General features: G+C 37.5%; 1 long non-coding RNA gene across 1 annotated transcript; it reads right to left on the bottom strand.

Annotated features, from left to right (window-relative positions):
- Positions 1–26,192: 26,192 nt before the first annotated feature.
- Positions 26,193–51,003, bottom strand: LOC115416541 (uncharacterized). Its single transcript, XR_003934995.1, has 5 exons — positions 50,989–51,003; positions 45,957–45,960; positions 45,086–45,089; positions 32,804–32,813; positions 26,193–26,305 (listed from the first exon to the last, which is right to left on the bottom strand). It is a non-coding gene; the product is annotated as an uncharacterized LOC115416541 (long non-coding RNA).
- Between the last annotated feature and the right edge of the window lie 9,945 nt (positions 51,004–60,948).

Below are 60,948 nucleotides of genomic sequence, written 5' to 3' on the forward strand. Positions count from 1 at the left end.
CTCTCCAATGAGATCAGGAATCTGTCATCTGTGGTAGATCATGATATGATGTTATTAAAGACACAACAATGTTAGAACAATAGTCTACTTTAACATTAGCCTCAGCTAAATTACCGTACTTTCCGGACTATAAGCCGCTACTTTTTTCTCGTTTTGAACCCCGCGGCTTATACAACGATGCAGCTGGAGTATAGATTTATACAGGCTAATGGCCTCCAGGGGTCGCTCTAGCAGGAAGAGCAAAAGTGAGACAGACAGGTGGAAGAGGTGATGAAGAGGAGAAGTTTTAATCTGAACTTTTAACAATCATTTTGCGTGTCATGCACAAACCCTCATCATGGAAAACACACGAAGAAATGCATATGATGCAGCTTTGAAGTTCAAACCAATCGATGCATCTGTCTAAGAAGGAAACAGAGCTGCAGCACGGCAGTGCCATTGAGCAACAACGGAGGAGAGACTGAGAAGGTGTGTGACGGAGCTGAGGCTGTTCAACTCCAACACTGAAGAAGACGACTGCCCTATCAGCCCGCCTGCTGGCTGAAAAAATTATATTAATATTCATCTACTATAAAAATATAATAAATCAAGACAATGGATGTTTTTTTCTACATTTGCTCAAAGTTTAGACCCTAATGTTAATAAAAGTACATCAAAAGTGTATTTTAGTGCAAACTTTAATGTTCAAACATGATTTTTAATCTTTGTGGGGTGAAATACACGCTATTAAAAATCTCCGACACGAACAATTAATTTATGCATATCATCATCAATCCAGCTGGAAAGAAACAGGCGAGGATAAAAAATTCTAATTTCTCTTTTAGTTTGTTACAGTTTGCTCAGGCATAGTAATAGATACAATATTTTAGACAATGGGAATAGATTCTGTGAGGTCTGTAAATGTCCATAGACACCAAGAACATCCATATGAACCTTATTATTATAAGTATTATAAGTAATTCTTCATTTACTTTGGTTATGTCTGTTTAGGCGTTTTTCCCCTGAAAATATGGTCAGGGTTAAACAGGTTAATGAGCAGAAGGAAGATGAAGATACAGATCAATGACTTTTCTGGGTTTTTTTAAAAAGCTGTGTTCCTGCCATTTTACTGCCGTGTTACAGGCACTGTTTGGAAAAAAGCACGTAAGGTATGCAAATAAATATTTAAATAATTTTTCTGTTTAACATCTATCTGTGTAAATATCTCATGTCACAACGTGGACACCTGCAGCTTATAGTCAGGTGCCACTTAAAGTCAGCTGCGGCTTATAGTCAGGCGCGTCTTATATTCTGGTGCGCCTTATAGTCCGGAAAGTACGGTACCTACCTGTATCGTCTGAGGTTGATTGGAAAGGCTGATCTTGATCGGCAACATGATCCTTATCTTTGTGACAAGCAACCAATGTTTCAGTTTCAGGTAAGTCAAGCACAACCTGTTCTAACATTTGTTTTTAAATGTCTTTGCAAATGCATTTATTTCTGCAGGAACCATTCAGCTTTGCTTTGAACACAGAGTCACCACAGAAAGCTACTGACCATCTCATTTCTTTGGGGCTCCTGGGATGTGAATCTTCTGTTACTTTCTTTTTCAGGTTAGTTAACTGTTGATATGAGTCAGTGCATGAAGTTGTCTGTGGGACAGAGGGTCAGAAGTCAGAGTGGAATGATGATTAGAGCTGTACCGAAGAGTAGAAGAAAGTCAATATAAGTTATAGGGTACATACAGCATTTCTTCAAATAAAAACTTGGCGTAAATTGCAATCCAAGGCTTTAATAATAGCTGGTGTTAAGGTCAACACCAACAAATAAGAGTTGGTTCTCATTTACAGGCCAGTAAATTACATCCTTTCCCTTCTTTAAGCTGTTACGTAGGGTCTAATTTGCAACTTTTTTTTTTTTTTTTCAGTTTTATTAACAGGACTCTGTTGAGTATATTAAAAAAAATTAGAGCAACAGTGCCCCCTGGACTGCAATATAACTAAAGTACACTTTGATAAATAAATGGATCTGTTCTGAGGAAGAAACATTTCAAGTTGACAGTCATTATGGTCCTCAGGAACTGTGGCAGTATGGGAGATATGGACTTGGAAGATATTCGACAAACTGTGGCTTTACACCAGGCAGTAACGCAAAATTTGCTCCTTATTTAAACGATGCAGCCATAACAGTTTTCAAATTTGAAGACAGGGGTAAAATACAGTCCAATATGTGGGCTGATTAAGTAGCTAAACCAATATATAAAAAAAGCCACTGAACATGACAGAAAAAGAACAAACAGAATGAAGAGAAAGGAAACATAAGTGGATTTCTTTGCACTGAGCATAGACTGTATTGTAGCGAGTGGACAGAGGAACTGTGATGTCACCCATTGTTTTTTTTTTTAAGCCAGTGGTATATGATTTGACATGTTAGCCATTTGAAGGCAGAAATGACAATATTTGGATAAAAGGGGCCGAACTACAGGAGGAGTCAGAGGTGAGCTAATGCTAAATATTAGCTTATTATTGTTGTATAACAGTACACTTCCTCAAGCCTTGTACAGATGGGATTCACTGACGTCACACATTCGGGGTAATCGGTCAGTCCACCATGTTGAGGAGCAAACAAATGCATAGTTGACTGCACTTGCCTTTGTATGAACGTGTGCTTTGTTCAAACTGTGACCCTCGACCGCTCCACTGCACAGAAGGACAATGATTTAAACCTGTGCCGTTCACGGGACCAGGTCTTTTCAGACTCTGGATGTTTTGAACCCTGGGATACAGATGTTTTGGATCAGACTTAGCACACTGATGTGCATATAAATACAAGAAATATGTAGATGTGTACAACAGAGAGATTGTTTGTCACTGTCAGTCTGAGGAGGATTTCATGTGTCACTCTTTAGACCATTGTATATTTCAAAATAGAATTAAAGTGTTTTGTCTGAACCAATAATGGCTTTTTTTTTTTTTTTTACCTTAGATCAGGAGTGTCCAATCCTGGTCCTCGAGGACCGGTATCCTGCATGTTTTAGATGTATCCCTCTTCCAACACATCTGATTCAAATGATAAGCCTATCATCAAGCTCTGCATAAGCCTGATAATGACCGTCAGGTATGTTGGAAGAGGGAAACATCTAAAACATGCAGGATACCAGCCCTTGAGGACTAGGATTGGACACCCCGACTTAAATTATTATTAAGGTAATATCTTCTTCTAAACTAATTAATGTAAACATCAACTTATTAATAATTATAGAAGTGCATGTTAGGTTTCTATCCAATTCTTTATTCATAGCCAGGATAAACAGGAAAAACTTTGAGCCAACCAGACACACAAAGATTAGCTGTGATCGCTTTGTACAACGTACCGTATTTATCCTCTCTGTGGATAATGCCCCTTGTAGGGTTAGGGTATGTATGTGGTCAGATATAGGTCAGCAGATAAGCAGCAGGTGCTGTTTGACCCACAATATGGTGACCAGGGCGGGGTCCCGGGGGTGGTGACGTCAACTGAATACCATCTATAACAAGGTAACTTCACAGTTGTCTTTGTGGATCCTGTTACCACCATGTGTGTCATTCTAATATTCATTCATTCATTCATTTTCTGAACCCGCTTTATCCTCACTAGGGTCACGGGGGTCGCTTGGAGCCTATCCCAGCTACATATGGGCGAAGGCGGGGTACACCCTGGACATTTCGCCAGTTCATCACAGGGCTGACATATAGAGATACAGAGACAAACAATCACTCTCACATTCACACCTATAGGCAGTTTAGATTAACCAATTAACCTATCAGTGCATGTCTTTGGATGGTGGGAGGAAGCCGGAGTACCCGGAGAGAACCCATGCAGACACAGGAAGAACATGCAAACTCTCACAGAAAGGTCCCACCCCCCGTCAACTGGTGTTGGAATCGAACCCAGGACCTTCTTGCTGTGAGGCACAAGTGCTAACCACTGCACCACCGTGTCGCCCTCATTCTAATATTGTGCCTTTTTAATAGAGGCCGCATAGACTGATGTATTTATGTTATCGTACACAGTCCGCTCCGTGGACATCACCTGGACATACTTGGGGTCAGCAGTTTTCCACAGATAACATTACATTACCCTCCCATCTAATTCTGCTTTTACTTCCAGCATTTATTTATATATTTAGTCATTCATTTATTCATTTATTTATTTATTTATTTTCATTTTTTTTTATTTATTGATGTAGCTTTTCACCAACAACAGAAGTCAGTTTAAATTGTCTTTTGTTGTACAGCTTTCCTTAAAAAGTGCTCAGCAATGACTGAACGTAAGCGTACATAGAAATAGTAACCTTGACAAGAAATAATAATGCAGTGCATTTAAAAACCATGCATTACCAGGCTGTGAATTTATACAAGCATACATTTTGAGTGAAGTAAATCTTTCAAATGTGCTTTTCTGCATCACTAATGTGTTGTATTAAAGTAGGTATTAAGCATGTTGCACCCAAAATAACTTGAATCAATATCTCTCTAAAACACAAACGTACATGAACTTACTTTATTCAATATTTTAACCTTTATCAAGGTAGAATTTGCTGCATTTATATAAGTACAGCAAAGATAAGGAGAGGAGCATCCTCAACAAGAAACATGAATGAAAATGGTTTTTGCAGGTGGTGATATTTTAGTGAGGGCTGTACTGTTGAAGGCTCACATGTTTTTAAGAGCATTCAGGGGAATAATGTTCCACCTACATCTGACGGAAATTAAATGGAGCAACAATTCACCAGAGACAAGAGGCCATCTGAAGGTGTCCTTTAATGGTCAGCATCACCTTAGTAACCTGTCAGCTTGAAGTGTGTGGAATCAGAATGAATTCTGAGCCTTCAGGCTTACAAACCTCTGAACACACAAACACGTCGGCCGTTGTGAATAAACTGCCGAGAAATAATAATAAGATGGATTCTAAATTTGATGATCACAGCAGAGTCAGTCTCTTCATTCAGCTCACACATTTAGAAATGTGTGTTATACAAAATGTAAAGTAGCTCTAGAAAATACGAGACATGCTACATAAAACATGAGACTAAAAGAGAAAAAAGATGATCAGCATATATGTACTGTTTGAGATGAAATTAGAATTAAGTGTACAGGTCAGTCTGCTAATTTCTGTTACTGCCTAGACCACAGAAGATACATTTTTAAGACTCTGGAATGCACTATGTAGTCTAATGTCTAATGGTGAAGTTGCAGATTACAGCCATTTGAAGACCCCCTGCCTCACCCTCCCCTATGGTGGCTGTTATGAATGCAAAAGCCCCCCATAACAATCAGTGACTGTTTTGTCCATTCTGGTCCATTATAACTCTAGTCCACTCTCAGTCATAGTAGGTGACAGACATGCATATTATTGCTGGATGCCACCTCTTATAAAACAGAAAATGCAGACATCTGTTCAGAGCTACAGTAAAAACATGGTCAATGCAGCACAGTGGACTCCCACTCCTAGTACATATAAAGGACCCATTATGAGAAAAATGTGATTTCTGCTTATAGTGTTATTCAGCACTAATGAAAGCATAATTATGAGTGTTATGCTCTATCTCTGCATTTAGATGCTCCTAAATTTTCTTAAATATTACACACTGTACCTTGGAATTTTAAGTAAATATATAACATCACTTTTGCTCTCAGTTGTAGACCTCTAATTAGCTATTTTTTCTTTCTTTACTTATTTTTCATCCTTATGATTAAGATCAACTAATGAATCTCATCACTTCTTCCACAGGTGGAAGTATTGCACACTCTTACAGCAGTTGATGGTGGACCATTTACCAAACTGTGTTTTAGTCATTGAACAGGGACATTCCCGTTCCATTTGGTTCTGCTTCGTTATTTAGTCTCAGACTTAGTTGGTGTAATAATTCTTTTCCTATTGTTGGAAGAGTTTCCAGACACCGCATGTGTCCTGTTTGCATCGGCTGGCATTCTGCACCGTAAGAGGGACAGTTGCAATACTTCATTATGATTGATCAGCATATAGGGAAAGCAGCTGTCCTTGTGTGTTTCTGCAACTACCTTGGGGGCTGTAGGCATGTGTAGGAAATAAAAGACATTTATTGCATCATCTTAAAGCACCATTTCACAGGGGCATACCTAGTCAAACTGCCAAGCTGCATAATTGCTGTGGTTCTTAGAGCATTTTTTATTTTTTTTTACTTTGAAGCATTTGTGAAGGATGTGCACCTCATCCTTAAGTTTAATTGCATCAAATGTCTGGGACACTTTAATGTTAATTGCAAAGAAATGTATCTATTAATTTATCTACCCGTCTGTCTATCTGTCTGCTTAAAAATATTCCATGTGACTTCAGACACACATTGTATCTGTAATATCAGCACCTGAAGGCGTGGAGACTGAACATGGAGCAAATTGCATAGCACACTGAGTATTTAGAATGAAAAGTAAAATGTAATATTCATGTTCCGTGATTTCATGCTAAATGACAGACTAGAGTAGCATGCTGTTCCGTAGCACAGGGTTTTTTTGCGAATAAAATTAGCCCAGTAGCAGTCCATTATCTTGCACAGCATGGAGGACATATTTTTTATTTATTTATTTTGGTTTCAACATCAGTCAAGGTGACCTTGCCTCACTGGTGTGGCCCCCAGCCTACATAATATCAGTGCAGTAATCTAACTGATGTGGAGAGTCAGGAACAAAAATGAGCATCAAGGATAATAATTGAGTGTTTTACACCCATGGACTGTCACGTGATGAAAGACAATTGATGCAGAGATGACCTACAGTCAGTGTGACATCAGTGAATACAGGTTTTAGATTGCCCACACAGATCCGACCAATCACAAAACAGTGAGCTTTACAAATCTGTTTTTTTTTTTTTTTTTTTTTTTTTTGCAGTTACATTACTGGTCAGGGTGTCATGGTGGTGGTGGTAGATATGGTGGATTATAACTGAAAGTCAGTGAGCAATAACCTGAAACCATTTAGTCATTGATTAAGGAAGGCATAACAACCTGGAAGAGGATGATATGGAGACAATATTTTGTTATAATTTTGTAATTAATTGCAAAGGAATGATCACAGAGTGTGGGTAATGTCTGCCAACTTATTAATAAGACAGCAACTGAAGGATTGTTTCATAGAGAAAGATTTTTAGAAAGTGCTACTGAAACAACAGACTTGAGTAAAACTTCAATTTGAAATTTTCTGTTTGTGAAACTCTTCTGTAGCTGCAGAGATGTGACCATTGTTCTTTAGACAATCTGTGCCAGTGTGATACCACTACTCACAAGCCAAATTGTATTTGTTTTTCTAAATCTATTTTACAGAACAGCAGCAAACAGTGGATAAACCTCTGTTGTTTATTGGGACATACAGTGAATATAATAACCATATGCCAACAGTATGCTTTTATTACTAATCCAACTCAGAGGCCAGAAAAATGCAACCCTCTACAACAACGGAGTCTAAAAAAAAAAAAAAAAAAAACTTTTTTTTTTTATTATTGCAGAATTGCTACTGGTGAATTGTTGTTCTCTAAATGGAAAAAAAGTTAGACTCTGGCCAAAGGGTGCACTTTACTCTGAAGGGTGCATTTCTCTCTGAGTGCATCCCCCACTGTGTGTACAATAAATTTCATTAAGAGATAGAAATCCATGCAGGTCAGGGGTTCTATTAATGCCTCCCCTTCCCTGAAGACTAACAACCACATATGGCTTACTTGGAAAATGCAGTTTAGTACCTACCCACGCTGAAAGAAAGAGGAATTAGGGACCTATTAATGCATAATAGCAAAACATACTATAACTTTTCCTCCCTTCAACCTCTCCTCTTCCCTCTTTCTGCTTTCATTCTATGGAACTAGAGAATTCAACGCCACGCCAATTACAAATATATACATATACTGTATATTAGCAACACAGTGAAAATTTAATTTCAATTCCCACAGACAAAAGGCATTAACGTGTAATAGTCTGTGCACAGCAATAATTTCACTGTTTAACAAATCCTTAACAAAAAATAAATAAATAAATCTTTTGCGGTCTCTGTTGCAGTTCATTTATTTCATTCATTAAATGAGATCGTGCAAATGACACAGAAGGCTCACCCACTCAACTTGGGCAGACCATGCTCCTTAAATCACTTTGGTCTAAATACTGAAAAAAAAAAAACAATATTGTCTAATGAAACTATCTTTAATACTGTTTTGACCTCACAGCTGTCATGATGTGAAACTGACCTAGGAAGAGGAAGACACTGGCTTCCACAAGAATATGACATTTAAAGCTGATCAGTTTGTGTTAAAGCTCTGCATGATCTTGCACCTGCTTGCATAATAGATCTACTGACACCCTATGGTGCGATTGTGCCAACCCAGCCACATTGAACAGACCTCTTCAACTGGGAACTCTTTTTTTATTACCATTTGTCATCACATATTGCACTGCTGGCTGACATTTTGTTTTGGGAGAAGAATTCGACATAGCTGACAGTTATCATGAGATCAGTCGTTAGGTCTGTGCTCTTCCCCAACTGTCAAAGACTATAATCTGCTCCAGTCGGTGGATACAGTCTGGATTTGTTTCCAGTCCTCAAATGTTCTGCTAGACTATAGGCATGTGCCCAGCCAAGATCTATCTCACAGTTTTATCTTAAAGGGGCATTATAGCAGCTCAATGCTTTGCTATAAAGTTCCTAAGGCTTTATTTTATTCCAATGTTTTCTTCTTAATATACTCTTGAAACTGTACTTTCCATAACAATGACACTTTAAGCAGTTTTTTGAGTAAGTTCTCATAAAAATGTACCTACTGGGCACATTTTCACATTAGGAGAGCTATTTTATCCTGTTAAGCCCCCCAAAAAGGTCTGGGCCAACTCTGTGTTGGAAGTTTCACCCCTTCTGCAAACTGTATTCCTAGATAGTAAATAACCCATAGCTACAAAAACGACTCAGCCAATGGAATGCTATACACTGCAATATAGTAACTTCATAACATACATTTTAATGCAGTTTGCATCACATACATCGTTGATGAAATTTTCTTGTAAAAAAAAAAAAAAATGGTTACCTCTTCTTCTGCAGAAGTGTGAAGTGTTATTGCTTGTCATTTCACAGCATATAGGTTCACACTGTGTACAGACAACATAAGAAAATTGTTATTTCTAGTCAGAATTATTAATGTTGAAGGGTTTTAATACTGTCTCTCTTCATGACACTGAGCAGAGAAAGGATTTGCATACTGTTTCAGTGTGACATTACTATTTAAAGGGGTTAGATGTATTAATATTCCAAACTCTAAACAGCAAAAGGGAGTCACAAGAAGACACTTACTATCAAAACCTTCAATAAATCAACTCTATGTATCCACAGACTGAATAAAGAATAAAGCACATTGTTCACATACATCTGTATTATGGTATCATAGAGTTTTCTTCAAATAAAAACTCATAGTCGCTTATTTTGACAGTCAGTCCAAATGATATTTATAACCTTCACATTCTTCGTCACATCGTAGCTCTGTTAGCTTAGCTCGAACTAATGACAAATCATCTCTGTTTTCTTTACACTTTGTTGTATCAGCAGCTGCAGCAAAGATGTTATGAATCAACCAAACAAGGTCAGAACTGTCAGAGTTTAATCTGAACTGTGGATGAACAGGTGGCAACAAACATAATATCATCACATAGTAACTCTATACTTTCATAAGCCTAATAACCAAACTTATTGAGACAAATTCTGTGATTTCAGCACTGAACTCCATTCTTTTCATTTAGTGTCCAGTGCTTCATGTTTTTATCACTTTGTGACTTTCTTTGACTCTAAAAATTGTCTCTTAATGGTTCTCATTATGTCACTTTCTGATTCTTGGGTCAAAAGCCCCATGGTATTAGTTTTCACCAATAGAGTAACTCACTACTCCCTCTAGTGGTCAGATAAATCCGCCAGACCATTGGTGTGGATATATTCAGTTCATATCTCTAATACACCTCTATATACCTCCAATCACAGCCCACGGTCAGATTTTATATGGCTCACAGATTTGGTTTTATAATGTATTATTTATGGCCCGCTCGGAATGTCGAACAGAATAAATAAATCATAGAAGGTTCAAAATACAATTTCTCCTTTCACCTCATGGTGGCAGTACCACTCTAACTCGATCTGGCTCTGTGACCTTGCCGTGAACCTTTCTCGCTAATTTCTAACCATGGCGCCTGTAAATAAAAAAAGGAAAGTTGACAGTGAGGGCCGCCGCTTCCAGGAGAGATGGGAATTACAATATTTTTTCGCTGAAAATCGAGGCAATTGTGTTTGCCTAATTTGTCAAGAGACTGTTGCCTTTTTTAAGGAATTCAATGTAAAGAGACACAACCAGACAAAACATGCTAATGTATACGATAAGCTAATAGGGAGTGAGCGCTCCAAAAAAGTAGAGCAACTCCAAGCTGCTTTAAACTCACAACAGCGAGCCTGTGAGTTAAATGAATCCGTCACCAACGCAAGCTACAAAGTTGCCATGTTAGTTGCCAATAACTGCTGGTGTTATGTACTTGAAGATGTGACACAAAATGTTACTTTCTGAATGATCTTATGAAAGACAAGAGTAAAAGTCCTATGTTTTAAGCTTAAACGTTAACAGACTTTGCATTACTGAGTAATATATGAGTAATGATTACTCATATAAGTCATGTTTAAAATGAACATGGGGTTAAGATTTTTACTTTAAGATACTCCATACAGTTTGTTCTATGTCACAGGTGTCAAACATGCGGCCCGGGGGCCAAATCTGGCCCACCAAAGGGTCCAGTCTGGCCCCTAGAAAGAATTACTGAAATGCAAAAATTCCACTGAAGACAATCATTTTAGTTCAGATTCCACATACAGACCAATTTAATCTCAAGTGGGTCAGATCAGTAAAATACTATCATAATAACCTATAAATGATCACAACTCCAAATTTTTGTCCTTTTAAATGTAAACATTTTCATGTCATTTTACTGTATTTACACTAAAACAAACTAACATTTCACAAAAACACAAATAACCTGAACAAATATGAACATTTTAAAATGTCTGAAGTGTAATTTTAACAATATTCTGCCTGTTATTAAATTTTTTGTGTATTTGTTGATCCACTGTGATCTGTAAGTTGTAATTTACACGTTTAAATAATAAACTGAGACGTAATATTGTCAAAATTGCACTTAGTTTTTTTAAGAAATTCCAGTTTGTTCATGTTATTCACATTGTTTTAAAGGATAGTTGGTAGATTTAAATATTTTCAACGCATAATTTTACTTTTTTCGCTCTAAAACATAGAAGTTTGGAGATGACATTATTTATATATTATTATGTTATCATTTTACTGGTTCGGCCCACTTCAGATCAAATTTGGCTTAATGTGGCCCCTGAACTAAAATGAGTTTGACATCCCTGTTCTATGTTACCTGACTCTAGATGTGAAAGAAAGGTAGAATGTTTTCTTTTTTTTATTTGTTCACACCTGAGTGGCTTAGATTTGGTTACATTGCCATTTTAAAAAAAATGATATTGTGACAATGAAAATAAAATTGTTATAGAACAGTGCATTTATATGTAATTTTTACTATTTAAAAAATGTCAGAAAGGACCTATGGACCCCGGTAATCTCCACAATATCAGATCTGGCCCTCTTTATAAAAAAAGTCTGGACACACCTGAATTAACCCATGAATATTACTTACCCTTTATTCTTTTTCTGGTGGGATTCTTACTCATTATGTAGCTATAAGTTCATATCTCTACGATCCAACACACTGGTGTCTTTGGTGTAACTTCTGAACTGCCTAATGAAATGATCAAAGTAGAAACACTACATATAGCCCTTTCAACATCAGACATACAAGGTACTGCCAAAAAAGTAGGCATTCATGCAATCACAATGTAACAAAAAAAAATCACAAGTAAAAAAAAAAAAAAAAAAAAGAGCAGCAGCAAAGGCAGGGTCTAAAGTAGAAGACATGAGTCACATGCTCCTTTTCTCTGTTGTTTCAGGAAAAAAAAATAAAAATATATTAAAGGAGGAAAAAAGAAAAAAAATCAATTATGCCGTTGAATGTGAACTAAGCTGTCAAGCAGCACAGTTAGTTCTTACTTCAAAACATTACAGCAGGTTTCATGACATGGAGAGGGGCTTAATTTAATACATTGTGAAATTCAGAGTAACATTTGTCCCTTATTGCCACATATTCTGCTATTCAGACAAAAACAAATAATCAACAAATTACAATCCTGTCACTGTTTCATTCAGTTAACAAGTTTGACACACCTGCCTATGAGCAAGAGGCATTTTACTGTCATCGCTCCTTTTTAATTCTATGTCATTATCAGGTTTTGATTTCTTGCATTTGGAAATGTTTGTTTTTGTCTTGCGGAGCTGCAGTTTGGTGGTTTTTCTTTGCAAAGCGTGCATCTTAACATTTAAACAGTAATTTTGTAACGCCAGCGAGTTGAGTTATTTACTGTATTGATGTGGGCTGATTCACGCTTTTCATTATTGTTGTGGACTGCAGAGCGAGGTTTTCAAGTGGGTCTATATCAAGGTTCATGGCACTACTTAATAGAGCTTTGCATTTAATAGACTCCTGGACTGCTTGGTTGAGATGTTGCCAGTGCTTTATAGATTTTTTTCCTGTACACAAGGGAGGACAGTCACAGTTCAGCTTGTTGTTGCAAGTATTATAATTTATCCTCAATCAAGATTTACTGTCAGGAGCGTTAAAATATTTTTATTTCACCTGCCAGTTTCTCATAGGTTCCTCTGAATCACTTCAACTTTGAAATACAATCCCCAATGATTCAACACAACAAAATGTACAGATGTTATTTAGCAGAATGTGAATTCCTTTTGCTGTACTGCACAGACACATGAACAACATTTGCTGTAATTTTTATGTGGACTGACATCATGAAAATAGATATGTAGTAGAAAACAAAGTATGGAGACAGACATACACTGTTTCATCCTCTCAATTATGTCTCATTTGGCTCCGGACTTCATCACTGGGACCTAAAATGTTGCCCCTAATGCACCTCTAAAGCAATTACCCCATGCTCTTTGGACTAATGAATATTACTTACTCTTTATCCTTTTTTTCAGTGGGATTCTTCCTTGTTATCTCACTATGAGTCAAAATGATTCAGAATTTGATAAAATCTTGCTCTATAATATAATTTATTATGTAACAGTATTAAATTGTTTTCAAAGAATTAAAATAATGGAATAGCAAGAATCGGAGGTCAAAGACTGTTTTGAATACAACACAGGCTGTTGTAGATAAAAAGGCAGGATTTGTTTTTATAATTAAGAAAGTGTTTACTTCATTTGATATATTTATAATTATTAGAAAGGCAAACTCCAGCATGGCTGCCACATTTGAGCAACACGGCATCCAAAACAAAAGCTGGCTGTATGATTGATTGCCATAATTCTGTAGCGGCACATATGTGCAATATTTTCAATCATCTAAATGTCATTTTTTGCCACTGAAATGTGCAAAGATTTCGCTGCACCTTCTCTGCAACAACAAAATGTGCTTTAAATGCTCTCGTGGGTGATGTTATGAATGAGTAAACAGGAAGAATCACACTTAATGATAAACATTTTTTTTTATCTCCTGCCATTTTACAAACATTATTATTACCTACTGTGAATGCAATATGGGCATGTGTACATAACTTAGTGTGCACATACCGTAACACCAGCGCTACATTCTGTTGATTCAGGAGTTATATTACACAAGTGCCGATTCCTCGACGCTAGTGTGTGAAACTTACATAAATCGCCCTCTCTCTTTAAAGTTCCAACCGCCTCAGTCACTGATGTGTGAATAGAGAGTTTCAGCTCCTCACAAGCTTTGCTACTGGGACATCTAGCATCCAAAAATCAGTCTCTTTTACTACATTATGTTCACCATTGCTTGACTCCGAAACTTGATTCAGCTGCATTTCTACGAGTTGAGTAACGGGGAAGCAGACTGTCAGTAGTGTGGCCAAGTTTTTTGAGTGGAGTGATTTTTTTTCTTCATTATACAGTGACTTGATTGGATAATCACTCTAGGCAATCTGATTTTCAGAGTAAACAAACGGGTTTATGGCTAAATTTACACAGTCCAGCTTGGCATGTGTGAGCTCATATAGTGCCATCTTTGAACACACCCCAAGTCACAAATAATAATTGCAAACTTTCTCATACATACTTTGATTTCTGTTGTATGTCAGGACACCTTTATTTTAAAACAGCATTAACTAAAGTAAATTGGGAATTTTGTCTTAACCTTTTTATTCTGATATACTTAAAGTAAATACTTTTGACAGCACACTGGTGGCTAATGCATTTTCTACATGTTAAGTAATAGTGAAATCTGCACTGCAATCTGGTAAATGTTGTTATGACAAACATATTAAATTTTCCCTGGTTATTTTTTTAACAGCAACTAATGTGTCTTGACTGTAGTCCTTGAGCCTCCTTCTGCTATAGCAGAGATGTAGAGGAAAAGACACCAGAAGAGGGGGGGGGCTGCCATGGAAAGAGACAGAGTGGAAGAGAAGTCAGACAGAGACTGATGGAAGGGAGGTGAATTTACGATAAGTGCCTCTCTGAACAGAGGATGTAAATTGTGATCTGCAATGATACAGCCTTAGTGCCCCTTTGTTTAAGCCGCAGAATCAAACAAGCAAAGACAAAAGAATGAAAATCACTGAGAGGCGAATGTAGCCAGTTTATTTCAATAACGCATAAATCCAGAAAACAAGACTTGAAAATGCTTGTCATGTCTCATAAGCGCGCAATTTTAAGGGTAAAATTCCCCCAGACGCCAAGAAATACCTCTCTGCTTGTGCTACGTCAACCATCATTTGAACAACAATGGAGCAATTTGTATTTAAAAGAATGCAGTCCAACCATGAACGCTGTAACACCATTTCATAGCTCCAATTTGTGATAGTCAGTGTATTCTGTAGAGTTTTTTTTCTTGTGTAGTGATGCATTTTTTTACTACACACTCTAGCAACTTCTGCCTTCTGCCTGCCAAATAATTTCCCACAGTGCTCCTTGTATAGGCATTTCAGCATCCTATTAAACAAGGCATTGTTTCTTTTCTACAGAGTTTGTATATTTTTGCTGCTAAGCAAAGCAGCATTAATCAAAAATAATTAGACTTTATCTCTCCAGACAAGACTGCTCTCTCAGAGAGATGCTTGACCTTCATATGGAATATATATACAGTATACTGTGTGATTCTCATTAAACTCCTAGTTTCCTTCATAAAACCATTTTTCCTCACACATTAGGTTTTGGAGTTCTTCTTAGTTCCTGGCAGACCTATGGCTTCTAACTGTGAATCACTGTACGTGTTGTCCAAACTTTCATTTGTCACAAATCTTCTGTTCAGTTTCAGATTTAAAATCTCTGGAAATATAGTAAATGGATTGCACTGCAGTTATATAGCACATTTTCTACACCTTCATGGTGCCTAAAGCGCTTTACAAAGCCTCACATTCACCCATTCTCACACACACACACACACACACACACACACACACACACACACACACACACACCAGTAGGTGTCTGCTGCCATGCAAGGTGCTGCCAAGCCCTACTGGGAGCAATTTAGGGTTCAGTGTCTTGCTCAAGGACACTTCGACATGTGGACAGTCGGAGCCAGGCTTTGAACCGCCAACCCTTCGGTCATTGGACGACCTGCTCTACTAACTAACCCAGAGCTGCCCCAGAAACATGTCTCTGTCAACAGTAAGAATACATTTTGCAATGTATTTTTAAAGGCAGAAATGTAGAATTCAATCAGAGGTTGCAGACCCTCCCTCTCTTTAGATCATTTCCACAACGCTTCCTCTATAACTCCTATATGTGTACATCTATATACAGTACGTGTGTGTATGTGTGTTCACTCTCCAGCCTCTTTCTAAGGTATGGCTGTTCAATTGCTTATTAACACAAATATCCACAGGCCAATTTCATGGCAGCAACTTAATGCATTTTCACATGCAGTCGTAAAGATGGTCTACTGAAGTTCAAACCAAGCATCAGACTGGAGAAGAAAGGTGATTTCAGTGACTTTGAATGTGCGTGATCTAGTGGGATTTTAATGCACAACCATCTCTAAGGTTTACAGAGAATGGTTTAAAAAAAAAAGAGAAACTATCCAGTGAGCAGCAGTTCTCTGGGTGAAAATGCCTTGTTGATGCCAGAGGTCAGAGATGGATGGGCAGACTGGTTCGAGCTGATAGAAAGCCAACAGGAACTCAAATAACAACTCGTTACAACCAAGGTATGCAGAGGAGCATCTCTGAATGCACAACATGTCAAACCTTGAAGCAGATGGGCTACAGCAGTGGAGGACCACACCAGGTACGACTCCTGTCAGCTAAGAACTCAAAACTGTGGCTTCAAGTCACATGGCTGTACCAAAGTGAGAAAAATAGAAGACTGGCAAAACGGTGCCTGCGCTGATGAGTCTCAGTTTTTGCTGTGATATTTTGATGGTATGATCAGGATTTGTCATAAAAAAACATAAAAGAATGGATCCATCTGGCCTCGTATCAGTCCATATGTTTACATAGACAGCTAGAGTCTGGACTTGACCAGCGCTACATGTAAAGTGTCATGAGATAACCTTTGTTATGATTAGCACTACATAAATAAAATTTGATTTGATTTAATATAATTTGATCCAATCTGATTTGATTTGATCTGATCTGATTTGATTTGAGACAAATTGAGCATCGGTTTAAACACCACCTACCTGCCTATTGCTGCTGTCCATCCCTTTGTTACCACAGTGTACCCATCTTGATGGCGACTGGTGTATAATATTCCCCCACTGTGAGACTTATAAAGGATTATCTTACTTGAGGATTATCTTATTGTACTTCCAGCAAAATATAGATAACAAAGCTCACATCATGTCAAACTGGTTTGTTTAACATGACAGTGAGTTCACCAGGTTTCAATCCACTGGAGCACCTTTGGGATGCGGTGGAACAGGAGATTCACATCATGTTTGAATTCAGAGTCTTTAGTCGTCAGTATGTACTGGACTTGCAACACACAACGAAACTGACACTCAACTAACCCACCACTAGCTGAACACGAAGGAACACCCCACACACTGCAGACTAGGAGCAGTGGGCTGTCATGTCAGGTGCCCAGGGAGAAAATTAGAGGTTAATTGCCTTGCTCAAGGGCATATCAGCCAACAATTTCTCTGCCTGGTCTGGGGAATCAAACCGGTGACCCTTTGGTCACAAACCTCCTCTCCAGCCTTCTGGGCTGCTCATCCATTTCAGTTGCATATCTGTAGCAGTTGAATGATACTAACCTGTAAATAATAAAACCTCATAACCTCTGAGAAGTCCTTCCAGCACCTTGTTGAATCTATGCCGCAAAGAATTAAGGCAGGTTTAACGGCAAATGTGTACCTAAAGTGTCCAGTGAATTTATAAATGAATATGCTCTCAGTTCTGTATCATCCTCTGGATGAGCAAAACATTCATATTGATAGATGTTGTCATGCAGCATATGTGTGACTTTTTATTAAAGCAATAACTGCTTTAATTTCTGACATCTCCTGAGCTGCAATAATGAATACTTTAACAAATATTTGTGAGGACTGATATAATTTCCTCCTACCTCAATATGAGAAAATTGTATCAAATCAACAAATAACATCATCATCTAAAACATTATTATTTGCTCTGAAGCTCAGGTATTGGTATTTATCTCACTCTCGTTTTATACATTATATAGTTCAATATTAGGACGCATACAGCAGAAATTTCAGGAATGAGACAATTTCATTTCCATTGAAACTAACAGGGGATTTGGATGTCTACACTTAGTACTTTTCTGTATGAACTATGTCCTCAAGCTAAAAGGATAAAAGATAGAGTAACTGGCATCGCTGTGACACAGCCCATCGTTACAAAACTGGAGCAAATACACATGTGGTGCTTCAGAGAATTTTTTGCCCCTGGCACCGTGCCATTAAGCACTGACCTAAGACCACTAATCTTTCTGGAAATTTGATACGGACCCTGGCACACTAAGTTCCCTAGGCTGGTGAAAATGGAAAGAAGAAATTCAACAAATGCTCAGTTATACTGCAACAAAGCCGACCAGTGTAGTGTATTTTTTAGGGAGGAAAAAAACAAAAAAGAAAAAAAATTCAATCAAGTTAAATAGTTCAATTTGGCGATTTGACAAACCCATCTTTTCAGGACGGTTAGACGTAGTGTGCACTGCTGGGTGCACTATTGCAGCCATATGGGAAATGGACTGTTAGCAGGCCTGACACCAGCGAAGAAGACGGACAGGTGATATTGCCTGCTGTTCACTTAAGTGGATGAATGGTTGTGTTATGGTTGTTTTAATTTAGAGATCCAGCTGTGGGCTTAATACAAAGAGCCATATTTAATGAAGGAGATGTTTATAAAAAAATTAAAAAAAGTTATCAGCCACATACCCCACATGTCTTGCAAAGGACTTGACTTGCAAAGCAGTTTGTGGTTTTGTGCATTGTGTACATCCCTAATATATAAACATTCAAACTGAAATAAAAGATAAGTGAAGGAGGCTTTTTCCTACAAATGAAATGAAATTAACTTTTAAACTGTTTCCTTTTGTCATGTTGCTATTGTGTTATTTTGTCAAGGCAAGCTTTCTTGCGGACTTCCTGACTCATAGCCTTATTTGCCAAAATACATTTAAAACTAAAGCTAAGGGAAAATGGAATTTACTGGTTTATGTTTACTCAGGGACTCATTCAAGTGCTCCTACAGGTAATACGGAGGCTCAACAGCTACTGTAGCTGTATAAGTAAGCCGTATTTTATGTGTAATATTCCTTTAATGGTTATATGGTGCTTATTTATGCGCAACATACATTTCTGTTTGCTTGTCAACACAGTATGAGGTCACCATGGTTGGATATTATAGGCTTCCATTTGATGAGGCCATATAGTTGCAAACTGCAGGTCTCTGTTCTTATAGTGTTTTCAGATCGGTGGCAGTGCAGACATTAACCTTGAACATAGATGCATCTGTGAGACGATGAGCACCATTCCCTTGTCTGCTGTTAAAATATACCAGTTTTTCTCAAATGTTATGTTCTTAAATTATTTAGCTTGGAAACCATTTTTCGACTCAGAATTAAAGGTATAGTTTTGTTAACTCTCTGTGGGTTGAATGTCATGAAAAGATGTAATAGTCACTCACTTTGGTGACTGTGGAGTTTAATTTGGATATGTATGTTACTGCTAAGAAATGGAAAGTTTATTTTGATCTATGTATTATTGTTATGAAACGGATAGTTTATTTTTGTTTATGACGTATCATTGTCATGGAAAGGACACAGTTTATTTTTTTAATTAATTTATTTATTTTGTTCTTTTATATGGGTATTATTGTTATACAAGGGACAGGGTTTACTTTTTATTTTTTTATTTTTTAAATATATGGGTATTAGTGTTATGAAATGGACAGTTTATTTATTTATTTATTTATTTATTTTTAAATCTGGGTATTATTATCATGAAATGGACAGAGTATATTTTTTGTGTCTTTATATGGGTATTGTTACGAATTGGACATAGTTTATTTTTGTGCATTATTGTTACAGATAGTTTATTTTTGTTTTTTAATATGTGAATTATTGTTATGAAATGGACAGAGTTTATTATTGTTTTTGATATGTGCACTATTACCACTATGAAAAGGACAGAGTTTATTTTTGTTTTTAAATATGTGTATTACTGTCATGAAAAGGACAGAGTTTATTATTGTTTTTGATATGTGCACCGTTACTGCTACAAAAAGGACAGAGTTTACTTTAATGTGAAATGCTGCTGCAAAATGGACAGTCTGTTCTTGATATGTATAGCAATTTTATGTTTTATGCATAGTCAGAATTTTGTCTGATACGTGTTGGATTTTTGAGTTATTTATAAGATCTGACATGAATTTAGGATAGGTGAAGGATGGAGTAAGGGGGTGGGAAATTATAAATTAAACTTCACCCCACTCCTTTTCGAATTGGACTTTCTTTTATATAATCCTTTTGTTGTTTGGTTTTAATGCAATTTCGGGATAAATAAATAAATAAATAAACAATAAACAAACAAACTGTAAGGACTATAATCTCTAAATTTCCTGTTCTAGTACAAATCAAACAGGGCATTTGTATATTTTGGGTCCCTATATTCCCACTCATATTTAATTCATTAAATGTCACAGAGAATTTCCACCAGTGTTAAATGCATCTGTTCATCTGTCTATTTCCAAGTCCTGGTCTAAAAACCATGAAAACTTTTAACCTTGCAGAAATGGTAATGTAAGATGTAAGCTCTGGATAGCAGGGCAGCCGGGTAGGCAGATCCTAAACTTATGGCTGACGTTCTTGTCCCTGAGTTGAAAGTAAACTGCCTAAACTCCTTTCAGTATCCTTCCCAGTGATGCGCCGTCTTTGAGCATGAAAAAGTGATTTCTAAACAGAAAATTGTCTTCTCAGATTCAAAGGGGTTGAACTATCTAGGAAGTGTAGGAAGAACATCTGCTTTGACCTTGTGTGGCATCAAAAAGCCCATAAATATTAAAAAAGTCTGTGTCGGATCCTTTGCCCTCAACAGTGCGAGGAAAGGTCATAGCCCAATCGGGTCTAAATCTGTTTTCTAACACAAAAAATGACACCATGTGTACAGTGTGTAAGGTCTCTTCTTGAGTAATCTTATCACCATCGTTCTGTGCCAAATAACTCTGCACTGCAAACACCCTGACCAGGCAAGTGTGATTTAAAACGACCAAAATTAGGAGAAAAATAGTCTAGTTTGCATGTGCACGCTTTCCCATTAATTATATAGACTGTGGTGGCATAGTCTATTTTATTGCACTAGTTTCTCATAGGGAACCAAAAATACTGGAGTGTGTCTTACTATTAACCATGTAAGAATGTTCATTAATTTCAGGAAGAATTTTGGATGTGAGGATGATGTTACCAAGGTCCAGTTTCATGCTGAATGTGAAGTAGAGCTGACACTTCTCACACCACACATCCATTTTCTCACATAATATGAAAAAAGACTTTATAACTGACAACTTAACAGCGTAAAAAGACAACACTGACAGAACGCAGTACATCTATGTGACGAGACCAAAGCAAGACTGAATGTTAATTACCATGGTTACAGGGATGCTCTGTGTTGGTCTTTATGTGCCTTAATGGTGAAATCTAGTAAAGTAAACAGCCTCTTGTCTCATCCAATCTTATCTTTTCAGTTCAGCAACAAAAGGTTAAAATGAAATGGCTGTTGATTATTATTGATCACTGGATAATTGGTTATATTATTTCGTGAACAGCTGAAGAACCACCAAGAAAAACGATGACCTGCGCAAATGAGAATTTACCCAGACTTCTGATGATATTGTATTTCTTAAAGAAACAGGTTCACATGACAGTTTTTCTCGATTGTTTACACACAAATACTGGTACTTGACACACAATGAACACAACATTTAACCCTCCGGTATCCAGGTGCGCCTTTTAGGCACACTTTGCACTTCATGTTAAAAAACGTCATATTATTTTTCACAATTTAAATAAGGTTAGAATTCAAAAGTTGTTCATTTTTGCATGATCTTTAAAATTCTGGCCACCAACTAAAATTTGCACATTGTAAACAAAAGAAAATTACAAGACTAGCATCTGTCTGCCAAGTGTGCCTAAAACGCACTATTTCTTCCATTATAACCACTGTTTTTGATCCGTAAGCCATTAAGGCATAAATCCTGCTTTTACTGATATCTGGGCTTCATTTGAGAGGTGAGGGTCTAAATTTATTTATTAACCATGTTTTTACTCTGTGACGTCACTTCTACCATATTTGGAAGCGGAAGAAATTGCATGTTTTGTTTCTCATTAGATGGCAGTGTATTTTTCCCTGTTGCCCTCTTCCCTCATGCTCTGAGTGGGTGTTTTTGTGTATGGGGGGGTGAGTTCATGTGCATGTGTGTGCATGTAAATGCACGTGTGCGCGCACATGCGTGGTGTGTACTTTATAAGACTTTTTGGCCTTATGCGCAAAAAAGGCATGAGGCCTTCAAAGTGTAGTGTTGTTCAGTCACTCCATTTCATGTGTAGATTTTTTATAAAAGATCCAAATCCCTGTTCTAGTTTATTCTTATGAACCACACAGTGCACACATGTGCAGACTGCCCCACACACACTAGTATTCACAGCACTGAGGTGGAACACCAGTGGACATTCAGCAGCACTGCAAAAACACATGAACAGAAGCAAAATGTGACTGTGTTTACACACCTGCGGCTGCAGGTGGGTCTGAAGAGGACCAGTTTAGAACAAATGGGCATTTCAGACTTTGTATCCCCTACCTGACATGATGGAACCAGATTTCAGCACGGAGTGGGTTCACGCGGGGGGAGGGGTGTCCTGGGCCGGGCAGGTGCCGTGCGCCTCTCCGCTGTTTTCTCATGGACACCGGGGGGACCGCCGGTGCTCTGAGCCTGATCCAACTTATACCGGCCACGATCAGGAGGTTTTCAGTTTCTGTCTCACTGACGACATTGTTCAGATGACCGTGGACTAGACCAACCTCCAGGGAAAATGCTCCGACCGGACCCCGACCGATAGTGACCCCGCATATGAGTGCGTATTTGGGCCACTTCCTGCCGGTGGGGGTGTACCGCTTCCACCACCAGGAAACCCGCAGGATGTGGGACAAACGGACCGGCCGGTCTGTGTTTGGACCACCATGCCCCTAAAGCCATTCGAACCCATCAACGCCACGATCCGGTTCGGTGACCGGATAAACACCAGCCGCTGCTTCACAGCGCAGCCAGGCCGCAGCCGTGGACAGGTGTGTGCAGGTGGACAGGTGTGTGCAGGTGGACAGGTGTGTGCAGGTGGACAGGTGTGTGCAGGTGGACAGGTGTGTCCTCCCTTATTCAACCGAAGCTATGACACCTGCGTGGTTGAGCAGCTGGTTCCTCACCGGGCCGCTGCTCTTTCCTCTGGTTCGCCCAGTGGGTGTGTCCTCAGTGGGTGTGTCCTCAGTGGGTGTGTCCTCAGTGGGTGTGTCCTCAGTGGGTGTGTCCGGGGGGGCCGCTTCGGTGTGTGCCAAAGCCAGGGGAGGAACAGGCCCGTCCCGGGGACCGAGCACCGGGACCGGCGGTGAACAGTGCGGAGAGAAGAGCCTGATAGTCCCACTGGTGTCCATGAGACACGCCTCCCCCAGACACCAGGGGTAGCACCAACATCTGGGGGGCCCACCCCCACCCCCACCCCGGAGCACAGTGGGTCTAACCCGGGGGCAGGTCTGGTCCACATAGGGGGCATGTGGAGGTTCAGTCTGTGGAGCCTCATGTGACTGCAGCTCCTGGTTTCAATCAACTGCATATTGTGGGTTTTATTGTTGTAGGTATTGTTCCTTGTTGTTGTTATTATTGTTAAATAATTGATCATCGTTTTATTCTTGTAATTCAGATTTTAATATTTTGTACAAGCTTTAGGTGATCCTCTTTGATTTATAGGTGTGTGTTTTACATACACTTGGTGACAGATGCTAGTATTTTAGAACATTTGACCTAGCACCAAAAATAATAATGAAAATTAACCAATGTTGCTGTTAATCATTAACATATGCCAGGCTGCAAAAATCAAATAATATGTGATCAAATTTTTATGTAGTATTTTGAAAAAATATCATATTTTGTGTTTTTTTGCACCAAAAAATGTAGTGACATCATGATCAAAAGAGATCATTTAAAGGGTTAAAAAAAATGTAAAATGAATGATTATTTGATATGTATGATTAGGGCTGACCTTGATTTACAAAAATAAAATCAAATTAGAGCTGAAAAATAAACCAATATAGAATATTTAATAGTTTGATTTATAGGTGTGCCATTTTGGCACACTTGGGGACAGATGCTAGTATTATTGTACATTTGACCTAGCGCTAAAAATAATAATGCAAATTAACCGATGTTGGAGTTAATCATTGACATATGCCAGGATGAAAAAATCAAATAATATGTAATCCACTTTTTATGTAGTATATTGGAAAAAATTAATTTTTTGTGTTTTTTGCATCCAAAAAAATGGTTTGTTTACATTACAAACACGGCATTTAAAGAGTTAAAAAATGTGACAGTTATTGAGTATTTGGTATTTTTATTTACGGCTCAAGTGCTTAGTAAGGGCCTTGCTGGATGGGATACCAGAGGGTTAAGTCATGCACCAACCCCCTGAACCAATTCTGCTAAGCACAATTCCTGCTTTACACTCAAATTGCAGTTCTAAAACACACCATTTTCAGAACACTACACACAATTCTCTGCATTTGGCACAATTTTTATGGAGAAAATGTTTTGTTTTCACAAGAAACACACTGTTACTCAAAATTCTAAAGTTAAATGCCATTCTATGTGCACTGACTAATCACATGGGCAAATACCTGTCACACAGTTTTACAATTAGCAATCAGAGCTTTAGCATAAAAGGGCAACAGGTGAGCTCTTCTGTTTTGGATGTAAACCACTGTATGTACAACTTTGTGTTGGTTTCATATGTACAGTATGTACATTGTTTTTGTGTTTTGTTTTTGTGGGAAAAATAAAATATTACAGAAATTGTTTATTTTATTATACAGTTTTTTTCAGTTGCTTACACACAATTTCAAAGCTCTGTCTGTTTTTCTCAAAGCTCTACACACAAATTCAATTATTGCTCAAATGAAATTCAAAAAGTGCCCTATCTCTTGCAAAATGAAACTCAGTATCATAACATAGTGATCTTTCCTATTGTGGCGTTAACACCACTATGTCCTCCCATAGCACTACCATGGTACTGTCCAAGGATGTCCTTCTCTTTGTAGGGGCAGACCACTACTTTCAGCGACAAAGTAGCTAACTTACGACACATCAACTAATCTGAAATATAAAAATTAATTAATTAATTAATTAATTAATTAATTACTCTGTCTGTTTCCAGCCTGTGTGGACTTTGTCATTTTTGTAAGACAGAGCCAGTTAGCCTAACCCCATTTCGTTTCTACTTTCGATTTACTGCTCTTCACAAATCGTGACGGCACTCAGAAGTAGGTAGGGGTGAGGTACCGGCCGCACGGAATCCACAGCTACCTGGTTTGCAAAACCTCCGGAAGTTTATCTGTTGCACATAGAAACGATCAAACTAAAACTGTCTGAGACCAAGTTAGCCTACACCCTTTTTATAACCTCCGGTGCTTTTCTCATGTGGCGCTGGATAACGGTAAAACTTGAACCGTCTGTGGGACTTTGCCATTTTTTCCAGCCCTGTGGGACTTTGTTATTTTTTCAAAGACAGAACCCCGGTGAGCTTAACCCTTTTTTAACCTCCGGTGCTTTTCTCATGTGGAGCTGGAAACCTAACCTCCTGGCCTGGTCTGACTCTTTTTTTTTTACTTTCTCCCCCTCTTCTCTCCAGTCACCTTAAAGCTGCGCACTGAGTTTTGGAACGTCTTCAAACCGCCCAGTGGAGATGGAATGCTGCCCCACATTACAGCCACACACTGGGGGCAGAACTCTGGCCCGGGTCAGTTCCAGGGTTAGGGCTCTGGGCTCCGGTGGGACCCAAATGCCAGCACCTCCCGGCGAACCCGGGTACCCCACACTTAAGCACTGATCACAGGGTAACCGAGAAAGGCAAAATCCCTGCAGCTGGAAGAACTGCACCCTTGGTACAACCATGGGAAAAAATAAATAAATAAATAAAATAAAATAAGATTAAATAAAAAACAACAACACCTGTGGTGGTACCAGGGGGGAGAAGGCAGGCAGGCAGGCAGGCACCAACAGTCAGGAACCACTGCCCGGGTGAGACCCTGCCAACCAGCCCCGGTGCCAGCCACCGGAGGAAGGAGAAGGACACTCCTGCCTCTACTAAGTGCAGAGTGGAGAAACCATGTCCTTGGTACAACCATGGGAAAAAAAAAAAAAAAAAAAAACAGGACAAAAAAAATATAATAATAATAAGATGAAATAAAAAACAACAACACCCGTGGTGGCTGATAGATTTTTGTGTGTTAGGTAGAGAATGGTGTGTATTGATATGCAAAAAATTAAAAGCTACATTGAAAACTGTGTCAAGGCTGAGAATTAGCTTATGGTTTTGCTGATTTGATGTGGAGTTGTGAAGTTTGAGTGAAAGGTTTTAGAAATTGTGTGCTTACATAAAGGTTTTGTGTGTAAGCAATTGAAAAAAACTATTTTATTTAACCTTAATTTAACCAGGAAAAAAGATCCCATTGAGATTAAATTCAACATATAGTTACAACATACGGAGTATAAAAACAATATTCTAAAATATTTTACCACACACTTATGTATGTACTGTCTGTAGTAAGTGTAACACTGAACAAAAAAAGGCCTAAGTCATTATGATGAATGGAGAGGGAGTGTTTTCCATTCATCATAGTGTTTTACATTGAGCACATCAGTGTTCAACCAGTTCTTATAAATGTCTATTCATATAATAGTTTGTGTGTGTCATTTAAAAACAAAATAGTATTTTAAGAGGAAAGAGTATTTTTTTGAAAGTAAAGTTTCATTTTGCAGGAAAATTGAGGGGTTTTGCCCATTGTGTGTGTGTTTTTTGATTTGTGTGTAGAGTTCTGAGAGTATGAGACATGCTTTCAGAGAATGTGTGTAAACAATATAATAAAAAAAACTGTAATCCCAAACTAGCATCTTTTCCTAACCCTAACTGAAATTTGTCTATTGTTTTAACCCAAACTCTTATGGGAAATAGTAACAAGATTTTGTGAAATCAAAACCACCTCCTTCCTATTGTTGAAAAGCAAAACACCTGTAGTATGACATTCATATACCCAGTACCCAGAAAGTACCCAGAAATGTTGATGTGCAGTATATTTTTGGTGAGGGAGTATTTCTGTTCTGCTTGCACAAATGCAATTCTGGGAGTACAGGGATGTGACTTTTCCTTGTGCATATTTGTGCTTGTGCAATATTGCGGTTGGGTGGAGGAGAGAGGGGGGTGGAATCTTTGTTGTATTTTTCTTTTTCTATTTTGTGATGTGTCTTGCATCTGTTCTTGAATTTTAAATAAAATCTAAAAAAAAAAAAAAAAAAAAAAGTAAAACATTAAAAAAACAAAACAAAAAAAAGAAAAGAAATTACATTACTGCTATTTCATACCATAAATAACTCTCCATTCTCCCGAGTTACTGTGAGGTTTTCATAGTGGGGGCTTGAGCTCCCACTTATGGTTTTTACAACTTTTAACACTGGACTAACACCATTCAAAAGTATTTTTTATAACACAGCAGGAACGAAAATATAATATTTATCTAAAACTTTTCAGGTTTCATTGTGTGCATAATGTATTATTACATGCACTACTGCAAATAGGAGGAATGAGGTAAAGAATATGGGAATCCCTTTCAAAGCTCTAACTGTATGGCCATCGAAATTTATATAGCAAACCTGGCCCATAAATCATAAATGTGCCATATGTTGTCATTACATACATAAATCCTCCACTTTTATATCACATCAAAGTGTATTTTTCTGTCAAGAAATGTGTGCATTCAAATCTAACACTAGTGTGAGGCACTTGAGCAAATAAGAGAAGAGGGGAAACAAATATTTCAAAACGCAGGAGCGTCTAAGTCCATTGTCAAAACCAGTAAGAACTAATCGGAATTGATCCTCATGTAGCAGCAACACTCGGGAAATCCATCCATTGATAAACACTTTCTTGAGAAAGTCACGCTGTGGCTCCAGCAGTGGCTTTTCGTTTCCATTTGTGAAAATGAGCCGGCAATTTATTTCTAATTCAAAAATGCTAGCAATGGGCTAAACACAATAGTGTCTGCATGGCTCTCTCTCAATATGATTTATGGGACAGAATCTCTGTATATTTCTTTGGCGATAATAAGAAAATACAGCAATAAATCTGGAAATGTCAGGCAATTTTGTTATCACCTTGTTGGAATATCTGAATACATTATCAGAGGAGAGGAGAGGAAGAGGAGAGGAGAGGAGAGGAGAGGAGAGGAGAGGAGAGGAGAGGAGAGGAGAGGAGAGGAGAGGAGAGGAGAGGAGAGGAGAGGAGAGGAGAGGAGGAAACAAGAGGAGAGGAGGAAACAAGAGGAGAGGAAGAGGAAAGGAGGAGAGGAGAGGAGATGAGGGGAGGGGAGAGGAAGAGGAGAGGAGTCGGTGGTAACTGGGCAATAGCTGAATTGCTTGGGGCACTGCAGCTGCATTTAGTTCCACATTGAAATAGTAGATAGATAGATGGACAGACAGATGGAGATAGATAGATAGATAGATAGATAGATAGATAGATAGATAGATAGATAGATAGATAGATAGATAGATAGATAGATAGATAGATAGATAGATAGATAGATAGATAGATAGATAGATAGATAGATAGATAGATAGATAGATAGATAGATCCCTACAACCCCTTGTGAGTCTGCCTTCCTGCTGCAGAGATCAGTAATCACTCTGGATAAATAAAGCCCACATGCACAGTCTTGTTTGTGGACATGCTTGTCATCATTGCAAAGGTCATTGAAACCCCCACCCTGCCATCCCCCACACTGCCCCTCTATCACTGCCTCACTCACACACACACACACACACACACGCACACACAAACGAGAATAAAGCGCACAAGGAAAAGGCTGGTATGGAGATCACTAGCTCATTTGTCTCTTTATCAGACTGTGTCTCCCTCTCTCCAGAGGAGGTGTCTGTTTGAAGAATGTGCCACGGTTGGGAGGATGAATTTGCATGATGAACTTGGAATTTATTTATTTATTTTCCATCAGGCAGAACCCCACCATCATCACCATTCCTAAAACTGATTTCTATTATGCACGGGGCAACTGCAGATTCTTTGTCAGTTAAAGGCAATGTCTCGGATAATGATTGTTTCCTTTAAGCTGTTACACATGGAAAAGCAAAGATTTGTTAGACTTCAAAAGAACATTCATACATAAATCCTTGGTGTAACATTGTGAAGCATCATAGCTTTCGAAGCAGCGCGCATTCGAATGGCTATCCACCGACAGTATCCATAAAATGCAAAAGAACATCTGAAGAATATAATATGATAGGTGCACTAAGTGAGCGAGATACAATCTGATTACAGCAATCACACTTAGTTTCAGTTTGTCATATGATAAATGTCAAACATTGACTTCTAAATTAAAAATCCTCCGCTTGTTTTACCGAAAATAGATCTAGTCGACGGAGAATCACAAATGGAGAATCACAGATGAGGCGCCATTCCCATTTCCAGCTGTACTTAAGTCCCCTTCACACATAGGATGATAGCTGAAGCGATGGAAGATAATCTTAAGACATGAAATTACTTGTCAACCACAGCTATAAGTCATGAGTCAGTTAGAGGGATAACCAATGCCACATTTAGATGCATCGTGAGACTGACTACTCGAGCAGTAAACGTTAAAGCCACTCCAGCTGTGATGAGTTTACAGTACATCAATGTGTGGTCTACAAAGAGAAGAAGAAACGATAAGAAGCAGTGGCGGTTTGATGAGAACATTGATCTGCACCTCGTTACTAAGACATGCTTGAACAAGTGGCAACTGCTTTTCTATTTTATTGTTGTCATTTTATGGTGGAGGAGGCGACGGGAAAGAAAAATGGGGACATTTAACCTTTTTGCCTGCCTGAAGCACCCTTGAAATTGATCAAATCCTCCATTATTATACGTGATAATCTGGAGGTCAACGTCAATAACTATGCGAACGTACAGCGTATTTTTCACAGACAAACATGGCTTGTGGTTGTCTGCATGCTGCCGAGGAGTGACATGATTTGAGCCACTGGGGCACACTTGCATAAGGATTATCAGCTAAAGACACCGGTTTCCTTGACAACAATGAGCAAGTTTAGCAAATGTGGTGACAGCCTCTGCTCGAACCAGAATTTCTTTCCCTGGAACCAGTTAAACTTCCTCAGTGGTGTTGCTGTGTTATAGGACTTGTGGAATTTGCAGCTGTGGTTCCAGAGCAGTGTTTAACCCATAAAGACCCAAACATAACCAGGCGACCAAAATCAAAATCATATTAACCCTCTCATGCATACTGGTCACTCCGGTGGACAGCTCTTCTACAGCTGTTCTCTTGTATATTCATGGATTTTGTTGTTTTTTCGATTTTTTTTTTTTTTTTTTTTTTTACACATATCTTCATTAAGTTTTAAGACACTACATATCTTTTCTGACATGAATTGGTAACATTATGTAGATCTCTCCTGAGCATAAACCCCCAGAATCACAAGTCCTCCCCATAGTTTTCACACAATTTATCACTAAATTCATGTTTCTGTGCGTCAAAAATTAAATGTGTGGTGTCAGGCTGAGTGGACATTTTTGCAACTTAACAAAAAATAGGTTCATAAGAATTTTATTTTTTTCATTATTATCTTTTTTATGTATTTTTTTTTAAATTATTATTATTATTATTATTATTATTATTATTTTATTTATTTTTTAGAAGAAATTTTTCAATCGCATTGTTTTTTTCATGCCTAAAGAGGAATAAAATCTCTCAGGAAAAATTTTTGATTAAGGTTCTCATAATTCGTGCATGGAAGGGTTAAAGGTGGGATGTGAGATGTTTTCCTGGAGCATTTTTTACTATATTGCTTAAAATCCCTTTCACACCTTGATTACAACCAAATAATTAAATGCCCTAAAAAAAAATAAAAAAAAAAACATTCAGTCACCTGTGGAACAGACAGGACTGAAAAAACACCATCCAATCATTTTGAGCGCCCAGTTGAAATGATTGAACGGTGATATGTCTATCAAACTCAACTGACATTTGTCCCTCCCCCCTCTGTGCGTACCCCTCTTTGTGCATAAATCGTGCGTTCTCAGAGGCTTGGAGCACTTGTACGGGAAACGAAGCCAGAGCTTTGCTGTATTAGCTATATTAGGATGGAAAGTTAACAAGCAAACTGTTTTGTCACTAATGTCACGTTTCCACTACATGGAACCGACTCGGCTCGTCTTGACTCTGGTACCAGGTCCTATTCCTGGAATTTGTTTTCCATTACAGGATACTATCAACTTTACAGTACCTGGACGTCATAGTGATGCAGTGCGTTACTTTCGTGTCATCTGCTCAGCCTGATAATCAGCCTGACATCTGTTAGCCTGATAAACTCACTCATTGTGTGTTGTCTCGTCAAGCTCATGCTGAATTTTTACATTGGCCACCAAAGACTGAATATCCTCGTCCAACCATGGTGTAGTTTTATTAGGCTGTCATCATGTGGATTAACCTACCGCTATATTTACTGTAAACTTCCACATCTGTTTTTTGTAAAACAGCGAGTCACAGAGAAAATTTTCTGACCAATCAACACATCATGTTTTAGTATCTGTTCCCCAGTCTTGGAACCTCAGCAGAGGTGATACCAAAAAACTAGTACCGGGTACCAGATTCCAGGTCCTTTTTCACAATGGAAACGCAAACAGGTCGAGTTGAGTTGAGTCAAGCCGGTACCACATAGTGGAAACATGGCATAACATAAATCACTAGGAAATGTAATGTTAGCCAGATAGGTATGAATTTTGGCTGTTCAGTAAGAGTGGGGGTGTTGGAGGTGACTGAATGAAGTGTGCATGGATGGGGGCCGGAGCCAAAGCTGGGGTCAGGGCCGGAGCCGGGCAAATTGTTGTTGTGTGGCGCTCATGAACCCTTGGGAACAAGCATGGTGTGTGCCAGTACTCTGGAGGCGTGGCTTCAGGGGGTTTGGACTTTTGAATTGAGTATTTTCAAAATGTAGCTCGCTCAAACCATTTTTCTAACATCTCCTACCCCACCTTTAATGATATAAAATGTTAAATAATTGTCGATCCAGTAATCCTATCAATGCATGTAAATAATTGGTGTAAAATACAGTTTATCATCTTTTCATGGTCATTAGATATGACACATTTGGATGTTCAGAGGATCTGTAGTGAACGTGGAAACACTGTCATCTTCTACAACATTGATTCATCAGTAAAACCCATGGAGTTGGATCATTGACAGTGGATGGAGACACTTGATTTACATTCAGTTAATGATATATTTTGCACTTTCTCTTCACTTTTCTCTGCTTTTGATATAATAAACCCCAACTAATCTGTGCTTTAGTGAATATCTACATGAGGGTCTGATCAAGCGAAAGTGAACATCAACATGAAAAAGTAAATTTGCATACATCATTTATCAAGCGGCCTGATTTTTTACCTAAAGATCTCTATTTTATGGAACTGTTATCCTTTTTAAAATACCACTTACACAAATGAATCACATTTTCTTTTGTGTTGTCCTCTATACGACGAACTGAGAGCCTCCTTGTTTATTGACATGTTTATCCAAAATCCTGATCTGTTCTGGAGCACTGATGACAAGATGAAATGGTTGTTTAGTTCAAATGTATATAAATTAGCATTATTTGTTTGTAAAGCCTGGAAAAAGCAGCAGATGTGTTTATTTAAATAGGTCAGTACATTGTCTTATCTTTTGTGCCTATTGTCTAGTATTTGGTCTGTGGTTTATATTTTTGTTGTCTTATAAACCCGTGTAAGGGCTGGGCATATTCTTATGCAGGACACAATAATAAAAATTCATTCATTCATTCATTCATACACAGTACAGGAGAAGTTCTGAACCTTCTGCTTGGCTGCATTAAATTAACAAAAAGACAAAAAACTGTCTATTACTTTGAGTAATTTAAATTCTGAATGATGAAGTTTGTGAATTCATACACTGGTCACATTTAAAAAGACTATCTGTGAACTGTTACTGAGAAATTACTCTTTATTTGTAATTTACCTATATCAGTATGGACCACCTCAAGTTGTAAATAACACTGTGTTAGTATTAAATACATTCAATAAAGCATTGTAATTATATCTGGCGTGTTGTTTTAAAAAAATAAGTCAACATTTTGGGTGATGCATACAACGGTAAACAGTTGTCCACGTGTTACTATGGCAGCCTGTCTACGTGTTACTACATTCTCATGTCAATAAAACAGAGACATTTCAATATTTTACTCCAAAATTTATCTTAACCATAGCTGAACAAAATATCTAAAAGGTTTTGTCCTATCTGATATCAGTTTCTGTTGAAAACTGCATGTTTTGAATGTTTGCGTAAAGGTTAAAAATGTGATGTCTGTTTCAAGTCCACGTTACCGAGCAGAAATTTGACACTTTTCACCTAAAAATCGTATCTCCCCAAATTTTGTCATACATAATGTTAAAGTGCTTATAAATACCTACTGAAATATGTATAATAACTGCATATAAGTTACTCGGCTTACATGACAGAGACTGTTGGGACACAAAATGTGTCCTCGTGTTGACGCTTGATCAGACCCATGATCAGGAAATTAAATATAGGAAAATACCCAATTTTCACATAAAAATGCAAAATACAAAGGATAATATTAGAGTAAATAGTGATAAATCACTTAAGAAAGGTTAAAAACAGAGAAAAATTGATTTGGAACTGCCACAAAAGTAGCACTGGGTCTTTATGTGTTAACTCACCTTAGTAAGTAATGCAGCTCACTGACTTGTTTACAAACTTTTAATCCATAAGGTACATGTGAAGTCACATATGCAGAAGCGGAAATGTAGTTACATCCGCATGATCACTCGATGTCATTAACTGTCCTCTGTTCATTTGAGCTGTGAGTTTGTTTCCTGTAAGCAGCCAAAAGCAATTACACACTGATTCATTGGGGTTTTCGATGTTTGAGTCGAAACTCAGATCCATACAAAAGTGAACGAAAACCAATGCTGAAATTGCATCATTAATGTTTAATCATCTTACATGTGCAATCCATTTGCATGTTTGTATTTGCATGTGCTGTATGATTTCCACCATCTCACTGAGTTAGTATCTCATGAGACCTAATTTATAGATCTTGAAAATATATACAACAAAAATGCATATGGCTATTTCCATGCATAAACCAGGATTTGGACACTATACCACATTTAGCATCAACATGCACCTATACACATAACATGAGAAGATTTTATATTTATGAAGTACTGAGTGCATGTTTGTGTATCAAGATGATAAGAAACAGATAACATAAAAAGGAAACACAGTGATTAAAGACATTAGAAAAAGCATTAAACTTAACTGAACATGAAATTAATTGAGTCCATCTCTTTTGCCTTAATTGCAGGACAGTCACATACATGTTTTATGAGGTATGACTTATAGTATCTGTACATAATGTCTCTAGTCATTTGCAGCTCAAGAAATAGGAGTGGTAGTGCATTACAGCTGTTTAGATACCCACTGGACCCCAAAGTCATTTAGCTAATTTCATTTTACTTGCAGATAAAAGCCCTTAACACTTAAAATATGTATTATATCAAAGCTGTGCTGCTAGTGTATCTTAGATTCTATTTGAACCGCATCCCATTTTTTCCTTAATAAATGCTTTAACCCATCAAGACCCAAATATCTACCATCAAACAAAATCTACTGATGTAAAATGAATGAATGAATGAATGATCCACTAACCTTATAAATACATGTAAATAATTGGTGTAAAATGCAGTTTATCATCTTTTCATGGTCATCAGATATGACCCATTTGGATGCCCACGCCGTAGTTACCATGGAAACACCATCATCTTCTGCAACATTGATTCACCAGTAAAACCCATGGAATTGGATCAATTGACCCTAGCCCTAACCCAAATCTCACTTTTTCTTCATTTTTCTCTGTTTTTAATATAATAACCTCCAACTTTAATCTGAGGTTTTATTAACCCTTTCATGCATGAATTATGAGAACCTTAGTCAAGATTTTTTTTTTTTTCCTAGAGTGTTTTTATACCTCCTTTGGCATAAAAAAAATTGCGATCGAGTTTTTTTTTTTTTTTTTTTCATGGAGTTACAAAAATGTCCATGCATTTATTTTTTAAGTACAGAAATATGTATTTAAAACCCAATATCAGAAATTAAAATGAAAACAATGAAATAAAAACATTTTTAAGGCTGCTAATTTGATGTTTTCTCACATTTTACCATACTCTAATACTAGTTATTACCTCATATAATATACAAAAAAAACCAACTCTTTTTGTCTAACAAATAACTGATTTACACTTAAACATGTTACTGCAGATCAGGTTTATCAAGAACAGCAAAGTTATAGTAATGGTATGAATTGCAGTGTATTATGGGATGTTGCATAAGTGTCCACTGTGTTTGCTCATATGGAACTAAAACAACAAAACCTATGAATATACAAGAGAACAGCTGGAGAAGAACTGTCCACTGGAGTGACCACAGTGCATGAAAGGGTTAATGTCAATATGATCAGTAAATTAAATATAGGAAACTACATTATTTTCACAGAAAAAATGCAAACGCAGATGATAATATTATAATAAATGGTGAATATAATTTTTTCTTTTGTTCAGACAAGGAATAGTTTTTAGTTTTTAGATGTTACCTGCTTGACAGTTTCGACTGTGACTCCATCAACCAGGACGAGGGGGCGTACACCCTCTCTCACACCTGGGATTCCCTCCTCCAGAGACCACCCAAGGTGGAGGAGGCACGGTCGGCTTGACGGGCTCTGATTGGCCCGTCGAGCCGACCAGCTGATAAATGACACGTCAGCAACACGTCGGATGACATTTCTGAGGAAGACTGGAGTCACAGCCGAAACTGTCAAGCAGGTAACATCTAAAAACTAAAAACTATTCCTTGTCTGAACAAAAGAAAAAAAAAAAATTATATTTACATAAACAGAAGACAAAATGAACGTCTTTAGCCTTATAATAAATGGTGATAAATCACTTAAGAAAGGTTAAATAGAGAGAAAAATTCATTTGGGAACTGCCACCGAAGTAGCACTGGGTCTTTACTGGTTAAATATAGAGAAATTTGATGTTTTAAGATGCATATTGGCAAGAATCTGGCCAAGCAATAAATATCATACGACAAGGGTTAAGACGGCAATTAAGGCTGTCACGATTCAATCTCAAAGGCTGGTATTGGGGATGATGAAGGCATGTTTTGGCTTTATAAGCACAAACCTAAGCCTGATCCTTTGTTTCCTATCAGCTCTCAGAAATGTAAACGGAGAGCGCAATTTGTGGCAGGATGTGGCTCGAATGTCAGCAGTGTGGAAGTATTGTAAATTGGAACATGAAAGCGGTCCACATGTAATGACTGGCAGCAACCGAGCTGTGATCAAGTAACACTCAGCAAAATACAATGAGCTCACTGAAGTAACTCAGGCAAATGCTGCACTGAAGCTGCACACACAATGCTGGATATAACCGCTTTAAAAGGACACAATAGTTCTACAAGCCTGGCCTCCTGCTTCATTTTTGATTTCCAAGGGATGTTATCACCAGGCCCAGGCCAAAATGTCTCTGGATGCAATCTGATGGACCTGCAGCCAATCAAAGCTACGGTCACAGACAAAAGCCAAGGCTGGACAGGCAGCAGTCACAGGTGGCAGCCCGTCATTGTATCACACCACATCTGACCCGCCCCGTATCAGATAAATGGCTGTGATTGGCTCTACCAAATCTAGGCTCAGAGGAGATCAGTGAGAATGGGAGCAGTGCCAGACCGATCTGGGAGAACCGGTGGAGATATACTGTCAAGGAGAAGCAGGAATCCCAGGCTGTAGTTTTATTATTATACTGTACAGCCGAATAGTGATGTTTATTCGTGACTGAGAATGTTCAAGTTGAGCCATCACACCATTTCGAAGTGGAATTTTTATTATATTACTAATTTTTAAACCATTTCGCTAGAGTAGTAGTAGTGGAGCGAGCCTTATAGAAATATTTTTTATGGTTTCTACTTTAACCTATAAAGACCCAAACATCCACTGTCGACCAAAACCATCTACTGATATAAACTGTTTCATAACTTCTGATCCATTAATCCTATCAATACATGTAAATAATTGGGCTAAAATGCAGTTTTTCATCTTTTCATGGTCATTAGATATGACCCATTTGGACATTTCAGAGGCTCCGTAGTGAACGTGGAAACACCATCATCTTTTAGAACATTGATTCACCAGTAAAACCCATGGAGTTTAACCCTTTCATGCACAGTGGTCACTCCAGTGGACAGCTCTTCTACAGCTGTTCTCTTGTATATTCATGGGTTTTGGTGTTCTTTTCATTATTTTTTTCTTTTCTTTTTTTTTTTTTACACACATATCTTTATTAAAGTTTTAAGACACTACATGTCTTTTCTGACATGAATTGGTAACATTATGTAGATTTCTCCTGAGCATAAACCCCCAGAATCACAAGCCCTCTCCATTGTTTTCACACAATTTATCAGTAAATACACGTTTCTGTGTGTCAAAAATTAAACGTGTGGTGTCCAGCTGAGTGGACATTTTTGCAACTTCATGAAAAATAGGTTCATAAGATTTTTTTTTTTTCATGATTATTTTTTGTATTTTTTTTTTTTTTTTTTTTAATTAAAATAATTTTTATTTATTTATTTATTTATTTATTTTCAGAAGAAAATTTTCAATCGCATTGTTTTTTTCATGCCTAAAGAGGAATAAAAACACTCAGGAAAAAAAATTTGATTAAGGTTCTCGTAATTCGTGCATGAAAGGGTTAATAAATGACAGTGGTTGGAGACAGTTGTTTTATGTTCAGTTAATGATAGATTTTACTGAGTCACTTTTTATTCTGTTTTTTTCTGTTTTGATATAATAATCGCTGAATTTACTTGGAGATTTGATGAACATCTACATGATCAGTGAAATAGATATAGGAAAATAGATGATTTTTATTGAAAATATTGCAAAATGCAGAGGATAATATGAAAATAATATAATATAATATAATATAATATAATATAATATAATATAATATAATATAATAGTGATAAATCATTTAGGAAAGGTTAAATAGAGAGAAAGATTTATTTGGGAACTGACACCAAAGTCACACTGGGTCTTTATGGGTTAAAATATAAATAAAATCTGGGTAGTTTTGGACAGTAAATTGAGCAATTCCCTTTATCAAGTTTTTGCCTGGTGGGAATAAGTGAAAATGCCTAAATCACAAACATTCTAAATACAACTAGATTGTTTGGTGTCAGATTAGTTGTCAACACCAATTTTTTTAATTTTGACAAATAATGCTTATTTAAACTGGTGCAACTGCATTATTCAGGAAAATACAATTGACTTGTATTGACAGATTATTGAATGACTGGGATTAGGGTATCAGGATTTAAAACTAGATTTGGATACCTCTTATTACATATTGCAGTACTGTTTTTACTGGATATATATTCTATATATGTCACAGTCCATGTAACACCCAACACCACAAAATGAATCACAGTGTGTAACAAATTTTACCATGTAGAAAATCATAGTAATAGGGCTGGGTTATCTCACAGTCCTAGATTGTTATGTATCTTAATTTGGCATATGATCTACTTTTCACAGGAATCGTACAGATCGTGTCTAAAAATGTACGTAGCAGCACTTTCAAAAGGTTCCTAATCAGCTAAGGTTTTTTTTCTGTTTTATTTTGTTTTTTTTAATGGGCCTTTCAACTGTGTATTGCACAGAGAGCCTTGCACTAGAGCTTTGATTAGAGTGTAAATATTTTTGATTCATTATAAAACTCGGACAAAACATAATAGGCCATGACAATCTACTTAATTAACGCTGCAGCTGAGATGAAAATGTGAATATTTGTTTACTTCATCGTGTATTATTGTCATAATATTGTCAGTATTTTGGTCCAAATTAATGCTGAAATGAAGAGTTTCTGGTCAGACAACAACTAAACGCTGTCTCACACTGTTTAAGCCTCTGAAAACCAGAGAAAACTAGAGGAAAACTTTGTTCACTTTTAACTTTCCTATATTTTAGAAGAGGAGTTTTAGATTGTGGATCAAAAGATTTTCATATGATCTTTTGCCGGATTGTCCAGCCTTATATTCAATATCAAAAAGCATTTTACATCAGTAAAGTCTATCAATGTTTCTGTAGTGTCACATCACTTTAAAGTCACTACAGCACCTCAGCTGGACCTGCTGTGTGGCATGTAAGCATCTACTCTGAGATGTAAATGTATGCATAAATGTGAACTGAAAAACAGCCACTTTTGTTTTGTTTTTATTTTTCCAACTTTCTATGTAATACCAATTGTACGTGTGTGATGTATCTCTAAAGTAGCCTAACTGCTGAAAGTCTTATTCTGCCCAATTAGAGTTTATATAATGGCACTGGTATATTATGTTGTCATAGCCTTTCTAATGTGCCTGCAATTTAGAATAAACAAAACACAGCAAACTTGTGGGTAAGGGAACAAAAGTAGGTTAGATTCAGCTTCCACAATATGTGACTTCAAGCATATAGCCAATGCAATGGTTTATGGAAATGATATACTTAATGCAAATGTGCATTTTCTGCAGTTTATATTCACCGCTATGGTTGTAACGGTATGGTCTTAGGTTTTCATAGTAAAAGATCTTCTTAGTATTACCGTGCTGTTCCTTTTTCCACAAATATGAGGAGCTATTTATGCATGTAGATGTACAAAACATAGACTCCGAATGTGCTTCTTTTCATTAATACGCTGTTGACATTTTAATTTGCAGTGCACAATCAAAGAAAAAAATGCCGTTTATAGAAATCTATCACTTTATTGATTGCTCAGCTCCATGGCTCTACACTGGGGTAGATCCATATACTGTATGACTATTGCCTATTGTTCCTGTGTCTGCCTCCCTCTGCAACGTAGCTGTCCCTTTTTCAGTTGAACACCCTGTTATCTTGATTGTGTGAACCTGCCCCTAGCTGAAGTCAGCTAAAACATTAATTGGACACCAGGAAAAGTTCACATTCCTCCTAGCCATTCGTTGCACACCTTTCCATTATTTATGTTCCCTTATGTGAGGTATTCCCTTTGATAGAACCAATCAATGAGCACTTTGAACACTTTCTACTTAAGGAAAAATCGCAAAGAGAGTAGTGAAAGAACAGAAAATTGGCAAACCCAAATTCTGCCAAATGGCAAAAGAAAAAAAAAGTCCATTGTATTTGGTTTGAAAAAAGGTGGTAGATGATAACTTTGATCCCTGCTGAGATTTCTGGAACCCACACATTCTCAGTGAGAGGTAGTAACTTTACTGGACATCGTTTGCAGCAGTGGTTCACCAAAGCACATAAATCAATCTGAACATTAAGTTAATGAGCCTTTTTTTTTTTTTTTTTGCTGTGTATGTTTTATCTGCAGTAGTACACTGAATAATGCAGCTGACATCTGCCATAACCTCAAGACGCTCAATATATGTCTCACAGTATGAGGATTCCCAGCATGTGTATCCGTAACTCAGCTCACTAATGCACATACCATGTAATCCTAACATCCTAGTCTGAAATCCAGTCATGGTGAAGTGGCATTTCCCCTCTTTGTTCTGTTTCTCCGGGGCAAAATGCAGCAAAAATATTCTCCAAAAAAAAAGAGAGAGAGAATTCCCAATTCACAGTCATCATCATTATTCAGAAAATATTCCTGTTTTGATGAAATCTTGGGACTGAAAAGCTTTATTTACTTGAAAACAAATCTGAGCCCCTGATACACTGTAATGTGGACTGTGGTAACCGAGGATCCAGATTCTCAGTAGCCTGTTGTGTGAGCACAGCCATCAAAAATTCCCTTTTAATATCCTTTGCAAATAAAACATTGTGTTCGGTTAGTTTCTGAAGATTTCCAAGTCTCTGTCTCAGTGCTCTCTAGTTGATGCAGCCTACACTTATTGATCATCTCACTAAAACATTCCCTCTCGTTGCACAGCAAGGACAAGAGCTCATGATTTAAGAATTAGAACTTAGTTTTAGTTTCGGCACGTTTCAGTTCACGTCTTTTATTTTCCCAGTGCTCAGCAAAATACTATCACTGATTTATTCACTTTGATTTCTGGGTGATGGCTGTCTGCGCATGGATAGTAAGCAGGTAAAAGAACCTCAGGACCAGCTAAATTATGCATGGGAGAGTAAATAAAGACAAAAACAGGTCAGGTCTAGTGTCTTTATATGAACAATTCTTACTTTTAATGTCTTTTTCAAAGTATAATTAGCCTGGGAACCAGACGCATCTGCCTGAGAGCAAATGTTCATTTGCTCTGGCAGATCGGTCTGGCACCGTTCCCATTCAAACTGATTTCCACTGAGCCCAGATCAGGTAAGGCCAATCACAACCATTTATCTGATACGGGGCAAGTCACATGTGGTTTGGTATGATGACGGGCTACCACCTGAGGACTACTGCAGCACCATCCAGCACTGGCTTTTGTCCTATACCATTATTGTAATTGGCTATATGTAGAGACATTTTGGTCTGAGTCCTTTGATAACACGAGGCAATAAAAAATAATTTTCAGCTGCTACTGGAGACAAAATATCTGATCTGGTTTCCATTTCAGAAATACCTTCATGAAATATTTCCCCATGTTCATCAATAACATGACCTAAGAAGCAAGAACGCTAATGGAGAAGGTGAATTTTGAGTAATATTCTGCAACCCATCCATTGATAAACACTACTTCCAACATCCTCAACTAGTTGATCAAAATTTGGGGCCCTATTGTTGCCGAGACACTTTTGCACTACTTGAACAAATGAATCCATGTCGCTCGTTCTAGGGAGTTGAGTGCCGAGGGGAATATGTGATCAAATCAATGAGTTCTGCAATCAGGGCTCCAATGAAAATTCCACTTTACAGCTTTGTATCATTTTAGACTGTACCAGATTTTTTTCTCTCTGGCATTGTAACAGGTCAAGAACTCCAGGACCACTTATCATATACAACAACTTTATTTTCTATACTTTGTATACGACAACAAGTGCTGCTGGCATCCTCGACCTACTGCAGGTTTTTCTCCTTCTCCATGTACCTTGGAAGTAGGTGAAGTTCTGCCAAAACTTTTCTTACTAACTTAGATTTATTTCTGGTATTAAAAGACATCTGAATTTTCATCAGAATTTACAGACCCAACTATCATGTTATGCTGCTAATGGCTTTATAACAGCAACAAAAAGGCCAATACATACATCACTGTACTTCATTGGGGTTTTCCCATGGTCTTTGGCAGGTTATGGCTATCTGGGTTCCCAAAGTTTGTTGAAGATTTAAGGATTTAATAATATTCTGCTCTTTAAGTTTAAGAGTAGCTGCTTCTGCAATGTCACAACATTTATTTCCATCCAGAGCTGCATTAATTTTTTACCAAGATCTTGTGTTGATGAAGGTTGGAGAGTTGGATCGCTGCACAAAGTCTTCTCCAGCACATTCCAAAGATTCTCAATGGGGTTAAAGTCTGGACTCTGTGGTGGCCAATCCATGCGTGAAAATATTGTCTCATGCTCCCTGAACCACTCTTTCACAGTTTGAGCCCGATGAATCCTGTTATTGTCATCTTGGAATATACCCATGTCATCAGGGGAGAAAAAATCCATTGATGGAATAACCTGGTCATTCAGTACGTTCAGGTAGTCAGCTGACCTCATTGTTTGGACATATAACATTGTGAACCAAGACCTGACCAACTGCAGCAACCCTAGATCACAGCACTGCCCCCGCAGGTTTGTACAGTAGGCACTAGGCATGATGGGTAATCCCTTCATGCCTAGTGCCTATTCTTACCCTGATGCACCCACCACTCTGGAACAGGGTCAATCTGGACTCATCAGACCACATGACGTTCTTCCATTACTCCAGGGTTCAATCTTTATACTCCTAAGCAAATTGAAGCTTTTTTTCTGATTAGCCTCACTGATTAGTGGTTTTCTTAACCTGTTCAACCCTGACCATATTTTCAGGGGAAAAACGCCTAAAAAGACATACCCAAAGTAAATGAAGAATTCCTTCACAATAATAAGGTTCATATGGATGTTCTTGGTGTCTATGGACATTTAGAGACGTCACAGAATCTATTCCCATTGTCTAAAATATTGTATCTATTACTATGCCTGAGTAAACTGTAACAAACTAAAAGAGAAATTGGAATTTTTTATCCTTGCCTGTTTTTTTTCGGCTGGATTGATGATGATATGCATAAATTTATTGTTCGTGTCGGAGATTTTTAATAGCGTATATTTCACCCCACAAAGATTAAAAATCATGTTTGAACATTAAAGTTTGCACTAAAATACACTTTTGATGTACTTTTATTAACATTAGGGTCTAAATTTTGAGCAAAAGTTGAAAAAAACATTCATTGCCCTGATTTATTATATTTTTATAGTAGATGAATATTAATATAATTTTTTCGGCCCACGGGCGGGCTGATAGGGCTAAAGGGGGTCTACACAGCTGTTAAGTCACAATCTCTTGAGTTCCCTTCGCACTGTGTGTCGAAATGTTCATACTTTCACCACTAAACATAGCCCTGTTCTACTGTTCTACTGTTGTTTGTTTTTTTTTAACAATTTGATTTCACCAAACGTCTAAGTGACTGCCAATCATGATCATTCCAGATTTTTCTTGAAGACAGTGTTTCCCCACTATCCTCTCAGCTTTTAATAATGCATTGGACAGTTCTCAGCTCTAGTAGTTTCAGCATTCTCCTTAGATGTTTTTTTTTTTTGTTCGCTTGATGCATGCCAATAATTTACCCCAAAACAGATTAAACTCTTTTCCATGACCACAGGATGTGTCTTCCAACATGGTTGTCCAAGAAATCAGAAGTTACTCAGTTAGGGTTAAATAACTTGTTGCCAGCTGAAACATAATCACCCATGCAATAATTACCCAATGGGAGGCATTTACCTATTCGTTTAGTTAAAACCAGGTGGTGACTTTTCTTTTGGCTGGGCAGTGTACATAGACTGTGATAAATGATAAAATCCACAAAATTTCAGGCTATGACACAAGGAAAAGAATTAAATGTCATTAGTGCGACACATCAATTGCAGCTAGAAACAAACAGCAGAGCCAGGTGAATGAATCCAAGTAGGAATTGCAGTAGTTAGGTCTGCAGAAGAAAATTCAAGGTCAAGGGAAAGGAGTAGAACGAGGACCGACCTTAAGATGACAATTTAAAAATGGCAGCATGATGTTAGGAGTTCTGGTAAACCTAAATATTGTCGTGTCTCGTCAGATTTGTTAATTATGTTAATGTTTAGTGTTTCATGTCTTGTCTTTGGTTTTCAGTGTTTTGTCTTTGTTTCATTAATCACTTTATGCTAAGTTTGAGTTTCACATTTGGTCCTGTCTTGCACTTCTTGTTTTATTTTGTACACATCTCTTCCCTTTCTTTGTGTGTTTTCCCACCAGTGTGATTGTTAGCCCCAGCCCTGATTTTTGTCACCTGTGTTCCCCTACCTCATACATAAATAGTCCTGTCTGCCTTTGTCTCGTGCCAGTTCGTCTGATTTCGTCATTGTGTTCACATCAAGTGGCCAACCAGGCGTTTTCCATGTTTGTCAAGATTTTGTTTCAAGTTGTTCTGAAAGAGTTTTGTCTTCATCATAGAGATTGTTTTTTAGTTTGATATATCCTCCTTGAGAGCGCTTTTTGTTAATCACTTTTTCATTATTAAAATACTTTTCTTAAAATCTTCAGTTTTTGTGAGTCAAGCATTTGAGTGCACTATTTTGTAAGTCTAGGAGTTCTAACAAATATGTCTGACAAGTTAATGGTACATCCATGGCAAATCAGCTGTTAAGTAGTTCATACTAACTTCACGCCTTAAGTCACTGTAAATCTCTCAGAGTGTTCTTTTCTCCCAGACTTTCTTTAGTTGCTTTCATTCATCACTGTAAAATATAAAACCACTTTTGCAACATTTTGTCATCTTTCATCTGGTACAGCACAAACTAAACAGCATACTGTATATCCAGCACAAGGTAGGTAAGAAAATATTGTATTTTTCAAAAATGATATTTAATTTCACCGGTTTTCCAAGCTTTATTATTATCAAATGTGAGTACACAAAGCTTAAAGAGAAACTTTGCTGAAAAAATCATTAGAGCAGTGGAAGGTTTTCAGACTCTCCACATGAATTTTTAATCAATTTAGCTTAGATGGTGTCTAAAAAAGTTTGGGTGCTGCTCATAAACCTTTAATTGTAGAGAAAACCCTGTATTTCATGCTTTGGCACTTGGAAGTGGCAGGGTGATGATAGGTAGTAGCTGTGTACAGGAAAGAGGAAAATCAGCAAAATTTGATAACAGTTCAATGTTGCCATGATGGTATGAGACACAATAAGTAAACAAACTTCACAGCCCCCACCAAACTGACTTAAATAATCCTACAGGTAGCTGATGATGATGCTCCTGCCCATGTATTTAGTTCTCACTCAGGGTTTTTTCTTGGTTTTTAGACAACATCCAGAAGGCTTAAAAACAGCACTTGATAGTGAAATATTATTCCATCACAGCTCATTGCAGCCTTAAGCCTAACCTGCTTCATCTTAATATTATGGTCAGTACATAACGCTTGCAAGACAGGAAGCATTGGTAACCTCAGAAACAGGAACTATCTACAGTTGGGTAGACACGTGCCTAAGAACAACAACAACACATGAGATTGCTAGGTACAGGAATGCAAGATGTGGGCTGACAGTTGGCTCAGCTCACGGTAGATGCGAGATCCCAAACCGGTTTGAACTGGAGTCAGATATTGCGCAACCTAAAGTCCAACCCATTGCACCCTAGTCCTTGCCCAAGAAGATAAAGTGTCCACGACACCCGATGATAGGGCTCATTCTTACTGAGACCTCAGCAGGGCCCATGTTTTACCTGTGACCAGAACAAACCTTGTTAAGGCGGCCATACACTGTGCGATTATTTCGATCGTTGCACGCAGCTCCATCTCAAACTGTGCGAATCAATCGTAAAGTCAGGCTCACGATTCATGTTCTCACACTGTACGGACCGATGCTCGTATGCGAACTGACTGCTCACACTGTAGGACCATACACCAGAAGACGCACCACACGTTCGAGTGTTGTATCCAGAAATACCACGTTAAAATACCAAGGAATCTGGAAGTGCATAGACGATTGTGTATTGGCATGAGTCACGAAATGGTTGCGCTAAACAAAAACCAACAAGCTGCTTTGGCAATATGTGCCATTATCTGCAGGGAATCAAAAAAGAAGAAAAGATGACGATGTGTTTGGTGCAGGAATTGGTTGTCCAGACGTGGATAGTATGGGCTGTCAAACTTACAGCGAAGGGAACTAGAGGTAAACTGCAACAGCTGAACTGCACTAGGCCAATAGCCAGCTACTGTAAGCTTAGAATTAGCTTACAGTAGCTGGCTAACATTGTATTCACGCATGCACAGTGTGAGAATTTGAGGCCCATGGGCTCGTGACACTGCTTTGACAGTGTGATACCCTCACGAGGAGTGAGCAGGATTTCAAACAGCTCCGTTTTCCTTGCGAACACACGATTGCTGGTCATGAGGTGTTAATCGTTACACTGCACCAAGCACGATGCACGATCAGAGGCACATCTGGCCCGATCCCAGAAATAGTCACACGAGTGAGAAATCGTCTCTAAAATCGCATGGTGTATGGCCACCTTTAAACTGAGACCGAGATACATCCAGACTCATTCTTGGATCTTCCAACAAAAGAACACACTAACAATAGATTAAAAAAAAAAAGAAAAGAAAAGAACGTCTACCCTGGACCAACTGCAACCATTAGAAATTGAAAAGGTCATTTAGTTAGTTTTTATGCTGTTCACATTCATTTTGCATTAATTTGGTGAAGGTGGTACCCAAAATAGCTCAGGTGCTACAACTAAACCTTTAAAGAAGGAAAACCCTGCTTCTTCATTTTGATTTTCACACAGTTGTTTACTATGTTTTTGTTGTTGTGCATGTTCATGTCACAATGATAATGAAAATATTATTTATTGATCACTACTGCTAAGCTCACTTGGATCTCCAACACATCAGAAATGGATGGAAAAGGCCTTTCAAACTGTCCAACCAAGTTAACTTGTAGTAAAAATGACAGACTATGAAAATCAAAAAATGAGCCACAATGTGTTCAGCATCTTTGCTAAAGAAGCCCCCCCCCCCAAAAAAAAAGATTATTTGCAAGTTTTCTGTCAATCAACAAATGACTAATCAAATGTCTTTAGAAATATGATGAATCGTTACACTCTGCTATGGTTAGATATTTAAATAACAACATTTTAATGTAAAGTGTGGGCTTCCTGCATTCGAGTCCAAATATCCAAACCAGCAGTTCTGGCAGCGTTTAAGCGTTGGACGCCATCAGAGAGCAGTGTGTTTGCAGTGTTCATTTAATTTGTTTGGGTGGAAGGATCTGGACGAGACAATGTGAATTTCATCAAGTAATACCTTCTAAATATGCTTTTGGAAAAGTGACTGGTGCATTAAAAATGTTGAACCGCCTTCATGTTAGTGTCTGCATCTTCATATCAGCAACCTGTATCTGCAGCCTGTGCCAAAACCAGGATGTCATTTACCTCACTAGTTTTCCCTTGTATAAAAACATGTTTCTGAAGTGGTGGCTTTAGTCCAGCAAAACATTTGTATGTGATTGCCTTTGCTTGCACAGTTGAATGCATATCAGGCTATTATCTCTGAAAGACTTCAAAGCTGGTTGATAAATTAACTTTTATTATTTATTCCAGAGGGACATTGATTTGCAGTGTGGGCGCAAAATTTAACTATCACAATAAAAGCCCTGTGAAATCATTCAAGCATGGTCCACGCATAATAAACAAAACACCACATCACATGTCCAAATCAAGAGGCGACCTCATTTGTCACTTAAAACATCACCTTTATTTTTAGCAAGTCATCTTTAAATATGAATTCCCTAAAAAGTGTTTTCAAGTCTTTGTTGTACAATCTGAAAAAAACATCTTTCTTGTGCGATTTGTGTTATTTCATACAGATTTATTACTACGACACTAACTGTTTTCAGACAAATATACACAAATACAAGTGGAAATATTATATGTCAAATATAAGGAAGTGCTGTGCATGTTTTTCCCATGTCCCTCATCACTACGTTCACTGTTTTATGTTCAGAAGCAGATCCAAGAGGACTTCAGGTGGCTTTGCTGTTGTAATCCTCATATTAGTGACACTTCATTTGAGCCCCTCTCACTAATCTCAGGTAGCGGTTACACTTAATGATTCTCCGGTGCCCTCATTCTGCTTAAGTAAATGGGAAAAGGGGAATGAGACAGACAAAGGGGCAGAGACACTTAGAAAAAAAAAAAAAAAAATGGAAAAAAAGAGAGAGGGAGGGTGGCGAGAGATGTGGTTCAGTAGAGTCACTTTGCAGGGAAACAGTGCCATCTGTTGATACTGATGAAGCAGGACCAAATACAAAGACACAGGCACAAATTGAAGGACAACTTTTACTCATGTGTATACCTGAAACACCCTTATCAATTTATACAAAATCACAACCGAAGCTCATTTATTCTCAGGCTTCTTTGTGGAAAAACCATTCGAGAGGAATACGCAGGAATCACATTCGTCAGCTATAATGGAGCAAAGAAGAAAAAAGCTGCATATGGCAGAATGAAAATGAGCCACCAGTGAATCTTTTTTAATTGATCAGTCTCTTAGCAAAGTAAAGGCAGAGGGGAAGGAAAACAAACACTCCAGAAATGTTGATTTGGAACAGACACTTCAGAGAACAGATTAGACTATCTAATTATCATCTTTGCCTTCGGATGACGCCTTTGATGTGAATGTGACTGCGGAGTCTTTCCCTTCACTCTGTAAATAATGAGAATTCTAATTAAGGGATGGAATAATCGCGGGGCTCGTGGCCTTGGTTTGCTTGTTATTAGGGCCGCTTAAATCCTAGGGGATGGACGACGGGCATTTAGAAGGGCAATGTGGAGGGATGTTTGCTGTGTTTTTTCAAGGAATTAAGAGTGTTGGCCGATTTACTGGCAGTCTGGCTTTTATGTTGTCAGTAGCTATGGAGAGGGATGTCAGTCATCTTAGTTATTGAATAAAAAGGATGTTGCTGCAGATTTTCAACAAGTAGATTATAGCTGTGTTTTCACTGTGACTGGATTTAGTCCAGGGTGATGGGAACTTACATGTATTAGTATGTACTGCTCTGCCTAGCATTACCTCTATTATACATTAGTACGTCTTATTAGTCCAGGCTTAAAAATTATGAATGCGAAGCAATGCCAGCCCTGACGTGACACATTTATTTATTTTGTGCATTAAGGTAATTTTTTGCTTGTTTAGCAAGAGTTGAGTCATTATTAAAGTCAAAAAGAGTTATGTACGTAATTACCGTTTTTCCAAACAAGCAATTCTGAAATGATGGATTCAAATATTTTCAACATGTAAATTAACTATCATTGAGCTGCTTTTCTTGCTAAACAGAGTTATTTCACCAGCCAATTAGAGTCTTTATCCTGTAGTTGAAAAGCTCTGTGACTCATTTATTTATGTCACATGATGAGGATGGTTGTATAGGTCACAAGGCAGGTCAAGACAGAGTTAGTAGTGTCACATTCGTTAACTTAATGAACTAATGACTCAAACTTAATGAATTAAGCTGAAATCGATTAAACCTTTAACCTTATCGATGCTCATGTGACATCATCATGTGAAAGACTCACACTGCAACAAATGCCTCGGTCACCCCACAAGCCAGTGTATAGTGAAAAACATGAACAGGATGAGAAAACAACATTGTGGTGTGTAGTTTATTTTCAGCTAAACCATCTACTAATGGTGCTGCACTAAAGCAGGGGTTCCCAAACCTTGTCAGCTTGAGGCGCAAAAGAGAAAGTATCTCCCTGGGACCCAAAAAAATGATCATGTATTGTGACATCTGTTTTTTTTTTAACTGACTTTTTCATTGTCAACAAAATGTTTGATCAGTCCAGACTCATGAGAAGAGAGAGAGACCTTGCACACAGCATCTGAGCCTAACAGATCAATGTCGTAAAAAAATTATAAATAAATAAATTCACTTCTTCTGTTAGGAAAAGGAAAGTGAATTCACATATCCTTTTTATGTATTCTACTCTTATAATTGGCAACCCATTAAAAACAGTTCTCGACCTTAAGTTTTTGAAAGGTAGATCTAAACAGACAGTAATGAAAACTATGTTTAGATAACAACAAAATATTTGGCTTTTGTGTTCATTCTCATGGTCTTTTATTCTGGGTTTGTTCACGTTCAGTTTTCTCAAATTCAGAAAGCAGCCCAAACCTATGATGCCATCAGCTTTTAAAGCCTGGAGCGGATCATTTGCATCACTTTACATAGTGGGAGCAAGAGTTTTTGCAGATCCACTGAATTTCTGACTTTCAACGAACATAAGCATTATTCTGTGGTAATTATATGAGCACAGAAATGTATTCCTGACCTAATAATATTATTAATGATACCTTTAAACAACTTAGAAATGTCAGCTGTTTATCAGCTAAAACATTCACAACGCTGATGCAACTCATCTTGTTTATGTGTTGACAAGTCACAGTCAAGTCTAATGAAGAGGAATACAGGTACCTAAATTAAACCCAATTGAAATAATTAAATTAGAATATATAGTCATAATATGAATTATTGTACATGTTCATGGGAGGACAGATGTGGATAAATGAGAATTCATTACTTTAAACAAACACTGTCAAAACTGTTTAATTTAAACAAAAAAGCTTTTTTGTTTGTCCTGTTATTTAGATTTTAAATGAATAAATTAGACTTTCTTTAACAAGTATTTAGGATGCTTTGCTTACGAACAGACACAATTAATGGGCCAACCAATATTCATGTCAGCTCTGCGCTATGAAACTATAATCTGTATGCGCAAAGTAGCATCTACTCCAAAGTCTTTTGAGGCTGCTCAGGACAGCTGTATTCTATGGTGGTTGATTATAAAAAACACACATCACGCTGTTTTATTCATGAACGCGTTGGTCACTGCTCATTGCACACAAGTGATCCACGCTCATGTGTGTTACCATCCTTGACAAGTTCACTTTTCATGTTGCTCCATACTTTTCCCATGCCAGTTCTGAAGCCAAAGCCAATTGTTTCTGTAGCGTGGCTCGAGTGTATAAACAGTATTATATATTTAGATTCATTTTTGCACCTTTAAATGAGCTCTGTCATTTATTAATAGCGAAAACCACAGGAGCAGCTGCTGGAATAAACATTCATACAGCACATACATCAGCAGCTTTTGAAAAACAATGTGTGTTTGGTTTTATTGAAGAAAAAATGCATGGATATTTGGATTTTTACTGAATGAAAATCAACACATTTCAAGATTACGTTCCTTTTAGAACAGAATTTTTGTGAATGTAATGAAATAGATGTAAAAAATAATAATAAATTGACAAATGTGATACCATAATTAACCCTTTCATGCACGAATTATGAGAACCTTAGTCAATATTTTTTTCTTGAGTGTTTTTGTTCCTCTTTAGGCATGAAAAAAACAATGCAATTGATTTTTTTTTTTTTTTTTTTTTTTAAATGAACGTATTTTTCATGGAGTTACAAAAATGTCCACTCAGCTGGACACCATGCATTTAAGTTTTGAAGCAAAGAAACATTTATTTAAAAATCATCATCAGAAAGTGATATACTGTGTGAAAACTATGAAATAAAAGCATTTTTGATGCTACTAATTGCTAAATTGCTACTGTTTTCTCAACTTTTTTATCACACTCTAATATTAGTTATTACTCATTTCATGGAGATAAAATCCTCCTGAGACCCAGGAAATGGACAGTTGTAGCTTTTTTACATTAAAAAATAGTCTTGATTGGAAACTGCATAATGCAACAGTTTTTTCTGATACATTTTTAAAACTATTTTTATTCATTGATTGATTTTTTTTTGCCCCGTGACCCTAGTGAGGATAAAGCGGGGTCAGAAAATGAATGAATGAATGATTTTTTTAATAGAATGTCCTTTGTAATGGGCAGCATTTTTAAAGTAAAACTGTCAAACTTTTGCCCCCTACAGAGGACAAAATGCATTGCTGGGTCTCAGGAGGATATGCAAAAAAAAAAAAAAAAAAAGTTTGTTAATTACAGTCTAATACCAATTAGCAGTTGATTTCCACTAAAACATGTTACTGCAGATCAGGTTTATCAAGAGCAGCAAAGTTACAGTAGTTGTATGAGCTGCAGTGTTTTGGATGATGCATAAGAGTCCTGATATGGAACTAAAACAACAAAACCCATGAATAACCAATAGAACAGCCGTCGAATAACTGTCCACTGGAGTGACCACTATGCATGAAAGGGTTAAATAGCCTTCATTAGAACATAATGTCCACAAACCATCAGACTCCCAAACAGACATATACTAACACGTTCATATCCCTTTACTCAGCTGCAAGTCTCTAAATGTTAAACATTTTATGCTCCAAATATGCTTTAGATTTGAGGCTTAATCTAGTTTATTTCAGTGGCTGGTGCTTGTGAAAAATATACAGTATATAAATGAACAATTTGCAGCTGCTTTTAATGACTTTTGTTTTGTATATTTCATGAGAAGCTGTAATATTATTAAAAATAACATTACCAATTCAGCCCAGCTTTTACCAACCACCAGAGCTGTTTTCCATAGAGCTTGCTCCAGTTTCTGCAAATATATGGATTGCCAGTGGGAAGATGTAACACCAATGTTGCACAAACTATTATTTGATTTGGTGTTTTTCTATGTGGTGGTAGAAAACAATTTGGAAATCCACAATGAAGTGTCTGCTGGAAGTGTTCATTTGGACTCAGATGGGAACCAAAACAGCCACCACACATGAGCTGTCACTCTTATGCTCCTCTAAAATCCAGTGACAACTCATTCTCTCGGGCAGTTGTCACCTTTGAAGTGGCTCCTCATCAAGAGTGAATGTGTCCTCATGGAATGAAGGTTGTCGTTTACAATGGTTTTACTGCTTATTACTGAGCGGGAAGTCAGTGACACCTGTCAAAATACAGGGTGAGGAGGTGGACAGCGCAATTCTGCAAGTACCTATGGGTGCATATCAACAACAGGCTGGACAGGACTAATAAAAAACATATTGTACCATAGGTAGCGGGACACTGGTCTTCAAAACTACCGCATCTATCAGTGGTCGACAGCAGGCGGTTCTTTCTGCAAGGGAGAAAACTGTAAAGTGAAGAATGTAGGCAAGATTTCAGCCACATTGGAGGGAAGAAAAGTTCCATTGTCTGAGGCTGGACAACCTGCAAGATACAGGAACGACTGGCGACTCGCAAAACCGTCTTCAGTAGCACCTCCCACCCCCTCTGTGGTGGTATTCAGAGTCTGCTCCAGCATCTCAAGGGGCAACATGAACTTCTCTTGGTGCACATTTGTTCCACCCACCATCAAACTGCTTCATTTCTAAATGTCAGTGTGGTCTCTGCAAAGTGAGAAAGCAAGCCGTCTCTACTTACCTGAGTTTCCCAGTTCTGCCAGACTGTTCTTTGTTTCAACAGACACTTGACTCTTTTCTTTTACAATCATTTAGTGCATTTTTTCCTTTCGACATACATAATTCTGTGCTGTGGGGCTTTTGAGAGGCCAACAGTTGATACATAATCACTATCTGTATAATAGAAGGTGAAGAATATGTGATTTGTGAGGTTTCTGCATATCTATATTCTGTCAGGCTTTCTCTATTTTGGGCTTTGTCAGACTTTTGGATGTGAATCTTAATTCTGTTTAAAACTCCATGACAGCTTCTTAAAAGGATTTGCATATCTCTATTGTCTGTATGATCTTTGCCCTTATTGTGCCTTGATATATGCAAACCAAAAGACCATCCCAATTATGAATTCTACTGATCTTTCAACCTATAACCTTCAAATATAACATAAATATAAGAAACTCTAGGGTTATTCAGGGTTATTCATAACAAAAACAACAGCACACGTGTACGTATTGTCCCCAATACGTGTTTGTAGTGTATAAGTCCCTCTGTTAGATCCTGTTATGATTGATGGCTCAAGGGATTTAGTAAAGTTAAATCTCTAACAATCATAAAAAAAAAACTTTAGGCCCTTTCGATATTACATTAAAAAACTGTTCTGTGATGTTTCTGACAGTCTGTCCATTATAAGATAAAGACATTAACCTTTCATACTCTTCATGCAGAATGGTGATACTCAGAGTCTTTACGTCACTGGATTTGGGACTGTGGTAACAGTGAAATACCACCATCCTAAAATCTACAACACCCTTCCGGTGCATTATATTTTATAGTGTTTACCAGCAGATCAGAACTGTGATTCTTTGAGGAAAGAGCAAACAACACTGGTGCTGCCCCAGCGAAGGCCCATAACTCTACAAACCTCATTTGTCAGCCCAGTGTTATTGGTAAAAATATGAAAAGCTCTTGAAGGTCTTTTCTATTTCAAGCTGATACCAGAAACTGGGCTGATTTCAACATGAAAACATGGGTCGCTATATGAAAGAGCTTAAAGCAGCATAGGATGTTCATCACCAATTTTTCATCAAATCTCTAAAACCTGTGTGGTAGCCAAAGTATCACAAATCTGTTAGTCTTTCCGTGATTACGCACTTGAATCACTTCCCTCTCTGTGAACAACTTCGAAATTGACTCCATCACAAGCAGTCCATCTGTTTACATGCCAAACCAAAACCGGAGTCGACTTCAAAGCTCTTCACCGTGAGGGAAGTGATTCAAGTGAATCACGGAAAGAGTAACAGATTTGTGATACTTAGGCTATCACTCGGGTTTAACAGATTTGATGAAAAATTGGTGACGAAAGTCATAAGCAGCTGTAAAATGATGCTTTTGTAAATGTAATGGTATGTGTAAGTCCAGGACTTTAAAAGATCTGACCTAAGCCAGTTTATGTTGTAAATAGAGACCATCCTCAGAGGGAGGTGGATGAGGACAGAGGCTAGTGTTTATCTGCCATTTTAAAGCAAAAGGAAAGGTATTTGTGTTTGTTTCCTACCCTTGTCAGTTTATTTTTGTGCCTAAACCTAACAAACCTTGATCATGACATTGTCAAAGCATAAATGCAATGGTTACATGTACAGCCCAAACACAAAAACACACTCTAGTGTTTTGTTGGACCAGCTTTAGCTTTGATTACAGAACACATTCACTGTGGCATCGTTTTGGCCAAGCTTACACAATATCACAACATTTATTTCCATCTTTTTTGGATACGTAACGTTGCTGAACCTATACTTGACTGAATCAGCCACAGCTCATAACACTGCCCCCACAGACTTGTGCTGTAGGCACTAGGCATGATGGAGTCGGATTCGTGCTACAATCAGGCTCTTTACCATGATGCTAGATAGAATGGATATTTATTAAACAAAATTGCACAGACAGAAATAAAGAATACATATGCTATGTGGCTAGGCTACCTCTCCACCTGGATGTAAAACACAACACCTGATGTGACGCCGTCCAAGGTCACATCCTGTTAACTCAAGCTTAACCCCTTACATGCCTAATACCACAGATGGGTAATCACTTCGTACACCTCTCTCATCCTGATGCATCCATCCCTCAGTCCAATCTTTGTGTTCTGTATTGAACTGATGGTTGTGCAATAAATGAGAGGCACTGCATCAGTTAGAGGTAAAGAAAATTTTAATCACTGCAGTAATTACACTGATCTACAAGTCAAAAGAAAATAAAAAGAGTGAAACTTTTCCAAGTTTAAGTCAGTAATCAAGTATGTGAAAAATGTATGCTGATTGTTGTTTCCATGATACAGTTTTGGGTCAAAATTCTTAGAATTAATTAGAGAATGGGTTTGTTTCACAGCCACCAGATCTACTTCAGAGCACTGTCTGCACATAACAATACATTCACTTTACAGGTTGTTTTAAGAGACAGATTTATAAATCTATTGCATAAATGTGCGTAAACCAATATGTGTAATAACACTCATCATATGCATTGAAAACATCAGCTAAGCAGCACTATTGTCATTTATTCTCCAATTCCTCTAATGAAACTATGTAAGATTAAGGAAAATTAATCTGTGAGGCAGGTAATTTGTAAAAAAAACAAACAAAAAAAAAGTCCATTGGAGGGATCTGAAATATTAGTTTGGTTTGGATACATCCAGTTGAGGAGTTTTTTCCAGGCTATGTAGTATTTTTAATTCTATCAACAGTATTTTGTGTCTGTAATTTTCATGCATATACTGTTTCATTGTCAGACTGCATAGGTATCGACCTGTGCTGTTGTTCAGGCATGAGGATATGTTGTCTCAAAGATGAGACTGTGTTGTAGAGGAAGTTCTGTTGATTGTGTCCTCTAGCTGGTTGCTGTATTTGCTGCAACTGGAAATTCTGCCAGTACAGTACAATATAGACACAGAAGTCTTGCCGTTTCTGTTGTACTGCAGTATACCAGAAGTGAGTGCAATTTCCGTAGCCCCCAGCATGATTCCCACATGGCCTTCCAGGCACACAGCTCTAAATGTGGCTCACCACCATGAACTAAGGTTCATTGCAACCCCATTAATTTTACAGGGGAGTGATTTTTGATTGGAGACAATATTTTTGTCTAACCGCAATACACCAGATATGTGTTTCTTTGAATTTAAACTGACTAGAAATTATATGATGTGGGGATTTGACACACATAATTACATCAGATTTTTATTATTGATTTCCAAAATATGTTTCTGAAAATCTTCATCTGGGCTGAAAAAAAAAGAGCCTCTTAATTTCTATGGTCTGTAGCGTGAAGTGTTCCTGTCCATTTTTTTTTTTTTTTTTTACTTTTTTTTCTCACCTATTTATTTCAGGTACTTTTATTTATTTATTTATTTATTTTTATTTTATTTTATTGGTTTATTTAATAGGGACCATGCACATTTATGAAAATTGCTGTATAAGAAATACACCTATGTAAATATGCGAGAATTAGTAAAAATAACTACATTTCATCCGCAGTTCCTAGGCAGGTGACAGAAACAAAACATGAAACAGCCAACATTAGTATATCATTCGTTTGCTCTAAATTAAAAAAAAAAAAAAAAAAATTAAAAATACAAGTAATGATGACATAGGCATCATCAAAACAAATAAACAAAAAACAAATAGACATAGTATGATCACATGGGCATTAGCCTATACGTATTGTATGCTTATAGTAGATTTTATATACGATGTACAGATTGGATGACACTTAATATAATAAAAATATTCTATTCTATTCTATTCTATTCTATTAATGAAGTTGTCTAATCTGACTGATTAGAGAACTTTGTACCAAAATGTAGATGATGTAGAATCACAGAAAAACATGCTATAATATATTTTCCAAAAGCAAGGGTTTTAAGACTAAATGATTAACAAGGATATTAAAAATGATTAGTGCAGCTGCAGACTGGCATTCGATCACTGTGGGACTAGAACATTTTTAAAGGAACATTAAGTAATTTTAGCTGGAATTTTTAATTGCATTTAGAGACGGTGACTACATCCTTGATAGGATTAGCCATCAAACCCTCAAAAGATTCATCCATCTTTCTGTCAGCCATCCTCTAGGACATCAGGACCGTGATTGGATAAAAGGGGAAAAATGTTACCCACCCCGTTGTCATTACCAACCCAACACTGGCAGATCTATTTTTACTTCAAGTAATGAGGAAGGAAGTTGGTTAATTCTGCCTTGATCCTTCTTGAAAGCCTAGTGGGGGTTTCAGCCTCTGCAGAAAGGAAAAGGGAAGTCTAATGGTTTCTTTAATATGTAGTTTAAATATATCTTTTTTTAGTGCAACATTAAAGAAAAAGTGGAGATGAACAAGTGTGACTCTTGTCCTTTCTATTAGGGTGACATTTTCTGTGATGGAAAGGTCACAGTAACATGCTATATGAAACCGTACGTAATAATTACTGAAACTTTCTTTAAATATACTATTACATGAAAGCATTTGCTTCTTTTTTTGTACAAAGCTGAGGCTGCAACAAGCTTTTTTTTCCATGATATTTCAGAAAATGGTGAAAAGGTCTTTCCCAAAGCCCTACATGATGTCCTCAAACGTCTCAGTCAGTAGCATCACAAAGACATTAGGTTTACTGTCACAGAGGCAGAAAATACTCACAGTTAAGTAGGTGAAAGCAGAGAATTTTCTCTAATGTTATATTTCTTTAGTTAAGCCAATTATAGATCATAAAAACGGTCCATTAATTTAGTAGTCCATTCAGAGCATAAGCAGTGAAGCTGTGGGTAATGCGCCGTATACCTGCCTATAACATGTATGGTCTGTTTATAACTGGTGACAGGACGAAGAGCATCATTTATGTGCTGCTACGGTGCTGGACAAAAAGTTTGCAAAGGGTTCCCCTCTTTTCTCTTCAGGAAGACACATCTAAAAAAAAAACAACTAATATCTGCTCACTGAGACCCTAAATGTGTAACTCAGTAAATATCACAAAAATAAACCCTGATGCTGCACAGAATAGTCTCAGATTTTATGATGATAAATCTTCAGTGCTGAGGAAATATAAAATATATGTGACCAGATTATATGCATGATATATAATTATCATGATATAAGAATATTTTTGTATGTATAAATACCTACCTCTAATTATAAAATATGATTAACTGTATTTGGATGGAATTACATATTATATATGCGCTAATTAGAATACAGTGCATTCGTACAGTAAGTAGATTACTTAAAAGTATTATGCACTAAATCGGCATTATTCACTTTGAAATGTAAAAAGCATATTAGTTTCCAATAATCCCTTGAATTAAAAGTGTATCTCGTAGGGTTTCTTACTTGTCCACACATGCATTTATCAATGATCGACCAAGTTGCAGGTTTGATTAACACTGAATGTGTTTTGTTGTTATTTATGTTCTTTCTTTTCTCATTACCTCCACCAGGAGGTATTGTGATCACTTTGCTTTGTGTGTTTGCGTGCGTGTGTGTTTGTTTGTTTGTTAGCAAGATAACTCAAAAAGTTATGGACGGATTTTCATGAAATTTTCTGGAAATATTGATGCTGGCACAAGGAAGAAATGATTAAATTTTGGTGGTGATCCAGGGTGGCGGTGAGGTGGGGGTGGGGGGGCAGATCTGTCTTGGCAGAGGTCTGCGCTCTCTGAGTCCTTTTCTTGTTTCTTGCTGTGTTAAAAAACACAGGAGTAAAACCTGCCTTTTCTGGTGCCAAATTTGTTTTAAAATGATTAGCGGCAAAGCAATAAAATAGATCTCAGATACTAAGTGAAAATATGCTTTGGAAATGCTATGGAAAGTAAAGTGCAACAATTTTATTATTTTTATGCATTTATTTATCTTTACTGATTTTCACTCTAACTTGACGGATATTGGATTGTGGAATATAAATTGTCAACACGAAATTGGTTCTATATACCATTAGCTGCAAGTAACAGGACTGGTCTGTGTCTTTTGGGCAGGGGACCACATGAAACAGGCTGTTACACTGAATAATAAAAGATTATTCTAAATATGAACATTGCTTCACACATTTGATATAATGTCAGTACACATGTGAACAAAATATTACACAGGCAGTGTTTTTTAGATTTCATTTCATATAGCTTTTAGAAATGGATAGAAATAGAAATAGAAATAGACTATAATTTTCAATATGACAAAGTATTCAAATCAGAGCCTCCTTCATCACTAATAATTAGTTTGGAAAAGAAAAGAAAAGAAAAGAAAAGAAAAGAAAAGAAAAGAAAAGAAATGTAACAGAACTGTGTCATCCGTTTTGTGTACAAGCTACCAATTAGCACCAAAACAAAATGCAGATTTAATGCCGATAATGTGAGGAGTGTGGATGGTATCTGCTCTGAAACTGTTCAGGTATCTGGAAAATGGGGTCATAGGGCCACCAAAGTTATTTCAGTATATCCTCAGGGGAGCGCAATGGCAGAACCAAATTACAAGGCAATCCACACATCAGTCGACATCAAATCTGCTCACCTGCTGGTGGCGCTATAGAAAAAGCAGTCATTTATATTCTACCTCTGGCAATTATGCAACTCTGTAGAAAAAAATTCATGGGGGGAAGTCAACAGTTTCGATAAAGTGGACTAACTAACCACAGTATCATACCAAGAGCCTCACACTAACACTGCTAAACAGCACATGCATACATCCATTAGAATGAGTTTCTTTGCCCTCCATACATTACTGCTTACACGCCTCAGCATTTATGTGCAACATGAAGAGAAAATGCTACAGAGAGACAGAACTGAGGCCAGAGAGACAAACTGAGAGACATTATGCATGGTGTCTCCACCCTGCAGGGTGCTAAAGCATATCAGAGGTTGGCTAGACTGCATCGGGCAGCTGCTGTGGCATAGAGATGTGCCACCCTGCCAGACACACAGATGTAGAGTAATGAGTCATTGTGTACTGGAATTCTGTCAAATGCCTGCTTCTCCCTTCCATGGTCTTGTTCTGTCTCCGCTTACTCGCCTTCTCCTACTTTCTATACCTCTGTTTTTGCACTTTCTGTTTGTATTTTGTGTCTCTTCAGTTTATCTGAAACCCACTTTAATCTGTGTCCTCCGTGCGTATCCTCACCCGCTCTGTTTCCACTTGAGGAATGTCACGGACATGGTGTTCAGATGAGAACACGACTCTCAGTTGTAACCACATGGTACAAAATAAAGTTTAATAAGGTCAGATTACACAAAGCAGCAGAAAGGGCAAAATTTGTAAAGGTCACAGGCAGGGGTAGAGAGGTCTCAGCATGCAACTCAGTAGGGAAAAAAGAAAAAAAAAAAAAAAACAACGACAGAATAACATGACAACGGGTAACCAAAAAACAAAAACACAAAGTCACTGAATACGTAGCAT

This window comes from Sphaeramia orbicularis, chromosome 3 (assembly GCF_902148855.1).
Source record: "Sphaeramia orbicularis chromosome 3, fSphaOr1.1, whole genome shotgun sequence".
Lineage (NCBI taxonomy): Eukaryota > Metazoa > Chordata > Actinopteri > Kurtiformes > Apogonidae > Sphaeramia > Sphaeramia orbicularis.